The sequence below is a fragment of the Ziziphus jujuba genome, chromosome 4, assembly GCF_031755915.1.
Source record: "Ziziphus jujuba cultivar Dongzao chromosome 4, ASM3175591v1".
In the NCBI taxonomy this organism is placed as follows: domain Eukaryota; kingdom Viridiplantae; phylum Streptophyta; class Magnoliopsida; order Rosales; family Rhamnaceae; genus Ziziphus; species Ziziphus jujuba.
Genome location: NC_083382.1, coordinates 15,136,243 through 15,206,145, shown reverse-complemented (window position 1 = coordinate 15,206,145; position 69,903 = coordinate 15,136,243). Strand labels below are relative to the sequence as shown.

The window sequence follows — 69,903 nt, the reverse complement described above, 5'->3', positions numbered from 1 at the left end:
ATGCCCAGTTGTTGTTCCATACAACCAGAAGGAATAATACTTATTTCTGCAATAACAGCTATAGCTTCAGCAAACCACAACAAACCCATGACCGGAACGACTTGAAGTTCGTTCATGGCAAAAAGCTCTTGAAGGATCTCTCCACTTGGGGTATTGGTGGCCCTTGTAAGCATTTCATTCAAGTTTTCGATCAGACCCAGCTTGCTTCTGCCATCAGGTTAGTGTGTGTGTATATATATATATATATATATATTAGTTACAAAGCTATTGAGCGACGCATCTCGTAAAATGTTACAGGATATTATGTCGTCCAAAACTTAGCAAACTTGGTTAGTTTTGGACAAATTTTTATCCGAAACAATGCATATATCCTTTAAAAAAAAGTATCTTCAAAAGCATATACGTGTAAATGAAAATATACGTGCAGATATTCATGCATATGTTTTTGAAAATAGGCATTGTTCAAATAATATTTATCCAGAATTCCGCATGAATGAATGACCATATGCACACAACAAAAATTTTCAAACCATTTTGAGGCTTCCTATTGTTATGTCAAATTTTAAAAGTAAGACAATTTGATATTTTCGCTGAATTGGATTTTGTTGATGTTAAATATGCAGATACTGTCATGAGAATTCCATACGGTTTATTATCATTGGTAAAGGCTCAAATTGTCTATTTGATGACTTGGGTTTTGATGGGTGTGTTATTCTAAACCGGATTGACTTCTTAGAAAGGAAGGAGCATGGTGTTTTCAGAGTCGGAAGCGGTTTTCGGTTTAACAAGTTAGGTAAGCAATGTTCCAATGAAGGATTTGCAGGGCTTGAGTTTGCGGGAGGAATTCCTGGAACTGTAGGTGGAGCAATTTTTATGAATGCCGGAGCAAATGGGCAGGTCATTATTGTACTAATTGTTTTGAAAAAAAAAAAGGGTGCTTTAAAATTAATGGCTCACCGAATCCTTTTGGTGCTTTCAGGAGACTGCCGATGCTGTTGAGAGTGTTGAAATCGTTACTAAAGATGGAAAGTTTCAAAGACTTGAGAGAGCTGATCTGAGTTTTGGGTACCGGTTAACTCCATTTCAAACCATGCAAGAATTGGCAGCCATTGTGGCTGTTACATTTCAGCTTCAGCGCTCGGAATCATCAAAGATGAGGCAGCTTGAGTATTTGGAGAGGTAATTATTTTCATAGAGAGAGTTTATGCTTCCATTTTTTTGATTTGCTAACTCTATCTTGTTTTATATACAGGAGAAGAAAATCTCAACCAATCAGTGAGCGGACCGCAGGCTCAGTTTTCCAAAATCCACCATATTTGGGAGTTGCAGCGGCCAAGTTAATCGAGGAAGCGGGGTTGAAAGGTTTTAGAGTTGGAGGGGCAATGGTTTCCGAAATCCATGCGAACTTCTTCATAAATTCTGGAGGATCAACATCTCAAGATATGCTTACCCTCATTGCTGTGGTTAAGGAAAAGGTTGATCGGAAATTTGGTGTACAACTCAAGGAAGAAGTATTACATATTAGTCCTTATTGTAATGATGTAAAACCAAACAAAGATGTAACATTTGAAGGAAGAAAAATAGACACTCATTGCTTGTAAAGGAAACGCATATTTCAAAATTTTCTTGAAATGCTTGGAAAGAAAATCATTCAGATAAATTTCAAAGCTTTGGAACTTAATCTGAATCCTTCGTTAGATTGTTTCTGCATTAGCAAATTTATCAATGCAGGTGGTGTCTGGAATTTCCAGCACTTCTTGTTATTGCTTTGGTGATGACATGAGTGACAATTCCAATGGGACAAAAGAGAAGACAAAGAGAAACTGAATGTCGGGTCTCAACTTGGTTTTCCTGTCCGTCGTGAAAGACCTGCCTGAAAGAAGCAGAATCAGTGTTAGAACTCCCAGTCTTCTATGCTCGTACAAACACACAATCAAAGAGAGAGACCTACCTTGCAGCAAAAAGATCTACAACCAACAAATGAATCCAGGCAGAAGCCAATGTCATCTCACTGGAGAATATCTTTGCTATACCGGGCAGCTGCACACGGTAGACAGGCAAAGAAGAAACTGTTTGATAAGATTTATACATCACTTTTCTCTGAAAAGAATTTTCTCAACATGCATATGCTTCACCACACACCTCTGGCAGCAAGTATTTACTTGCAAAAATGTACCGCAGCGTTTCAGGTGTCCAAGAGAGACACAATAGATATGCATATAGAATTCCAAGCACGACATATGGGATACTACTATCCATAGATTTTTTGGTCTGCATTTGCATGTTTTAAAACATTAGTTGCATCACTGCAAGTCAAGCGAAGAATGAAAGTTCTAGAAGATAAATACATTCAAAGGGCCAAAGGATACATATACAGCAATGAATATGTTTTGAGATATGGACTCGAATCAATAAGAATTATGCAATCAATACATGATAAAACAAACAGCTCAAAAATCAAGAAGCAAAAATGCATGAATTGAATAGGAGAGACGTTGAAGTTTGAGAACACACTTATATGTTGAAGCATGAAACAGCTTCTAGTTATTTGCAAAATCAGTGAAATTGATTAAAAAGATGATGAACGGTTGGTATCATTCTTTATGAATCAAGGCCAATTCTACTATGAATTCAAACCAGAGAGAAGATAGAGCAATACCAGTTCGGATTTAGGAGCTAAAACCATGAGAGCATAAAATGGGAGAACTGCGACTGTTCCCAAGCCAAAAACGCTGCTAGCAAGTTGAGAATTTGTCAACCCTGAAAATGAATAAAATGTCTTTAAATAATAGGACCTACAACCAAAACCAGTGGTACTACTCCATTTTACTGCTTGAACTAAGCCTGGAGGTATCGTACCCATGTACAAATAGAAATATACTATAAAAAGTAATCTCTGATAATGAAGACATATACCACTTGAAGTATGCATTTCTTCTTCTTTTCTTTTTTGTATGTATAACTAACTTAAAGGAAATCAGGGCAAGGACTTTCCTTTTTTGTATGTATAACTAACTGAAAGGAAATCAGGGCAATGAGATAATTAACAACTATAAAAGGAATAATAAAAACTGATCCATTTTATTGTTTCTTCTAGAATTTATACAAAACAAGCATCTATAAAACTACAAACAGAGTATCCCCAACCAACTGCCTGGCAGTTTCTACAGTTATATCAACATGGCACGATCAAAACATTTAATTTTGAGGTTGGTGATTTATCTCCTATCAGTTTGACAAAATGAATAACAGCAACAATGAACTGCAGATAAACTTTAGCAAAAGAAAAGTAATGATTCTAAAAAATTGCAGAGATCTAATGATACTTTTCAGCCTAAAATGCTCTAATTGTATTTAATACATAAGACCTCAGAAGTTTAACACCCACAAAATAGTGTGGCAGAGAAGGATGGGGAAGTTGTTGGACAAAACCTCTGCAGATGAAAAGTCAAACTTCATTGTGATGGTTTCTAAAAGTCTGTGATGCAATTATATGGGAAAGAACTGAGGAGAAAGGGGGAGGGGAACTCCTCCTTTAAGCAATATACCAGAGCTTTATATAAATCACAAGGACTTGCAACTTGAGAAGAACTCAACCAAACTACTACATTGGGTACAAAGAAATTCTGCTTATTATTATGTAAAAATGACACATTTGTGCACGCTATCATCATATTATGAACAAGGATAAGAATTTTACATAAGAAAACAAATTATGAGGTAGGTCCTTATTGTTAGAGATCCCAACTTGTTACACCATGTACCTCTCCGAGGATTGTTAATACTGATGATGAATTATACGAGCAATGTTATATAAAGCTACAATTAATCACTCTAATGCAGCAAGATGAATTTCACCATTCAACTACGCAAATAATATTAATAGAAAACCAAAATAGTATAAGAGGAAAAAAGGATCACATGATGCACAAATTCTAGAACCCTTTTGATACAGAACAAATTTGTCAAGTTTTGGTCTAACAACAACACTTGATCCTCCCATGAAACTCCAATTTCGGTGTTTGTCTCTGCCAACCATCAAAACGTGTTTGCCAAAGAGTTCAGTGCTATTACTTTTGAGTGTAAAAGCAAATCTTCGATCCACTCCATCATGATGCCAAGGTTTTAGATTGTTCCCCAATTGGTCAATCTATAAGAAAGGAAATTATAATTATAACAACAGTTTCCCATCTTAGAAAAAGTACATTGAGTTGCTAATGTGTGAATGTGTGCAACTTAAGTCTAGTTGCATGATATATTGAATCTTAAAAAATAAAGTTTTATTGAGTCAATGATGTAACAAAAGGAGAAATAAAATTAGAAAGATAGATTGAAGTGCATAAGATCTTTTAAACACTTTCATGCTCACTCTAGATTTGAAGTTAAAACCATGGAAAACCAGATATGCACTATATCCTTAATTTTTTTTTTCCGTCTTTTTATTTTTAGTTTATATTTTATGAATGCAAGCAATATCCTCAGGAGTGATATTTAAGTTCATTCCAAAAGGAAGGAAGAGAAGGGATAAAAACACAACCACACTAAATAACTTAAAGCCATAAAGCCATAGTAGACAAACTAGCACAAACACACACAGTTTACCCAACAATTCCAACCATCTGACACTAACATCTGCACACTGCACTACATTTTACAAATTGTCATGAACTAATATTCCACCAGAAAATCAGAAAACTAGAAACGAGCAAGACTCCAATATGGAAACTTTCTTTCACATTTCGTAAACTTGGCAATTTCACTTGTTCTTATGGTCCTAGGGAGCGTAATAGAGCTGCTGATGAGCTTGCTCCTCACTCACTGTCATTGTCTTGAAACGAAACATGAGTGGAAGAGGGCCCTGCGTGGTTGTCTTCTATTATTCAGGATGACTTTTTGTAATGGTTCTTCTTGATGAAATGGTTTGCAGTTTCTTTCAAAAAAATAAATAAATAAGTGAAATTTTTATAGCCTGTTAGCTGCCAAATTCTGATTGTATTTCTAGTTTGTTCGACTCCAAGAAGTTGTAGAAGTTAGAAACTGAACAGCCAAGAAATTGAGACACATACATTATCCAAAAGGCCAAGAGGAATACTACTGGTGCACCCAAATTTATGGAGAGCAACCCCATCTCAGATTTAGCAGAAATATAAACTGAAAAAGAAATATAAACCACATAATAGAGCTTATATACGTCTTCATTGGACGCAATAAAATTCAATTCCAACTATACTGAAAACCCATTTCCCAATCGACCAAGAACTCATCAAAACCACCGCAAAACTGGCAAAACATCACAAAAGAAGATAATAAGGAATGCCCAGATGAATATAAAAAACCACAGATCCAAAGAACCCCCAATTGAACACTTAGCTTCTTATAATCTTCCATAAAAACAATGCCAGGCAAAGGAAAATCGGATTAGAAAAAAATAAATAAATAAATAAATGAAGCTTGAAAGGCCTGAAAATTCATACCTTGAGCGAGATTGGAGAATGGCAAAAACAAGAAGAGAAGGCCATGTCCAGTGCAAACCCAATACACCCACTATCAAAGACTACAATAATGGTTCCCGCTTATATCATAAAAACGAAAATGGGAAACCAAAATTAGAAACATTTTCCCACTTAGAGAGACTCACAGCAGAGACTGACACGCAAACGAGAGAGAAGCAAAAAGAGAAAATGGATGGTCATTGCGCACTAGCCGACAACAAAAAGGCAAGTAATAGTTTCAACTTTCAAATACAACTAGGCAAAGAGCTAGAGTGCACTAAATGGTTAGCCTAAAAACCCAATTATGGATCAACTGGATAATATTGGACACCCCACTTGAACTGGGTTTGTCTCTTCTTTTTTCTCTGAATTTTCTATCTCTATTTTGATGGGATCCAGCAAACTCACATGGGTTATGGTTTATTTATTGAATGGCTATCGTTTATCTTTCACTTCAACTATTGCTGCTTGGCCTACTTTGTGATGCTATAATGGAGTCCAGAATTAATACTTTTTTTTTCTTCTCTTTTTTTTTTTTGTTTTTTTTCGTTTCACTGTATATTTCTTTCCTCCAGTTGTCATTTCTCCGTCACAAATTTTGTTAACAAAAAAGATATAGGCACCATGAAAGGTGTCATTTTAAAGGTATAATTTTGCGGTTTTAAGGAAAAGCACTCTGCTTGATATTTGTCCGAAGTTATATGTTTTTCTTTTTGTTTTATAAGAATAATATAGAGTAATATATCATAACCAATGTTCAAAATTTTGATATTAATAAAAATATCCAAAATTTAAAATACATAAATTTTAATAGAAATATAAAAAAATATTAAAATATTGATAAAAATTTATAAAAATGATAGAAATTTATTTTAAAAAATAAAAATTTTTATTGAAATTTTATAATTGATTTATTTAATCTATCAATTATTAAATTGATTATAAAATTTGTTAAAATATTGAATAGATATTATATTCTTGTTAATCAATTAATTTATAATAAATAATAATGACCATAAATAAATTATTATTAATAAAAATATGCCAAAAAATACATATTTGATAAAATTATTTATTAACGAAAATATAAAAACAATTATTACAATTACATTGTATTTTATAAATGTTATTTTAATACTAATACCACATAAAATTTATAAATGGTTGAAAATCATCGCTCTCTTCTTTATTTTGATTTTAAAATTTGAAATGTGAGAAGTAGTTATTAAAAAATGTATCTCCTTTATAATTTTGCATATAATTGTTAATATGACAATCATATGGATCTTACATTATTGATTGACTATGTGCATAATTACTATTTTCTGATAGTTGAGTTTAAGATGATAGCCATGAGTTGTTACTTGATAATATTTCATACACATCCATTGAATAAGGGTTATCAAAATGATTTTTAACCCTTATTGATTCAAAATTCATAGAAATCGAATCCTCTTTTTGTTGTGACATCTCCATTATAGATTTCTCTTTACCTATATAGTTTTTTCCAACAGCACCAATTCCCTGACTTTCATCTCTACACTAGGAATGTCAATGGGACAAGGCCGGATCGGTTTTTAAAATCCTTTCCCCATCCCCACGGAGAATTATCCATCCTGTCCCAATAGTTTTCCTATTTTCTTTAGAAGCGAGGCGGGGACGGAGATTTTCCAATCTGGAATGGGGCGAAACTGTTTTCCCCTTTTTTTCTTTTTTAAATTGATATAATTTTTTTTGAGAAATTTATATAAAAAATTTTATTTTATGGATAAAATGTAAATAAAGTGACTAAAATGCAATAAAATATAATAAAATACGTCAAAGTCCAAATTTATAATTATAATAAAATACAACCTTAAAAAATACAATATCAAGATACATAAAATATAAAAAAAAAAAAGAAAAAAAAAAGTAAATATACATTGGTCGGGTTCGAGTCGGGTTCTTTATTCTCCGATCCCAGCCTGATACCGATTCAGGCCTTAAGGATAAAAACTGATCCCGCCCGCAAACCCCAATTTTTTGGCGAAAAATTGCCCTGTTAAGGGCAGTTCACCACGGTTTTCGTTGTTGTGTGCGGGATAAATTGACAACCCTACTCTACATCCATGATTTTCATCTTGTGTTGCATGTGTATAATATTGTTCACTATTAAATGGGCTTAATCCAAGATTTGCCATGTTAAAAAATACAATCCACAATTTTTGTATTGTTGTTTTATCAATATTCAATAAATAGAACTTATTAATGTTATTTAATTCAATTCATTTTATTTTATTTATATCACTAAATGTTTAAAAGTTAATTAAAAGGTAAAAAAACTATCAATGAAATTAATGTGATAAAAAAATTTACTAAATATCAATAATATTTATAAATTTTTAAAAAAAATTTAAAATATTTAATGGATATTTTCAATTTTCGATATTCGTTAGAAATTTTTATAGAAATTATAGATTTTTTAATCAAATTGTTAAGAATTTAATATGAATATTTTAACAGAGATTTCTATAAAAATAATAAATAAATATCAAAATTTTTGATAAATATTACAGAACTTTTATCCGTTTTCATTTGGAACTTAAGTTTCATTTCCACACCACAAAAAAACAGATATATGGACAAAAATTTCAAAATATTTTTGATTTTTTAATCCTTGATTTTCACTGCTTGGGCGACTTAAGTGAAATTATTGCAACATCCTTGAAACTAACAACGTCCGATATTCAAGTGACTATCAACAAACGGTACTTAGTAAAAGGAAACTTTTCTTGGTTTTAAGGTTTAGGGGAAATTTCACTCTAAATTTTATTAGAGTTGGTACTTTACACTTTAATTTTTTTTTTTTTTGACAATTTACATTTCTTCTTCCAGCGCTGAACTTTCTATTAATTATTTAATTTAAATGAAAATGTAAAATATAATTTTTATATAGTTTAAGGTACAAGTTGTAAAATATTTCAAATAAAAAAATAAAAAAATAAAAAATAATTAAAAAGAAGATTATTATTTTTTAATAAGTTAGTAAAAAAACTTTTTAAAAAATTGCAAATGTAATATTTCAAAAATAAAAATATTTTACATATAATAAATATTCTAAAAAATATGAAAACCAATAAAAGAATTTGAATATGTGTAAAAGAATTGCATAGATTATTATAAAAATGCAAATGTAATTTTTTCAAAAAATAAAAGTAATACTTTGTGCATATTTTAGAGATCAGAAAAAATAAAAACCTTAAAAGAAAGTGATCAAGTATTTCTAAAATATAAAAGAAAACTTTGAAAATTTATTTTTATAAAATATGTTCTTTAATATTTATATATATATATATATATATTTTCAAAGTTTATAAAAGAAATTTTTCAAAATATTCTTTTATATTTTAAAGATACTTGACCTTTCTTTTTTTATAGACTTTTATGCTTTTTTTTTACGTACCTTTTATTTGAAATTTTTGCAATTTGCATCCTAAACTATATAAAAATTTACACTTTGCACCCTCATTTCCATTTTAATGTTTGGTAGAAGGACCAATGGTGTAAGGACGTTGTGAGTTCCGGATGCAAATTACCAGAAAAAAATTCTTTATGATGCAAAATGCCAATTCCGATAAAATTTATGATGCAAGGGTGTCAATTTTTCAAGCTTTAATCAAGGTTAATCTCAAAATGCTCTAGCTGTCTTATAACGAGTCGAATTGAGTTAGTCTCAAACAAGTCAAAGAAATTCAATGAATTTTTTTTAGCGGACTCAATCATCTATAAATCATACAAGTTGAGTCTGAAAATTTTGATACTTGGATGGTTTGGCTAGTTTACACCACTCAATTCATTGTTGCATTTCAACCTAAAACTGTATTTTGTTAGTTATCAAACAGCAGAAAGAATCTAACTCCAACATCTTGCTTGTGAAACTCTCCTACCAATTGTGACCCACCCACCACCAAAAAAATAAGTATGAATGCGGTGGGGGCCAATGGAGAGGTGTTAGAACCTTGAACAGCCAAAAGATACAAAATTGTGTCATATACTGAAATTTCTTGTACCACCTCCTAAAAGCTACATTGAAATTTGTTGAAAATGTAGAATAAACTAGCAATAGTGGTGCAAATGCATTACAGAGTCCATTTTCATTTATGCTGAAAACAACAAAACATCAAAAGCTGCCTTGTGGGCCAAGAAAGGGTGAAAGCCAGGCTCTTTCACTCCATTATTGGACCAAAACTATCAAATTTCTCACTGTGAGCTAAAAGAATACAAATTCCAATCTTTAAGTACAAGGCAGGGTGTCTATCACGGACCTAACAACGACCTCAAAGGCATCACCTTTTCCTTACAAGTATCACTCCTACTTCACCAATGAGCTTTTCATTTTTTCAGACTGAAGAATAATTAATTTCATTTTTTGGTATGAAATCTGCATTATGACCACTTAATTTCCATTAGGTTTTATTAGTTGTCACTCACGAAAAGAACTAGAAATCCATGAATAGTTCTAACAGAGTAATGGAAGAAATAAGTAGAAACTCTTATCATATATAGCGTATCGACCTCGAGCAACTTCCCAGTCAATCTGAAGTTAAACAGGAAAAGCTCCAGCCATTTATGTCAATAAACAAAATGGTCAATAAGTTAAAGTAAAAATGTATGGAAAATAAGGTTTTCCAATGTTAGCTACTTGATAGTTTATGCACAAAATGGAAAACTTTGTAACAACAATTTCAAGTCCCCTTTTGTACACATGCACACGGCCACAAGCTGGCGTGCACACAAAGATAGCGAGGTCAGCTGTCTGTAGTTATTGTGCTATGTTCATCAAGCCAAGAAACAATGTCATCAAAAACTTGAACTATCATTTCGTCTGGCTCACCCTCTAGAAGAGAATGGTATGCATCCTTGTAAAGCTTAAGCTTCTTGTCCGAACTTTTAGCCTTCTCATACAAGGCCTTGCTCACAGATGGATCGGTAACAATGTCAGCCTCTCCATGCAGAACTAATAATGGCAGGGAGACCTGTAATGACATCCACGGATAAAAAAATATAAGAATAAAAAAGTAAATAGTATCTGGAATAACTAAATGCTTTGAATGCAACGTTCAAGACTCCTCAAATCAAAATAGGCTCAAAGCTCAAAGAAGCCTCTCAATGTGGAGCTATTCCCAACTAAAATCAGCAAATCAGGTGAACATTGAAAGCTATACATATCCCATAGAATTTGTTTCTGCTACATTAAGGTTTGGAGATTGCTATACTATACACTGCCAGTGTCAATTTGTCGGAAGCAGGTAATTAACTACATAACTAACAATAATTTTGCCACATAATTATTCATGCTTCATTTAGCACTCTGCTAGTCGAAACACCAAATTTATCAGAAACTTTGGCGAAGACAATTTCCAGGGAGTCCGAAATGCTGAAGATGAATAATCACAAGCACCTAGAGTTGTAAGATTCTCCAAGTACATCTTCACATTCAGATCTTAATTCTAGAATTGGCATTTGGTTTACATGATTCAGGTTTATAAAGTAACAAATATGACACTAACTGATTTTTTGGACTCACTAAAAAGGGAGCCAAGCCTAAACTACAAAGCAGAAAAACTGAACCAAAACAAAAATAGAGAATGCATATTATGGGTTTCTTATGTAAAAACTGGATTTAATAATGCAAGTTGGAATCAAAAGTCAAGACAGAGGTCCATGGGATTTGGATATCACATCCTTGACAAAGAGAAGTCAGAGAACAGACATACCTCTTCTAACCTACGTTCTATCTCTTGTGTAGTTCTTAGCATTTCTACAGCAGTTCGCAAGCGCGGTTTATCCTTGTAAGCAATAACATTATAGGCAGTCTGTATTCAAAGAAAATACAGAAACATTTTAGTTAAGTAAGGAGTTAAACATAAAGGATTATGTTGGACCAAAAGTTATTCAAAGGCGGGGGACCCAAAAAAAAAAAAAAAAAAAGACAATAACCATTACACTACATGCCTACAACGTCACAAGGCTATATATAATGATCTTTTAAGGTAAAGAGTTTACCATTTCTCTCTTCTTCAAGTCCCTAAACGATGCCTCGGCCAAATCCTTATTTGGAACTAATTTCATTGCCGGAAGAAACTTAGACACACCGATCAAGATTTGTGTCAGCAGCCATGGTGGAACCATGTCATCTGCAATCTAAAAACAAAATTTCTGTCAATTAAAGGTACAAATAACATAAGAGAAGTGATAACATAAGAGAAGTGAATTTTTATTTATTTATTTATTTTTTGGTTAACATTTAATCAGGTTCAGAAATTACTTTGCACATGGGTGCAACAAGAATTGCACCATTCCATGCATTAGGTTGCTTTAGGTGAATCTTCAGAGCTACAGCTCCACCCAGCGACTGTCCAAAGAGGAAGCTTGGAAGGGTAGAGTACTCCGGATTCTCTGCCATCCACATCAACATTTATAAACATTGAGAATAGAACCTCATACAAAATATTGTTTGTTTGCATACCATTTAGTACTTCTAATTTTACAGTGCACCACGTGGTCACAAATTCATAAGAAAGATAACTTCTACAACTTGCAGAGCAAAAGAGGTACATGAAGAAAACAAGTTATTTGAACAGAAAGAAACACAGGAACTCAATAAGTAATGATGCCATACAAGCTTAAAATTTAACAGACCTTTTACTTTGGAGTAATGCTCGATGACATCATCTACAAGCCCGTCAAAGCTAGGAATATAGCAATGGAGTCCTTCTGAAAGACCAAGTCCTGGATAATCCATTGCAAAAACTCCATATCCACGTGATGCCAACTTCCTTGCAATTCCTGCAGATGTTAGGAGATAATTGGTTTCGTTAGCATAGTATTTAAAAAGAATAAAATTGGTCACTACAAACTTTTTTATCTGATCAACATGCCTTCGAAAAAAAATGTGCACGTATCACCATAGCCATGACAGTAACACACTAATGCTTTAGGGCGAGATGTCTCCGGCAGCCAACTTTTGGAGAAAATTTCCAATCCCCTAGAGTTCACCTCATATGACTACAATACAAAACATGGTGTTGTCATCTTCATATGATAAATAGACTGTAACAACCTCACAAAATTTAACAGGATTCCATAAAGCTCAATAAGCATTTCTTATAAAAAAAATTATGCCTAGCATGATAAACAACAATAATCACATAAACCAATATCTCTTCCAGTTCCACCTAGGTATAATCGAACAACGAAAGTCAAAAGGCACAACTAACAGAAAAAAAGTAATGTTGGAAACTTTCTAGCTACTAAAGTTGATGTTGATATGTGAAAACTAACTGCAGCCAGAAAACACAGCATTAAAACTGTTTTCCAAAAGTAGCACGTGGTATCCTCTAAATATGCATTTTGCACCAACTTTCCTCCATCTCTAGTAAACAAATCCAAACAGACAGAAACAGCAATAAAAGCAGTAGTTACTCACCTCTTTCATTTTCAATCCATCAGTTGGCGTCTGCAAAACAATCAATCGAGAATCAATATTAGTCTGCAACAACTCCAAAGTAGTCAAAAGTAATTGAAGAGAGTGGGGACAGCCATTCAAAGTCAAACAATCACAACTCTTAAGTGACTTTCTTACGAAACATGATTAAGGATTATCAAAACTCAACATAAACACAAAGTCTTATCTCTCAAAATTTAACTCAATCCAATCGATACAACCCCAAAACCAATGGTCCAAATCATAGAAACCCAAAAAGTTTAGATTCCCAAATATAATAAAAATTAATCCAAATACCATCGAAAGCCAATACCTTAAACAAAATATGATCAATCCCAAGTTGAATATCCTTAAAAGCCTCTCGAGCTCGTCTTCTAGCTGGAGCTTTATCCATATTAGCATCCAAAAGCTTCTGCAATTCCTTGTCAACCCCTGGCAACCTCACAGGAGGAGCCATTACTTCCAAGCTCGATTTCTTATTCCTTCTATGTGAACCAAATCTGGCCCTGAATTCTACAGCATTAGAAACCGAAAAAACACTTTGTTCCTTAATGCTGAAAGGGAAGAGGAAAAATTAAAAATCAAAAAATAAAAAGCCGAGAAAAATAAGCTTAAAGATAACGAGAACAGTGACGGGTCTAAAAGAACAAATACCATGAAAAGGGTGGAAAGTACGAATCCTTGAGGGCTTCAACGCCATGTGGATATTTTATTTTATTTTTTTTCCGATTTTGTTAATGGAAAATAAAAAATAAAAAAAAGAGTTGAAAAAGAAGGACCGACGAAACAGCCTGGGTTCTGTTGAAGATGCGATCTGAGTGGAAGAAAGTCTCAATCTTTCGAATAATAATCAAAACAATATTAATAAAAGAATATCTTTACATTTACGTTTATTTGATTTTCCAAAACATGTAATGAATAAATTTCAAAGTCGAAAAAGAAAGAAACTTTGCGTGTGGGAATTTTGATTATAGCTATTTTGACTTTACAAATTACATATAAAATATATATATTTATATATATTCAGCGCAAATTCACTGGTATTTTTGGAAGTTCCACAAATACCAACAGAGAAAGGCCAGAGGATTTAAGGTTAGAGACGTGATAGAAGATAAAAGAACCTTCAAAAAGTGACAAAAAAAAGTTGGGCAAGTGGCTGTGAATTCGCACCTCTACCTTCTTTAAAACGTCATTTATGGCTCTCAAAATCAAATTCATATTATTTCCAATTGAAAATCAAAAATAATTCCTTCAATTTGGTGGGTTTTTTTTTTCTTTCTTTTTTTTTTTTTTTGTGCTTAAAATTCAAATATGAACTGATCAGAAAAATTCAACTTCAATCCTCTTCTTCTCAGAAACCCACATACATTCATATGTATGAATTGACATAGAGGACTTGGTCTACTGGCGGGGTCGGTGACACAAACCCGATTGGACGAAGAAATATAAGACCATTAAACCATTGATGTAATATAAACCCGTTGACCAAACAGAATGAGCCTGTTTACTTGTTATAAAACCAATCAGTTTGTGATCTGTCCTAGTTGTTGATTTTTCTTTCTAATGTTTGTTTTAGTTATACGTTATGCTAATCTAAATCGTAAAACAACAAAATTTCATTCACGGTACAAGATTAGCCACATCAAGCATGAAAAATCACCAACTACAAAGTAAAGTTGATTTGTTAGTAAGTCTTTCTAAAAGATTTGAGTCATGCTATTTTCTTGTTGATTTATAAAATATCATAATCTTGATCCAACCGAAAAAGAAATTTAGAAAAAAAATAATAATAAAACATGAAAAATCATTTACGGGTGTATTCCATTATGGATTTCAAAATAGTTTAAAAACCGAAGTATATTAGATGAAATGGAACAATCAATCAATGACTTTGGCTCCATGCTACCATTTATCCAAGAAACCACCACTAGCATGTCAATTTCCAGTGTAGCAACTTTGAAAAGCCCAAACTGCAAGCTCAATTTCAAAAGCAGAAAGATAGTTCTGCCAAAATACAATTGGCTTTTCATAAAATTTCAGGACAAACCAAAAACCCACCAAGCAGCCTCTTTGATCTCTAAGCACACCACAAAGCTCCTATTGCTATCATTCCGAAATTAGAGTTGAAGATTCTAACTCTATTAAGTTTAACTTGATATTCATTATGAGCTTTCAAGCTAACCTACAGTACCTTTGCTTAATTTAACCAAAAAACATTACATTTGCTTAGGTCTCTCCAAATTTACAACCAAAAAAACATTACCTTTGCTTAATTCTCTCCTAATTTACCCTCCACAATTGATGACAGTCACAATAAAACATATAAAAGACTCCATGTATATAGAATTAGGCCCTGGTGAGAGTCAAGTTTCATTAGTATTATCAAAATTTTTAGATCATATTTGATAGGAATATTTATTTATAAGATTTAAAATGAAAAAAAAGGAATAATTTCTATTGATATGTTTAATTATTATTATGTCAAATTAAATTCAATGTTAAATCTTTGTAAATTAGAATTTAGTAAAAATTAATCAAAAATCAAATTTTATAGTTCTTTATATATTTTTAATTTAAAATAATTAAATTTAATTTGTATATATTTTAAATATGATATCCTTAAAATGAAAAAAAAATTATAGCAGTTATAAATTATTTTTTAAAGAAATAATTATTCATATAAAATAGATTTTTATGAAATTTAAAATTTATTAAGCATAGTAATAATTAATTCTAAAAAATAGTTATTTTTTATTTTTAAATCTATTTGGCATTCGGTTATAACATCTATAATTGAATTATTTTAAATATAATAAAGTCCAATTAAATCAGGGTAAATAGAAAATCAGCTAAACAACGTCTAATCAATATGAAGATTTTCAAACCCATCATTCTTACTAACCACTAAGTTCTTGTCAAGGATGATCACAAAACCAAAAAAAGTTGTTGTCAAGGAATTATGGTCAAATTCTCATCTTCAATCACAATCCTATAATTGATATGGTCAATATAATATGTAAATCATTTAGGTAGAGTAATTTAGTCAGTTTTATATAAATAAATAAATAGATACCAAAAAGCTAGATTTATGCACTTATAAATAAATATATACTTACACCAATGAGAAAACTCCAGGAAAATTGTGTCTATTCTCTCTATGGTTGTCTCCTGGCTTCTGATACTGAAAAAACAATGGAGTTTTCTGTCAACTCAATCATGGATTACTCAAACAAGCAATATTGGAAGTAACTATTTTTTTTTTTTTTTATTCCCTTAAATCTTTTTGATTTTCCCTTCAAATAAATATATTGGTCTTTTTCTTTGCTGAACCTTTTTTTTTTTTTTTTTTGATATGTGTTGTTCTTTTCTTTTTTATGTTAGGAGAGGACGTTGTGTTATAGATTTTTTGTTAAGATTTTTGTATATTTTCTACTTACCAAACTCTCTAAAAATAATATTAATAAGCATAAAATAAAGTTGTTTTCTTTTTATATAATAAAATCTAGATCCTTTATACCATAAATTTTGGTAAATTATTAAATGAAAGTTTTTGAGAATGGGAATAGGATTCGTGGTTTCCGCTTTTTGAAAATTCCAACCAAAGACTCTTTACGATTCTCGCTGTCATTGTTACCATCATGAATTGTCAAAATTAAATATTATCTCTTTTTTTTTCTTTTTTTTTCCTTTAAAATAAAATATTTATTTTTCTTTAAAAAAAGTATAAATAATCAGAACTTTAATTATTTTAATTTTGATTTTTATTTTTCTAAATCTGAGTGAATCTTCTTTCATTGGTAGTTGAAACCTGAAGATTGATTTATGGGACAAGGTGACAGTCTGGCTAGAAGACAGTCTCAACGTGGAGCACGTGCTCACTTTATTGTCGGAAAGCAAGTGGAATTCCAGACCCACTGTCAGAACACGTGTCAGAATCACAGTGCTTGATCAGAAATTTTGACATCCAGATCTTGGACCAACAGCTTACAGCGTGGGACCTACACATATCATTCTTCACTGGGTCTCTGCAGAAAGCGCGTGCAAATCTAACATGTTGAATCTTCATTATTGTTTTTTATTTTTTATTTTTATTTTTTAATTTGATATAATATTTAATAAAAAAATAAAAAAATAAGTAAATATTTTTCTAATCGATGTGGTTGTGAGTTGGTGGAAAAGTCAAAGTGAGTTCTCCTTCTTTGTCTTGGCTTTTCACTTTTCATTTTCTCTGCCTTCTTTCATAAAAAGTCAAATCTCTGTTTTCCTTTTTTTTTTTTTTTTGGTCTAAATATTAACAAAAAAAAACTTTTTATCGATTTTTTTAATTTATTATTTTTTGTTATAATCCATACTTTTTTTTTAGTTATCGTATAAAAAGATATTTTCATTTTATTTAAAAAATATCATCAATTAAAAAATTTAAAATAAGTTAAATTAAATATATTATGAATAGCATTATATGTACTATCTAATCTATTAATATATATATATATATATATATATATATTTTTGGTAAATAATCTATTAATATATTTATTTATTATTATTTAATTAATTTATATTTAATAATATTTATTTTTAAAAAATATATTAATATGTTATCTAATTTATAATTAATATGTTGATAAATTTATTAATAAATGTAAGGATTATTAATATATTTTTAAACTAAAATTTACTGCCAACTTTTGAACTTTTAATTTATGAAATTCTAACTTATTATTCTATAAATAATAAAATAAAACATGAGAAATTTCTACAACCATGAAGGAAAAAAAAAGGATAAATGCTAATTGCCACTTGAAGTTTGTCAATTTTGACACTCTTTCAATTTATAATTTTTATATAAAACTATAGTTGAAACTTACGTAAAAATCTAATCATTTCTCTCAGAGCACTCAATATTAGGTGATTATTATTATTTTTTTTTTTAAAAAAAACGTGTAGGAGTTTAGAAACTAAACTATTCGGTGAAGTAATGAACAACTTAATTATAATAAATCAAGGAGATTTTTTTAATATCAGTTAGGGAATTAGGGGATTTAATCTTGGGCCCAATAAAGCAATGGCTTCACCTCAAGGAGGACCAAAAAAAAGAAAAAAAGAAAAAAAAAAGTTAATAATTCATATGATGAAATTCGAGGTAGAGTTTCATTTACAAGTGTTGGCTACATTTGAGCTAACAATTATAGCTTTTAGACAACAAAAGTGAGAAGTTTTGTATAATGACTTGAATGATCAGGTGTTGCTTAATGATAATTACTAATATTTAAAAAAAATACAAAAAAAGAATTTACTTTATAACATTGGGTTCTTCATTTGGCTATTGAAAGTTCAAATATAATTATTAGACTATAATAAAATGTAAAGAAATTTTTTTAAACCTTCCAATATTAATGATAAGTTGCATCACCTTTAACAATGGTGTTTACATTTTTATGCTATTGCTTTTTCATTTCTTTTTTCTTCAATAATAAGATTAAATACCAACCTACTAACATATCAGTATCAATTAATATATCAATTAATACCACATTAATTATTTTATGTAATAATAAAGATTAACAACTGAAATAAGAAAATCAATTGAAGATTATCTCTTTGGATCTTTTTATTTTTATTTTTTTGGGGGGACCCAAACGCCAATATCATCGAATATGTTTATCCCCAAAAAAATAAGATTATTTCCTTCCATACATTTTTTTAATTTAATTTTATTAATTTTTCAAATCTTTAAGAAAAGAGTATAAATATCAAAAATTGCCCATTGGTATGCACATGAATATTTAAACAATATATAATATTAGAGTCAACAAATTAATTTACCAAAATTACATTAATTATTGGGCTCATTTATTTATGTTTTTTTATTTGTTGGCTATTCATATATCAATACAAATGTTTTAGTAAATAAAATTTATTTATTTAAAAAAAATAATAAATAAAATTGGAAATTGTTGCATACTATTGTTAAGGAGTTTTTTTTTTTTTTTTCAATGGACTTTTGTTAAAGAGTTGTGTATCAGGGTATGGCATTTTTTAAAGTTAAATGTCCAAAATAAATAAATTTCTATGAAACTGAATGCAGAATCCAGTCAAAAGTAATTTAATTCATGCAATTAAAATTGTAATAATATTAGGATCGTTATTTCTTTTACTAAAATTTAAGAATGTGAGTTTTTGCATTATTTTATTTGTTGATGTATAAAGATTTTTGTATGATATCCACATTTTAGAGAAAAGAAAAAAAAAGAAAAGTAACAAATTCCATTGGTTTTACCCTGCTTACACATTTTTTTTAAGGGAAAAAAAAAGAAAAGAAAAGAAAAAGCCACTTTTACCTTGGGTGAAAGTAACAACCTTACCAACCTCACAAAAAAGAAAAGAAAAGGAAATTACCAACATCCCCCTCCCCTCCCCCTCCCCCACACCAAAAAATAAATAAAAAAATAAATAAAAAATAAAAGAGAAAGAAAAATCTTGCTACGCGTAATTAAATACAAAAAAAAAAGGAATTTATTATTATTATTTTTAAAAAGAATTTCATAATTTTTTTTTTGATAAACAGAATTTCATAAAATTAAACGCCAAAAATAGGATGGCTATACGGCGACGTTTTAACCAGACATGCAGATGGCTGACACGAACTTAATCGCTATAAATGAATCCCAGCCCTTCTTCTCGCCCTCTCCCTTCCCGGCACCGACCGCCTTTCCTTTCTTGCTTCGGAGGATTCTCCTCAGGTTTCTCTCTCTCTGTCTCTGTCTCTGTCTCTCTCTCTCTCTATATATATATATATATATATGTATGTATGTATATATATTTTCGATTTCTATGTATGAAAGAAATTGCAGTAGCTGGTGTGCTTTTTATAGATCTGGTTCTTGTATAATTTTGCCGCCATTTGTTTTTCCTACTTTTTGGATTTTTTTAATTATTATTATTATTATTATTTTTTATAAAACCTAACTTTGTATCTGCAACAGATCTAGCTGAAATCAGCTGTTTTTTTCCCAATTAAGTTACGTTTTCTAATATGTTTTTTGGTAAAATTTTTGTTTAACATACTCCACAATCTGTATTTAGTATGGTTAATCTCTCGCTGCACTTTTAAATTGAAGCCGAGCTTGGTCGAAGCCTTTTTTAAGGATTTTGAAGGGTTTAGGGTTGGGGTTCGTGTATGTTTTAGGTGTGGGAAGTTTAGCTCTTCCGGAGGTTGGGTCTAGATCTGCTGTGAAACTGTGTGTATCGTGTGGTCCCTTCTGTTTGGTTGCCGAGAAAATAAGGAAAATTCCGTGGAAATGAATTAATTAGGAAAATATAGTTTTCTGTGTTTATTTCTCTCTCTCTTTTGTTAGGAGGAGAAATTTATGAGCTCTGCTTTGACTAGGCCAGGTGGTTGTGGTAGGTTAGAATTGAGATGGTAGCTTTTGTTTTTATTGTAATTTTGATTTGGAAGTTTAGGCTTTTTGCTTGGGTCGTGAAATTTTTGGATGATTGTTTAATTTCCCCCCCTCGTTTTGTTGATTTTGCTATGTATAGGCGTTCTTCTGTGGAATCAAATTTGTAGTTCAAGATGAATCATTGTAATCTTCAGCAGAACGTCTTTGTGGCCTGTGAAGAGATGACGAGGGGCCCTGCTTTGGTCTCTGATCCAAAGGACCCTGTTGTTTGCCCCAAGCCTCGGCGAGTTGGGATTCTATCTAACAATATGTTGAAGCCCCTGAGATTGCATATGAGGTATTTTATTATAATTTTTCGTAGTTTTGATGAGTTTCCTTTCCGATTTTAGTCATGCTTCTTGAATTCTAGAGCTCTAGGTTGATGGTTATCTCTGCTTTTTTTGAATCAGCAGTCAACAATCTGAGTTATGTGATTCAAAAGCTGGATCAGAGCTTCTGGACATCATTCTCATGAAGGTAATCACTGTTTCTTTCTTTGCGTGTTGACCAATGTAATGTGTCTTTGGTTATAAGATATGATACGTTAATTTTTTACGCATATAGACCAGTTGGTCTGAATAGTTACATGGTATGCAAGAGCTGTGTATTATTTCTAATTTTCTCATGGGTGAACATTTCAGATTAATATTCTCTCTAAAGGATTCTTTAGTTCTCTCAACTTAGCACAAGTGTTAGCATTTACCTTAATTTTTAAGAGATGAAGAAATGAAGTTGTGTTTTTAAGTCTTGATAACGACGGCCTTGTGTAGATATCGTTACCAGTCCTCCTAGATCTGCGTATTTTCTGATTTGCTTGTCATTTTGGTTGGTTTCTTTCAGGAGGGTTTTGGGGCAGAACAATCTGCTGGTTATGTAGCTTCTTCACCGCCATATTTTTGTGGGTCTCCTCCAAGCAGGGCTGCTAACCCGTTAGTGCAGGATGCCCGATTTGGAGATGAGAAGCCCCTTCCGGCATTGCCATTTGCATCCCCATCGGGTTTGTCTTCTCCATCATCAGCGGCACGTAAAGGAGGTTGTGTCAGAATGAAGTATGGACTTAAACCGGCTGCAGTTAGAGTAGAAGGATTTGATTGTCTCAACAGGGACCGCCAGAATTCTAGCATCCCTGCCATGGCTTGAAACTCCGGTAAAGGAATTGTATATAGAAGGAAGTTGAATGCCACCACAATTCACAAACATAGCAGACTTAACCAGAGGAGGGAATTTTGAATATTTTTGGAGAGAATTGAGATCTGTTGCTACTGTATATAGGATATGTTTTGTCCGTAATCTTCTCATTGCTAATATTGTCTGTAAGTATTTTAATTGAACATAAAACATAGACAGACCTTTTGTTCTCGAGGAAAGGTTTGGGTATGCTTAAAAGAGCGTGGCTCCTTTTTTGTAATATAAGATAGGTCAGTATCGAGGAGTCCTTTTTTTCCTTTTCTTTGGTCAGTTTAAATCACGGGGAAAAAAATTCTGTATAAAATCCTATTGTGATTTACTGATCTAGTTTGGTCATTTACCAATGTAAATTGTATCCTCGTAATTGCTAATTGCTTGGACTTGTTATTATTTGGATATTCATGGTTTCTTTCTTCCATGGAATATGCGATTTGTGGGTTTCCAGGGTTGATACTTTGCTACTATGGTTGGTGAAGCGTTTCTTTCTCATGTTTGGTGACTGACATGTGAGAGTTGCTGAGTAGAACCAAGTTTTGGTTATCTGCTGAATAAGGGTAGGGCACATTGTCTTTTCAACTCTACTGCTATGATCTTCGGTTGCAATTAATTCGATCAGATGCTTGATCGGAGAGCAATTATAAAAGTTGTCGTTAATGCTGGTAGTTATGGACAATAGCAATTTTAGGACCAAAAAAATTAAAAAATTAAAAATAAAAAAATAATTAAATAAAGGGGTCTTGTTATTTGTACTGGGATAATGATGGCAAGGTTATTGTTTATTGGTTGTCTTTGCTAGTATGGGAGGAAAATCATGTGGCGAGAAATCAGGTGGTCCTGTATCAGCTTTCCATAAAGTCCTTTTATTTAAATTTTTGACGAGTGTTAAACTAAAAAATTTAGTTGATTAGGATTTTAAATAGCCAAATTACGACAGGTATCAAATTAAAAATTTAGTTGATAAGGATTTTAAATAGCTAAATTAGCCAAAACAGAATACAATAATAATTGTACTGAGAAAAAGATATTAGATTAGAGAAAAATAATCTTTAGGTGTCAGATATTGGGAAAAAAATAAAAAATTAAATAGAGAAATTTTTACTTCTAAAATAGGAAATAAAATTTCCAAACATTTAATTGGGGGAAAAATTTTAATGAAAAGAAATTTTAAACGGAAAAATGAAAAAAACAAAAAAAAAAAAGGTCTTAGTCAGCTAATTTTTGCCATTTTTTAAAATTTGACTAGAGGAATTTGATAGAGAAAGGTGGTTCAGAACACCTAATTTTCTCCATTTATATGTAATAATTTTTTATTTTAAAAAAATAAAAGTGGATTTATTTACACTACAAAAATTACTACTTATATTATATTCTATATATATGACTATTTTTACCAATGCCAGTTGGTTCAGGTGGTTCGGCATCTGTTTTTCTTAAATAAGATCTCGGATTCGAATCTTGTGAATGGAAAAAATTGACGCTAAGAGAGCTTTATACCCTTGTGGTCCGATTTAAATTAGTCGGGATCTAGTGACCATTGAAAAGATAGAATCCTATGATTTAGTAAAATTCTATAATTTAGTGATCTCGAAAAAGATAAGGTCTATCGAATACCGAAGATCTAAGATCTGAAAAAAAAAAAAAAGACTTTTTATTTTCTACACAGATAAAATATATTTATATCATTTTTAAAGAAATAAAATAAAGTTAAATATATCATATCTTTAAATGCCAAAACACTCCAAATTTACAAACACCAAATACCCAATCAATCTTTTTCTAAGAAACAATCAAAAAATAAAGAGGCAATCTTCAACGAGTATTCAAAATTTATTTTTATTTATTTTTAATTTAAAAAAAGGTCTTCTCGAAGTAGGACCTCCATCTCTTTGGTCTATTGTCTCGATAACTGAACAATTTCACTTTCACTCTCAATTTATTAATTGATTTCCTCTTTAAAAAACACATTGTGAATTTAATCATTTATATTTTCTTATTAATTGAAATCAGTTGAAATCAATAACGATTATGAAATACCCAATATTTTACATAGGCTTCGTGATAATAATATAAGAATAAAAAATAGAGTATCAAAATTTCATGTGGAAATATAAATTTTAAACAATTATTTATTTAAATTATCAAATGATATATAAATTTCGTTATTGATTATTATTTAGAATAACAAAAAAATTAACTTTTTTCTGTATAAAAATGATGATTATGCAACAAAAAATAGAATTCACCGTAAAAACGCAACAATAATAGAAATACAGGTGATAAATTTTGGTTAAAAGAGGGAATGTCATCCTAATTTTTCAGTTTATGTTGACAAGATTTATTTATTAAAATTTGGATTTGGTGGTTCTGATTGACAAATTAACATAGTTCTAAATAAACTGATCAATAAACTGAATAAATCTAAACTTTTAATAAACAAAGTATTAATAACTTATTGCCCATTTTTCTTCTTTTTTTGCTTTTTGCTTTTTTTTTCTTTAATTGAAAGCTAACTTGTAAATAATCAGTACAGTAGGGAGCCAGCTTAGGGCTAGCAAAATAGAAAAATTAGTTGGGTCAAATAAAACGACATCGTATAGAGAACCTTTTTGAATCTCTGTCTGTCTTAATCAGCAGCCGACTGTCGGTCAGTTTTTCATCGTTCAGTTGCCGTGTGGTCTTGCAGGCGAGCAGAATCCCAAATCCAAAGTTTGACAGATAAAGTAAAGCTGTTAATCAAACACATTATTCACTGCCTGTTTGAAAACCCAGGTCAATAACCTTCGGTGAGTCACTTTCTTTGAACCCTAGTATGAGTAGCTCTAATTTTGTGGTTTAGTTCATATGCGTGAAAGATGTTTGTTTTTTGTTCTAAAAGACTGCAATCCCTTGTTCCAATATGTAAAATTGTTGGAGATTCTGAGATTGGTTTGTGTGTAATTCAAAGTTCACAACTGTCCCAGAAATCTTTCTCATCGAGCACACCATCGTCGTTAGCTGCTGAGAAATATGAACCACAAGAACAAAAACAAGAACAAGACCATTCTTTTAAGGTTTCATACCTTATAAAATCATGTGGGTTGACTCCAAAAGTTGCTGCGTCTGTGTCTCAAAGGATAAACTTTGAAACCCCAGAAAGACCTGACTTGGTGCTTGGTCTGCTCAGAGACCATGGTTTCACCGACACCTACATCTCCAAACTCGTTAAGGCATGTCCATCTTTGCTATTAGCCAATGTTGAGAAGACCCTTTTGCCAAAACTTGATTTTTACCGTTCTATAGGTCTTTCTGGTGCAGACCTTGCTCGAGTTGTCGTTTGGAATTCTTGTCTGTTGACAAGAAGCTTAGAGAAATTCATAATTCCTTGTTATGATATCCTCAAAAGTGTACTTATCCATGATGAAAAAGTTGCAAAATTCTTTGTTCGTTCGTCGAGGATAGTGCTGGACAGGTTTGCTAGTAATATCTCAATGCTGAGAGCACTGGGAATGTCAGAGTCTTCTATTTCTGTACTGGTAACCTGTCATCCGAATGTTGCCTGCCTTAAAACTAGTAAGTTTGAGAAAGATGTTGAGAAGGTTATTAGTATGGGATTTAACCCTTCGAAGATGATATTTATAATTGCTTTACACATGATTTCTTCTGTGGGTGAATCGTCATGGGCACACAAGATGGAAATATATAAGAAGTGTGGTTGGATGGAAGATGATTTCATGTCAGCCTTTCGAAAGGATCCCTGTTTCATGGGATTATCGAAGAAGAATTTTATGGGTAAAATGGATGTTTTTGTGAACAAAATGGGGTTGCAGCCGGCAGATGTGGCCAGAGTTCCAATTATTCTAAGATATAATTTGGAGAAGAGGATCATTCCAAGATGTTCTGTTATCAAAGTCCTGCTCTCCAAGGGCTTGGTGAAAGAAACACCTGCCATGTCCACTGTGCTGATACAATCTGATAAAGCCTTTTTGAATAGGTTTGTGACAAAATATCAAGAAACTGTGCCTCTCCTGTTAGATATCTTTCATGGGAAATCATCTTCTCTATAACTGTGCCTTGAATTTGAAGAATTATTCCACTTTCATTCTTGATTCATGCTGACACCAGTTTCCTGAAGTTTTTGCTTCGCAGTAATATTGAACATTTTCCACCTTACATTTGAAGATAATCTCATCTACCTTGTTCGGGATGAACATGTTTGGATAATGTGAAATTAAAGATATAAGAAATGCTTCATCCTCTTTTAGCAGGGATCATCATTGTATTTTCTCAAAAAAAATTCCACTAAAAAAAGTAAAACTTTAAAAACTTATCATAATTGCTGCTGCTGGATCTTTTATTTTGAATGTCATACTTGGCTGCAAATGACTATGTTCATGGAGATTTATCAGGAATACTTATTTGCTATTATTGAGTTCTAATTTCAACATGTTTATTAATTTAAATAATGAAACAAACTGAAAATAAATCAGTTTTATACCAAAAATGCAAAATTTGATTAATCTCGTTGGATTATACAACATCAAATGCAGCATGTATTGCAATACAATTATTAAATATTCTATTAAAACACAAAACACACACTATGATTGTTTCATTGTTAACTATATTTGAACAAAAGGAGGCTGTTGACTTGCTCCCTCTTTTGATGATTCAATGACAAATTATTGTTTCTTCTTGCAATGATTTTGAGTCTCCATCTCAATGTTTTATTATTATTATTATTATTATTATTTTTAACTCAGTAGCGTGGTTTTAAGGCATATTATCAAACACATTATTAATTAGCTGATAACTCTAATTATCATTAACAAATATTTGAAGTAGCAAATTATGTGCTAATCAAAATAAAAATTCAAAGACTGAAAATCACCCCATTACCAAATGAGACCTATAAATATATAAAGGGTTACGTAGACTTAGTCCCCATGAACCATTACACATTTTGCACTTACATTTCAAACTTCATAAGGTGTCACATTACCCTTTGAAATATTTTTATTTTTATTACTTTTTATCAGATTTTAGTCCAGTTCTTTAATTTTGTCTATTAAATTTGGCAAAATGGAGTACAGATCAGTTAAAAATGAAATAAAACAGAACAATTCTCCAATAGAGTTATATTAGCTTGTATAATTAATTTAATGTAATTCATCTGTCCAAAATTTATAATTGGACTAAAGTAACAAAAAACAATAGGTAAAATGTAAAACATGTAATAGTTGAGGGGCTAAGTGTATCTTACACATAAAAAAATTATTTTTATTTTATTACTCAGTGGTAGCTTTGCAGAAAGAAAACTCCATGGTGATCATCAAACGACATCATATAATGGTCCCTTTCAGCTGCCATTGGGCTTGTTGGTGAGCGGAAGAGCAGAATCCCAAATCCAAAGTTTGACAGAAAAAGAAAGTAAAGCTGTTAATCAAACACATTATTCACTACCCTTCTTGAAAACCCGGTTCAATAGCCTTCGGTGAATCACTTCTTAATCTCTACCGGATAGCTTTAGTTTGTGTTCCATTCATATGCGGGGATGATGTTTGGTTTTTGTTCTTAAAGACTGCATTCGTTTGTTCCAATATATAAAATTGTTAGAGGTTCAGAAATTGGTTTATGTATTCTTCAAGGTTCACAGCTTCCACCAGAACCTTTCTCATCTGCAAAACCACAAGAGCAAAAACCAGAACAAGAGCATTCTATCAAGGTTTCGCACCTCATAAAATCATGCGGATTGATGCCAGAAATTGCTTTATCTGTGTCTGAGAGGATAAACATTGAAACCCCAGAAAGACCTGACTTGGTGCTTGGTCTTCTCAAAGACCATGGTTTCACCAACACCCACATCTCTAGACTCGTTAAAGATGTGTCCATCTTTGCTTTTAGTCAATGCCGAGAAGACCCTTTTGCCCAAACTTGATTTTTACCGTTCTACAGGCCTTTGTGGCATAGTCCTTGCTCGAAGTGTCATATGGAATTCTTTTCTCTTCACAAGAAGCTTAGAGAAATGCATAATTCCTTGTTATGATATCCTCAAAAGTGTACTTTTCCTTCATGAAAAAGTTGCAAAGTTCTTTGGTTGTTCTTCATGGGTATTGCTGGACAATGTGCTGAAGAACTTTGCTATAAATGTCTCAATCTTGAGGGCGCTGGGAGTGACACATTCCTTTATTTCTGCATTGATAACTGGCCATCCGTATGCTGCCTGCCGCAAAACTAGCATGCTTGAGAAGATGTTGAGAAGGTCATTGGTATGGGATTTAACCCTTTGAAGATGAAATTTATAACTGCTTTAGATGTAATTTCTTGTGTGGGTGAATTGTCATGGGCACAGAAGATGGAAATTTATTACGGTATAAGAAGTGTGGTTGGATAGAAAATGATTTCTTGTCAGCGTTTAGAAAGGATCCAATTTTTATGGAATAATCGAAGGTGAATTTTAGGAGTAAAATGGATATTTTTGTAAACAAACTGGGTTTCAGCCTGGAGACATGGCCAGAGTTCCAAGTTTTGGAGAAGAGGATAATACCAAGATGTTCTGTTATCAAAGTCCTGCTCTCCTAGAGGACTTGTTGAAAGAAAAGCTTGCCATGTCCACTATGCTGATAGAATCAGATAATGCCTTTTTGAACAGGTTTGTGACAACATATCAAGAAACTTTGCCTCTCCTGTTAGATATTTTTGATGGGAAATTATCTTTTGTACAATTTAAAAAATTATAGCATCAAGCATTCTATTTCATCGCACTCCCACTTTCATTCTTGCTTCATGCTGACGCCAGTTTCCTGAAGTATTTCTTGGCAATACTGAACATTTTCCACCTTACATTAAAAGATAATCTAATCTAACATGTATTAGAAATATTTTTGTCCCCCTTCACTCCTTTAAATATTGGCAAAAGAAACAGTTATTCTTGGTCCTTGATGAAGAGCGTGCATGAAATTTTAATTGCTTCTCATATTCATAGCATGCATTAAATGAGAAGATGCAAAGAAAAGTTGCTCCAAATTATCTGTGTGGAGATTATTTGGTGTGGCACAGTCCTTCTTCTTATAGGAAAATGTGTAGAAAGTGATTAGTATGTTCCACCCTGTTCATTGTGATATTTACGAAATCATTTGCAATTGATAAATTATTTCTCTGGCAAGAAAATCTGCAATGGGGAAGAGATTGGACTTTTACAAAAAGCATTGCTGGCTAGAAGATTATATCTTATCTGCTTACAGGAGGAGTCTGTTGATTATAGGTCAGCAGAGGAGAGGGTTTTAAGCAAATTGGATTCATTAGTGATGTTGTCCTTTTAAAGGTTTTGATATTGGAAAAGTTTCTTTCATTCTAAGGGATGCTTCTTGGAGAGAATTGTAGTGTTAATGTTATTATTATTATTAGTAGTATTATTTGGCTATTATAGTGCATTATTTTAATTTTGTTGTTTTATGGACAATTTCTTTCATTGAACTTTTTGCTAAAGTGGTTTAAATTTGTTTGTGTACGGATTCTAAATGCTAACTGGTATTATATCTTTCCAATAGTTGTAACTTGGCAGTGATGTTGGATTCAAACTAAGCTTGGAAATAGTGTTTTCTAAAGTAGCCCTTTGAATTCCCATGGCTAGCTTTTCTCCATCTGTTTGATTGAAAAAAAAAAAAAAAAAATTGTCATAATCATGCTTTTTGAATGGAAATTGGATACATCATACTTGTGTGTGGACCTCGGAATTTAATATCCTCAAAAAGTATTTACAGTTCAATTAAATTGGCCTTAATTACATTTTTTTTTATTTTTTTAAAGATAAATGGCCTTACTGAAGAAATAATTTTTTTTGGATAAGATGAATAAATAAATTGAGAGCATGTTTTAATCAAAACTTAGATTGACGGTTTGTTAGTAGAACTAAATTAGTATAGTCTAAATAAATTGATAAGTGAAGTCAATTAAAAAATATATTATATAAGTTAAATTTTCTAAAAAATATATTATATTAGTGTTTCTGCTCACTCAAATATTAATCTTGTCAAGTTGTTCTGTTACTCAGCAGTCAGCTCACCCAAAAAAAGCCAAAAAAAAAAAAAAAAAAAAAAGCCTAGTAGTATTACTATTTTAAGGAGGAGGGAAAAAAAAAAAAAAAAGAAAAAAAAAAGGAAGAAGCCCTAGCAGTATTGCTAATGAAAACGGCGACGTATAATGTTCCTCTTAATTTTCAAGTCTGAACCGGTGGCCAACTGATCTCCCCTCGTTCAGTTTTTTCTCATTCAGCTCTCATGGGCTTTGCTGGTGAGCCGAAGAGCAGAAACCCAAATTCGAAGTTTGCCGGAGAAAGTGAAACTCTTGATCAAACGCGTTATTGAATTCCACCCAGTTCAATGTCCTTCGGTGAGTCACTTCTCGATACGTGCAAGTATCTTTGATTTTTGTGTTCTTTATATATGCCCGAAAGATGTTTGGTTTTTGTTCTAAAAGACTGCATTCCCTTGTTCCAATATGTAAAATTGTTGGAGATTCTGGGATTTTTTTGTGTATTCTTCAAAGTTCAAAACTTTCCCAGAAATCTTTCTTGTCGAACACACCATTGTCGTTAGCTGCTGATAAATATAAACCACATGAACAAGAGAACTCTTTTAAGGTTTCATACCTCATAAAATCATGTGGGTTGACTCCAGAAATTGCTCTGTCTGTGTCTCAAAGGATAAACTTTGAGACCTCAGAAAAACCTGACTTGGTGCTTGGTCTGCTCAAAGACCACGGTTTCACCAACACCCACATCTCCAGACTTGTTAAGGTGCGTCCGACTTTGCTTGTAGTCAATGCTGAGAAGACCCTTTTGCCTAAACTTGATTTTTACCGTTCTATAGGCCTTTCTGGTGTAGACCTGGCCCGAGTTGTCATATGGAATCCTTGTCTTTTGACAAGAAGCTTAGAGAAATGCATAATTCCTTGTTATGATATCCTTAAAAGTGTACTTATCCTTGATGAAAAAGTTGCTAAGTTCTTTGGTCGCTCATCGTGGATATTGCTGGACAATGTGCAGAAGAACTTTGCTGTCAATGTCTCCGTCTTGAGAGCACTGGGAGTACCACAGTCCTTTATTTCTGTATTGATAACCTGCCATCCGTATGTTGCCTGCCGTAAAACTAGCATGTTTGAGAAAGATGTTGAGAAGGTCGTTAATATGGGATTTAACCCTTTAAAGATGATATTTATAACTGCTTTACATGTGATTTCTTGTGTGGGTGAATCGTCATGGGCACAGAAGAAGGAAATATATAAGCAGTGTGGCTGGACAGAAAATGATTTCTTGACAGCGTTTAGAAAGGATCCCATGTTTATGGCATTATCGAAGAAGAATTTTAGGAGTAAAATGGATGTTTTTGTAAACAAAATGGGTTTGCAGCCTGCAGACGTGGCTAGAGTTCCAAGTATTCTAAAATATAGTTTGGAGAAGAGGATCATTCCAAGATGTTCTGTTATCAAAGTCCTACTCGCCAAGGGCTTGATGAAAGAAAAACCTGCCTTGTCTTATGTGCTGATAGAACCTGATGAAGCCTTTATGAACAGGTTTGTGAAAAAACATCAAGAAAATGTGCCTCTTCTGTTGGATATCTTCCATGGGAAATCGTCTTTTCTGTAACTGTGCTTTGGATTTGAATAATTATAGCATCAGCCATTTCTTATTGAATTGAGTCCCAAGTCCCAACTTCATTATTTCTATATGCTGAACCAATTCCTGAAGTTTTGCTTAGCAATACTGAGTGTTTTCCTCCTTTACATTTGAAGTGTATAATCTTGTCTATCAAACTTGAATTTAAAATGTGAAAAAAAAACACTCTCTATATTTTTTCCACCCTTCTATGTGCCGCAGAACTTGATGGGCTAATCTGTTGGGAGTCTTGAATTATTGGTACAAAATGTTTGAAAAATCAAAAAGAGAACTCCTTGATATAAAGGATGCAATCTAATCTTAAAATGCTTCTCATAGCATTTATTCAATTTGAAGATGTAAAGAAAGTCGGAGATGATTGTGGTGTTTATGTTGTTTATTTTTTTGTCACAATAGCGTTTATGTTAATTATGTTATTTTAAGGATCAATCATTGCATTCTCTCGTAAAAAAATTCCACTGATAAATTTAAAAAAAAAAAAAAACAGAAAAAGAAACTTTAAAATGATCATAATCTTGATTTTTTAATGGGAATTGCATATGTGTTCCCAGAATTATACTCTAGAAAAAATATTTACATTTTAATTAAATCGGCCTTAATTGAATAAATCATTTGTTTTTTGGAAAAATAATTCAATAAATAAATTAGGAGGATGTTTTAAACAAAAGTTAGATTGATCGTTCATTAATATTAATAAATTGGTATAGTCTAAATAAATTGAAAACTGAACACAATTAACAAAAAATATATGTTATATAAGTTAAATTTTTAAAATTTGATAAATAAATTTAATGTTTCTGCTCACTCAATAATGTTATCGTGAAGCTGTTTTATTACTCAGCAGTTGCTTTCCAGAAAAATACCAATTGGCATTGCAATCGAAAACGACATCGTATAATATCCCTCACTAATTCTCTAGTCTTAACGGGTGGCCAACTGAACTCTCCTCGGTTCAGCTCTCATGGAACTTGCTGTTGAGGCTGAAGATCAGAGAACCAAATTCGAAGTTTGACGGAGAAAGTGAAACCCTTATTCGAAAACGTTATTTAAATGCTACCAGTTCAATGCCCTTCGGTGAGTTACTTCTAGATCCTTACGAGTGTCTTTGATTTTTGTGTTCCTTTCATGTGCCCCAAAGGTATTCGGTTTTTGTTCTAAAAGACTGCAATCCCTTGATCCAATTTGTAAAATTGTTGGAGATTCTGAGATTTGTTTGTGTATTCTTCAATGTTCAAAACTTTCCCAGAAATCTTTCTCGTCAAACGCATCATTGTGGTTTGCTGCTAAGAAATATAAACACAAGAACAAAAACAAGAACAGGAGCATTCTTTTAAGGTTTTGCGCCACACTATTTTTTTGTTTTGTTTAGTTTCTTGTTTTTCTATTTTATTTCAATATAGGGAAAATGTGGACCTTGATGCGCTAATCCCTTGCAGCAGTCTCTTTGATTATAGATTAGCAGAGAATACTCATTTGCTATTATTGTGTTGTAATTTCAACTTCTGTTTGCCATGTTTATTCTGATATTGAGAAAAGCGGTAGTTATAAACTCATTGCTAATAGTTACTTGGAAAAGTTCCACATTCATATTTATTGTTTGCTTCCATTTGACAGAACTTTGGATAATCTGTTATCATCCTGCTTTAGTTTATCTGATGAAACATGCCAACAGTTTTTTTGCTTATTCATCTGAATAAGCATACTTGAATCAACTTTGAAAAAAGGAAAAAAACAAATATGATTTTAGGCCATATTATCAAATACGTCATTAATTAGGTGACCTATAGAATTGTATGAGGATCCACCATTCATTAATGCCTTCCTACTCTTTTCACTGATCTCCTTTACATTCTTCCTTATATCACTATCATGCTCCATCACTCTTCTGATCCCTGCTTCTATCTGTGGAGCGCTCACAACCGCTTGAGCATCCTGGCTCTGAAAATCCATAAAGAAGTCCAACCTAATCTCCTCTGCCAATCCCAAGTCTCTCACAATCTCAAATGCATTTATCTGTTGCTCTGCATAGAGCGGCCACGCGGCAATAGGCACACCAAACCACACACTCTCAAGTATGGAATTCCAGCCACAGTGTGATACAAACCCTCTTACTGCTGGGTGGGACAGGATGGCCACCTGTGGAGCCCATTCTACGATCTTCCCCATCCCAGCATTCCGATTAAGAAACCCTTTAATCAGGGCCTCCATAGAATCCGTGTAGCCGCCTGATTTACTTTGACGTAAAGACCAAACAAACCGAATCCCAGAGTTTTCAAGTGCATTTGCAATCTCTTTCGCTTGATCCTCACTGAATCTTCCCAGATGCCCGAAGCATAGGAACACTACCGATGATGGAGGTTGATCATCAAGCCACTTGATAACATCACAGTCATCTGTAGTGTCTTTGGACCCCACATTGCTATCAGATTGCTCCACTGCCAAGTTTAGTAAGGGTCCCACAGTATACACGGTTGGAAATGTAGCACCAACCAAAGAACCGATGGCATGGGGTTCCAACTCCATGAAGGTATTTATAACAAAACCTTTAGCTTTTTCTTTCATTCTTCTGAATTGATTGAGATAGTATGAGAAAACATCCTTGTCCAGCATAAACTCAGGCAAGACTTTACTAGGAATTGAGTTGGCGAAAGTTGGCAAGACCAACTCAGCATTCGGGTCGTCCTTGGCGTCTATTTGAATGTGGAACATGAGGCTAGAATATCCAGCACTCGTTGTGAAGAACATATATGCAGGAAGTCCTAACTCATCAGCCACATCCATGAAGGGCGCACAGAGCATGTCAAGGACCAAGCCCGCAAGCTGAGGCGAGTCATGGCCTGGTTCGGAATATTGGTTTATATGATTGGTGAGGAAGTGTTTGAGGTGGGTTATTTGGTTTTGGATGAATGTACTGTTGATGATGTGGGCGTCAGAAGTTTCGGGAATGGTGTAATCATGTGGAAGAAGGACTAAAGTGATCCGGTGATCTATAATGGTGGAGTTAGAAGCAAGAGACTCGAGATGGGCTCGGGTTTTGGAGCTTGCAAATGGGGGGTTCATGAGGACGATGGTGATGGAAAGACGATCATGGTGTCTGACAAGGAGTTTTGCAAGATCTATAGCTGGTGTAATGTGGCTGGTAACTGGAAAAGGTACGAACGCCAATTCTGCTTTCTTCATGTTGTACAGACTGATCGATGGGACGAGAATTATTTTCAGAAGATGGATATTTTATATGCATATATATATATATATATATACGAAGAAGCAGAAGATCATAAAGTAGAAGAAGACACTGAATAAAAAGCTATAGCTGTGACTGGCGTAGGCTTATCTAGTTATACTTTATTGATTGACTTTAGCTATGCTTTTTCCTTTGATGATTGACATTTGCTAAGCTTTTCTCTTTACTTCATCAGCGTAAGAGCCCTCCATTGTTGACTGCCTAAACTTGAGGGTTATTGCTCATTGGCTTTTTTTATGGATGGGTATCAATTGACTTCTTGTCCAGAATAAATAGTGGTTGCACGTGATGGATCCAATATTTGGAGTCAGATTATAGGATTTTATTCAAAGTGTGGGATAGAAATCTTCAATTCCCCATCATCTTTACTGAAATTTTTAATAAACCATTTCATGAGTGATGTCATTGAATACATAATTGCTTATACCTATTGAATTGGGCCTGAATGATTTGGATTTTTGGTTGTTGAGTTTTGTTATAATTAATTTAAAAAAAAAAAATATTTTGATAATAGTGGAAGAGAGTTTTACGGGAGAATAACTCCTTATGAGAGTTTGAAAGTTGCACGAACTGTAACGTTCTTTTTCAATTTTAATTTTGGAAGAAAATACAGAGAAAAAAAAAATAGTGGTAAAGTGAAGGTACACAGAAAATTCGAAGAGAAAAGCTTCAGAGGTGCTGAATCTGAAAGCTTTTGCAGCCGTTATATCCTGGGAGACGTTCGCTACAAAACTCCTACACCGGTGGGCATAAAACGTCTTAAGGACACTGTGGTATCACATAGGCTTCGGTCAACCTTTCTAGAAAGTAGATCAATTTCAAAGACATACAGGTTCTAAAATGCTTTATTTATTTTGTATTTATTTTTATTTATTTTGTATTAAATTGTCCACATGTATTTACATATATTCATCCATGATATTTTTCCAACAATCTTAAGACGTTTTAATAATTTTTATATATGTAAATATAATGTGGAAATTTAAGTTGTTTATTATGTTATTGTTTACTGTTAAATATTTCCATGTATGTTTCACCGTTGAAACAAGAGAAGAAAAAAAAAATTATTAAACCCGTGGGTATAAAAATTTATGGGTAATTATTAATTTTTTGTTTTTGATCAAAAATCTTTCCAAAATTGAATTACTCATAAATTTTTAAACATTTTGGTGTATTTTTGGTAATTTTTTGGCCACTGGGAGAGTGGAAAAGAGAAGAAAAATTGTTGCTGGGTCGTATGACCCGTTTACCAGAGAAACCGGGTCAAAATGACCCGGTTGAAGGTTGAAGAAGAAAAGAAATAGGGTTTGGGCTATATCTGAAAGGCTGGGCCGGTTTTTCTAATGTTATTGGGTCAGGCCCAGTTCTAAAGCCCAGACCAGGTTAGAACAGGCTACTGTTCAACTCAGGACCCAGGCCCGATTGAGAAAAAGGCCCAAGATAACCGGTCCAATGGCAAATGGGCTTACCACGTGTCGCCAAAACAATGAGTCATGTGTCGCCCAACGGATGGAACACGTGTCGACCTGATACAGATGATACGTGTCTCATTCTCGGACGGCCACGTTTCATGCTCTGGACAGTCCACGTGTCGACCTGCTACAGGTGACACGTGTCTGTCTCTAGTAGCGACATGTATCGTAAATAGTGCCAATAGGATCGCCACGTGGCATATCCATGTCATCATGTGATGACGTGGCCTAGTGCCACGTTAGCATGGGTATGCCGTGGCGATGACACATCACCAGGATGATCACGTGGCTGGGCGCCACGTCAGCAGCATGATGACGTGGCAGGGGTGCCACGTCAGCCATGTGGCCAGGCCACGTCAGCATGGTGACACGTGGCATGAACAGTATTGGTGAATAGTGACTATGAATAGTGATTGTGAATATTATTTTTGGGGTGTATACAGTAATTTTTTGTGGTGTATTCAGAAACCCTAAAAATTATTTTTTGTGTGTTTTCCTTATGGAAATTGCATATAATTAGTTTGTTAATATAGAAAATAACAACTAATTGATTTCTGTTTTGTGATGTTACAGAAATGGCAAGTGGAGACAACATGACTGTGCCCACTCAGACTTCTGGAATTCAGATGCCTTCTTCTGCTAGTCATGCAGAGAAACCTGAGAAGTTTAATGGAGCAAACTTCAAAAGATGGCAGCAGAAGATGCTATTTTATTTGACCACCCTGGGACTTGCGCGGTACTTGACTGAAGATGCGCCACCCAGTAATGAAGAGAGTGATAAGGAGACTCTCATGGCGGTGGATGCATGGAATAATTCCGATTACTTATGTCGGAATTATGTCCTGAATGTCCTGTCTGATGCCCTGTATGGTGTATATTGTGGCACGAAATCAGCAAAGAAGCTGTGGGAAACACTGGACCGAAAGTACAAGACCGAGAATGCGGGTTCAGGAAAGTTTATTACAGGGCGATTCTTGGATTACATGATGGTGGATGCAAAGCCAATAATGAATCAAGTACATGAGTTGCAAGTGCTGATTCAGGAAATGCTTGCTGAAGGGATGATAATGAATGAAGCATTGCAAGTGGCCTGCATGATTGAGAAACTATCTCCGAGTTGGAGTGACTTCAGGAATTATCTGAAGCACAAGAGAAAGGAGATGGATATGGAGGCTCTTATTAGCAAGCTTCGCATAGAAGATGACAACAGGAAGTCTGATAAGAGAACTTCGAAGGCTGTGTTGAAGGCTAATGTTGTGGAGCATGATCAGGGCTCCAAGAATAAGAAGCAAATTGGAAAAGCTTCTAAGCTAGGGCTAAAAGGAGGAATCTCCAAGAAGGCCAAATTTCAAGGCAGGTGCTTCAACTGTGACAAGATGGGTCACAGAGCTACTGAATGTAGAGTGCCAAAAAGAAAGAGGAACCAGGCACAAGTGATGGAGGACATCACTAAAGAGGTTGACGATATTGACCTAAGTGCTGTGATATCTGAGGTGAACTTGGTGGGATCTAATCCTAGAGAGTGGTGGATAGATACTGGTGCGACCCGCCACGTGTGTTCGGATAGGAGTATGTTCATTTCCTTCTAACCAAAGAAGAATGGGGAGAAGCTATTTATGGGCAACTCCGCTATCTCAGAAATTCAAGGTGAGGGCAAAGTAATCCTGAAGATGACCTCAGGGAAAGAGCTGACTCTGAATAATATATTGTATGTTCCAGACATTCGTAAGAATCTGGTATCTGGATCGCTGCTGAGCAAACATGGTTTTCGCTTAGTGTTTGAGTCAGACAAGGTTATTTTGTCTAAATTTGGGATGTTTGTGGGAAAGGACTATGTAGTCAATGGTTTATTTAAGCTGAATGTAATGACTGTAAAGCCTAAAGAAATGAATAAAGCTAGTAGTTCTTCTGTTTACTTGCTTGAGTCTTCCATTTTATGGCATGATAGACTAGGACATGTTAATTTTAATTCTCTGCGGAGATTAATTAACTTAAATCATATTCCCACATTTGAAATTGATTCCAATCAATAAGTGTGAAACTTGTGTGGAAGCAAAATTAACGAGGTCATCATATCAAACAATTGATAGAAATAACGAACCTTTGGATTTAATACATAGTGATATATGTGATTTAAAATTCGCACCGACTAGAGGTGGTAATAAGTATTTTATCACCTTTATTGATGATAGCACGAAATACTGCTATGTATACTTGCTTAAAAGTAAGGATGAGGTTATAGAGAAATTTATTCTCTATAAAACGGAAGTTGAGAATCAACTCAACAGGAAAGTTAAAGTGATCAGAAGTGATTGTGGTGGAGAGTATGTAACTCCTTTCGGAGAGTATTGTGCTCAATATGGCATAATACATGAAGTTACTCCACCATATTCGCCACAATCAAATGATGTGGCTGAACGGAAAAATAGAACCTTGAAAGAAATGATGAATGCAATGTTGATAAGTTCTGGAGTACCTCAGAACTTGTGGGGGAAAGCCATTTTGTCGGCAAATGACCTTTTAAATAAGGTGCCCCGAAAAGATAAAGTAAAGACACCTTATGAGGTATGGAAGGGAAGACAACCCTCCTACAAATATTTACGAGTGTGGGGGTGTCTAGCTAAATTAGTAGTACCTACACCTAAGAAGGTGAAGATAGGTCCCAAAACTGTTGATTGCATCTTCATAGGATATGCACAGAATAGTAATGCATATCGGTTTCTCGTGTATAGGTCAGAAATTTCTGATATACACAAGAACACAATAATGGAATCGAGAAATGCATCATTTTTCGAACACATTTTTCCATATAAAGTGGAAGAAGGACCGAGTACATCTAAACGAACTTATGATACTATTTATGATGATAATCATGATAGTGATCAAGAACAAGAAACTGAAGTTGAGTTTAGATGTAGCAAGAGAGTAAGAACTGAAAATTCCTACGGTCTGGATTTTCTTACTTATATGCTAGAAAGTGAACCTCAAAGCTTCCAAGAGGCCATAAATTCTCCTGAAGGGAATTTATGGAAAGAAGCGGTTAAAAGTGAAATTGATTCCATTCTGCAGAATCACACTTGGGAGTTGGTAGATCTTCCTCCAGGTTGTAAACCTTTGGGTTACAAATGGATTTTTAAAAGAAAGATGAAAGCAGATGGAACAATAGATAAATACAAGGCAAGGCTTGTAATTAAGGGATACATGCAAAAGGAAGCCCTTGATTATTTTGACACTTATTCTCCAGTAATGAGGATAAATTCCATAAGGATGGTACTGGCAATCACAGTATTGCGAGATCTTGCAGTACATCAAATGGATGTGAAAACAACATTTCTGAATGGAGATCTAGAGGAAGAGATATACATGGAGCAACCTGAGGGTTTTACTGCTCCAGGACAAGAAAGGAAAGTTTGTAGATTGGTAAAGTCCTTATATGCACTTAAACAAGCTCCAAAGCAATGGCATCAAAAATTTGATAATGCCATGCTAAAAGATGGGTTCAAAATAAATGAATGTGACAAGTGTATCTATGTAAAAGATACAGAGAATGGATATGTTATTCTATGTTTTTTATGTAGATGACATACTCATAGTAGGTAGTGACGACAATATGGTCTGAACTACAAAAGCCATGTTAAATTCTAAATTTGACATGAAAGATATGGGGCTTGCAGATGTGATTTTAGGTATGAAAATCACGAGAACTTCGAATGGAATCATTCTTAGTCAAACTCATTATGTAGATAAAATACTGGCTAAGTTTAGTAATGATGATACTAGTATAGCCAGAACACCCATAGATATGAGTTTATGCTTATCCAGAAATAAAGGAGAAGGTGTATCTCAAGTAGAATATGCTAGGGTGATTGGAAGTCTGATGTACTTGATGAGTTGTACCAGACCAGACTTAGCCTACGCAATAAGTAGACTAAGTAGATATACGAGTAATCCAAATGAAGATCATTGGAAAGGGATCGTTAGAGTACTAAGATATCTACGATATACTTGTGAATACGGACTGCACTATACAAGATATCCTACTGTATTAGAAGGATACAGTGATGTAAATTGGATATCAGATATAAAGGATTCAAAATCCACTAGTGGCTATGTATTCACATTAGCAGGTGCAGCTGTGACATGGAAGTCTTCGAAACAAACTGTGATAGCTCGATCCACTATGGAATCCGAGTTTATTGCTCTGGATAAATGTGGTGAAGAGGCAGAATGGCTACGCCAATTTTTAGAGGACATTCCGAGGTGGCCTAAACCTGTGCCAACAATAAGTTTACATTGTGATAGTCAATCTGCGATTGGTAGGGCACAGAATATTATATATAATAGAAAGTCTAGACACATTCGTCGTAGACACAATTCCATTAGACAATTAATCTCAACTGGAGTTATCTCAATAGACTATGTAAAGTCAAAAGATAACATTGCGGATCCGCTAACCAAAGGATTAAATAGAGAACTAGTTGAGAAGTCATCGAGGGGAATGGGATTGAAGCCCGTGAATAAAGTCAATACGATGATTATAAAAGAAATAGGAATCACCTATGTGAGAGAGAAGAGTGGCCGCTTCAAAGGAGAATTGTTTAGGGCACAATTCTTTAGAAACTCTCGCAGAACCAGGGAGGTGTTCAGGGCCAAAAATGAACACAACAGTGAGAACTGAAGTGTACCAGGAAGGAATCATGTGTGAGCTATGTTGTCATTTACACAAAAGATGAAATGGTTCAAAGATATCTCTTCTACCATAAGTCAGTAAAGAAAATGTAGTGTCTCAAGGGAAGGTTCAAAGAGTCACATCTACCTATCCCATGCAGGTTCCGACTGTAGAGCTTTACCACTAGAGTCATGTTTGTATTTTTAAATCAAATCATTCATGTGGGGGATTGTTAGAGTTGGGCCTCGGCCCACAAGTGTGAATGATTTGGGTTTTTGGTTGTTGAATTTTGTTACAATTAATTTTAAATCAAATAATATTTTGATAATAGTGGGAGAGAGTTTTACGGGAGAATAACTCTTTATGAGAGTTTGAAGGTTGCACAAACTGTAACGTTCTTTTTCAATTTTAATTTTGAAAGAAAATACTGAGAAAAAAAAATAGTGGTAAAATGAAGGTACACAGAAAGTTCGAAGAGAAAAGCTTCAGAGGTGCTGAATCTGAAAGCTTTTGCAGCCGTTGTATCCTGGGAGATATTCGCTACAAAATTTCTGTATCGGTGGGTGTAAAACGTCTTAAGGACACTGTGGTATCACACAGATCTTGGTCAATCTTTTTAGAAAGTAGATCAATTTCAAAGACCTATAAGTTTTAAAATGCTTTATTTATTTTATATTTATTTTGTATTAAATTGTTAATATGTATTTACATATATTCATCCATGATATTTTTCCAACATATTTTATATGCATATATATATATATATATATATACACACGAAGAAGCAGAAGATCATAAAGTAGAAGAAGACAGTGAATAAAAAGCTATAGCTGTGACTGGCGTAGGCTTATCTAGTTATACTTTATTGATTGACTTTAGCTATGCTTTTTCCTTTGATGATTGACATTTGCTAAGCTTTTTTCTTTACTTCATCAGCGCAAGAGCCCTCCATTGTTGACTGCCTGAGCTTGAGGGTTATTGCTCATTGGTTTTTTTTTATGGATGGGTATCAATTGACTTCTTGTCCAGAATAAATAGTGGTTGCACGTGATGGATCTTTCATTGGTCTTCGTGAAGGATGATGGATCCAATATTTGGAGTCAGATTATAGGATTTTATTCAAAGTGTGGGATAGAAATCTTCAATCCCCCATCATCTTTACTGAAACTTCTAATAAACCATTTCATGGGTGATGTCATCGAATACATAATTGCTTATACCTATGACATTGTGCATGATTGTTAGTCATTAAATTTATATTGTAATTAGTAATGTTTTCATTGTGATATTTACAAAATCATTGGCAATTTTTCTTTTAGGTAAATAAAATCATTGGCAATTGATAAATTATTTCTCTGACAAGAAAATGTACATTGGGGTCTCTTCAGAGATTTTAGGCGGAGTCTGTTGTTTATAAGTTAGCCAGCAGAGGAAAATATGATGAGCAAATTGGATTTATTGGTAAACCTGTATTTTTATAGGTTATGATATAAGAAAATTTTCCTTTATTCTAATTTCTAAGAGATGCTTCTTGGAGAGAATTATAGTGTTTATGTTATTTATTTATTTTTTGGCCACAATAGTGTTTATATTAATTTTGTTATTTTAAGGACCATTGCATTCATTGAACTTCTGCTAAATTTTAAATTTGTTTCTGTAATGTTTGTAATGCTAACTGTAACTGGTATGAGATCTTTACAGTAATACATCTCTTGTGAAAACATCAAAATAATGCTCTTCTAAAGTGGTTCTTTGAATGCCCATTACAAGCTTCTCTCCATCTGTTTGATTTGTTTTATTTTATTTTTCAGATATATTTGAATTAAGTGCAATCAAAGATATTGGAAATGTTTCCCTTTTAGGCAAGGATCAATCATTGTATTCTCTCATAAAAATTCCACTGATAAATAAATAAAAAACTTCAAAGATTATCATAATCTTGCTTTTTGAATTTTGACAGAAAAAAAAAAAAGTTTATGATTTATTGTATCTGTAATAATTTTGTTGCTTATTGGTTTTAGATCTTTACAATAACACAGCTTTTGTATAACTTTTCTAAAGTAGAGCTTTGAAATCACCTGGCCAGCTTTTCTCCATCCGCTAGATTTATTTATATTATTATTATTATTTTTTTGAACATATTTGGATATTTTGAATTTTAAGTATTGGAATTGCTTCATCCCCTTTTATCAAGGATCATAATTGTATGTTCCCATGAAATGAATAAATAACTTAAGAAATCTATCATAATCGGTGTGGCTTGGTCTGTTATTTCGAATTTCAAACCAACACTTGGCTGCAAATGATTATGTTCATGGAATTGAAGATGAAAATTTAACATGATTACCCTTTTTTTTCCTCTCTTTGAAATTTATAAGGATTATATACCTTATTTGCTATTGTTGTGTTCTAATTTTAACTTCTGGATACATGTTTCTTGTGATGTTGAGAAAAGCTGTGATATAAACTCATGGCTTTAGTTACTCCACATTCAATTTCGTTGTACAAATCTGGGTTCTAGCTTATAGGTCTTGAGCTAATATAAATCCTGACTAGGCGTATTGGGGAAATTTTTTTATTTTTTTATTTTTATGTATATATATATATATATATATCTGTTATAGTCAGACAATAAGTATTCTGTAAGCTTCAAGCAAGCTTAATAATATTTTTGCTTTTTGAATCAAATTGGATCAATGTGGTTGGAGCCAATATTTAATACCCCAAAAAAAAAAAAAAACCATTTACATTTTAATTAAATCGGCTTAATTAAATTAAAAGGATGTTTTTATAATTTTTTAAAATATAAAGACATTTCTGAAAAAATTGGCAAAAGATTGTGCAAGTTAATTATAAGTTAATTTTTAAATTTTGATAAACAAATTTATGTCTGCTCAATCAAGAATTATTATTGCTAATTTATTTTATTAGCTTAGCCAAAAAACAAACTTATTACAAACTACGAGTACTAATAATTAGTATGGCATAGAACATGAAACGACATCGTTTCCTTTTTTAAACTTCATGTCTTGGCCAACCGATCTGTCCTCAATTCAGTTTCTTCGCATTCAGTTGCCGTGGGACTTTGGCACTTGCTGGCGAGCGGAAGAGCAAAAACCCAATTTCCAAGTCCCAATTTCCAAGTTTGATGTAGAAAGTAAAGCTCTTAATCAATACATTATTAGTGATCGCCACCCAGATCAGTATAACCTTAGGTAAGTGTCTTCTAAAACCGTACGAGTAGCTCTAAATTTTGTGTTCCTTTATATGCACGAAAGATGTTTGGTTTTTGTTCTAAAAGACTGCAATCCTTTGTTCCAATATGTAAAATTGTTGGACATTCAGATATTGGTTTTTTTATTCGTCGAAGTTCACAAATTTCCCTATCTTCCTCGTCAAAAGCACCATTATTGTTAGCTTCTGGGAAAGACAAACTACAAGAACCAAAAAAAAAAAAAAAAAAACAAGAGCATACTTTATGGTTTCATACCTCATAAACTCATGTGGGCTGACGCCAGAAGTTGCTCTCTGAATGTCTAGGAAGGTTAAATTCGAAACTCCAGAAAAACCTGACTTGGTGCTTGGTTTGCTCAGAGACCGTGGTTTCACCAACACCCACATCTCCAGACTTGTTAAGATGTGCCCATTTTTGCTTTTAGTCATTGTTGAGAAGACCCTTTTGCCAAAACTTGAATTTTACCGTTCTATAGGCCTTTCTGGCTTAGATCTTGTTCGAGTTGTTTCTTGGAATCCTAGTCTCTTGACAAGAAGCTTAGAGAAATGCATAATTCCTTGCTATGACATACTCGAAGTGGTACTTAAAAATGATGAAAAAGTTGCAAAATTCTTTGGTCGTTCGTCGTGGGTGTTACTGCGTGATATGCTGAACAGCTTTGCTGTAAATGTCTCAATCTTGAGATCACTGGGAGTGCCACATTATTTCTGTATTGGTAACCTGCCATCCAGTTGTTGCCTGCCGTAGAACTAGTGAGTTTGAGAAAGATGTTGAGAAGGTCATTAGTATGGGATTTAACCCTTTGAAAATAACATTTATAAGTGCATTACACGTGATTTATTCTGTTGGTGAATCGTCATGGGTACAGAAGAAGGAAATATATAAGAAGTGTGGTTGGACAGAAGAAACTCTTGGCGGCATTTAGAAAGGATCCCTGTTTTATGGAATTAACGAAGAAGAATTTTATGAGTAAAATGGATGTTTTTGTGAACAAAATGGGCTGGCAGCCCGCAGATGTGGCCAAAGATCCAATTGTTTTATGATATTGTATGGAGAAGAGGATCATTTCAAGATGTTCTGTTATCAAACTCCTACTCTCCAAGGGCTTGCTGAAAGAAAAACTTGCCTTGTCCACCTTGCTGATACAATCTGATAAAGCCTTTTTGCTCAGGTTTGTGAGAAAACACCAAGAAACCGTGCCTCAACTGTTTGATATCTTTAATTGGGAAAATGTCTCTTCTATGAATTATGCTTTGAATTTGAAGGATTATAGCATCAAGCGTTTCTAATTTAATCCACTTGTAGAATCAGTCTTGTTTCGTGCTGACAATACTAATTCTTTCTACCTTATGTATATAATCTCGTCTACCAAACTTGTGGTGGAAATAGATTCTGTAGTATTTTGTGCCACACTTTTTATTTTTATTTTACTTCTGTGTAGAGAAAATGTAGAACTTGCTGCACTAATCTCTTGGAGCTGTCTCTTTGATTATAGATTAGCAGAGAATGCTTTTTTTGCTATTATCGTGTTATAATTTCATCTTCTGTTTGCCTTGTTTATTCTGGTATTGAGAAAAGTGGTGGTGATAAACTCACTGCTTAGTTACTTGAAAAAGTTCCACATTCATATTTCATTGTTTGCTTCAATTTGACAGAATTTTGATAATGTGTTATCACCCTCCTTTGATTTATCTGATGAAACAAGCCAACAGTTTGTTTGTTAATTCATCTGAGTAAGCATACTTACTCAACTTTGAAAAATAGAAAAACCTAATATCGTTTTTAGGCCACATTATCAAATACATCATCAATAAGGCGTCCTAAAGAAATGTATGAAGATCCACCATTGATCAATGCTTTCCTACTCTTTTCACTGATCTCCTTTACATTCTTCCTTATATCACTATCATGCGCCATCACTCTTCTGATCCCTGCTTCTATATCTTGAGCACTCACAACCTCATTAGCATTCTGGCTCAGAAGATCCATAAGGAAGTCCAACCTAATCTCCTCTGCCAATCCCAACTCTCTAACAATTTCAAATGCATTTACCTGTTGCTCCCCATATAGCGGCCACGTGGCAATAGGCACACCAAACCACACACTCTCAAGTATAGAATTCCATCCACAATGTGATACAAACCCTCCTATTGCTGGGTGGGACAGGATGGCCACCTGTGGAGCCCATTCTACGATCTTCCCCATCCCAGCCGTCCGATCAAGAAACCCTTTAATCAGAGCTTCCATAGAATCTGTGTAGCCATCTGATTTACTTTGACGTAAAGACCAAATGAACCGAGTCCCAGATTTTTCAAGTGCATTTGCAATCTCTCTCGCTTGATCCTCACTGAATCTTCCCAGGTGCCCGAAGCATAGGAACACTACCGATGATGGAGGTTGATCATCAAGCCACTTGATAACATCACAGTCGTCTGTAGTCTCTTTGGAACCCACATCGCTATCAGATTGCTCCCCTGCCAAGTTTAGTAAGGGTCCCACAGTATACACGGTTGGAAATGCTGGACCAGCCAAAGAACCGACGGCATGGGGTTCCAACTCCCTGACGGTGTTTATAACAAAACCTTTAGCTTTTTCTTTCATTTTTCTGAATTGATTGAGATAGTATGAGAAAATATCTTTGTCCAGCATAAAATCTGGCAAGACTTTACTAGGAACTGAATTGGCAAAGCTCGGCAAGACCAATTCAGCATCCGGGTCGTCCTTGGCGTCTATTTGGATGTGGAACATAAGGCTAGCATATCCTGCACTCACCGTGAAGAACACATAAGAAGGAAGTCCTAACTCATGAGCCACATCCATCAAGGGCGCACAGATCATGTCAAGGACTAAGCCAGCAAGCTGAGGCGAGTCATGGCCTGGTTCGGAATATTGGTTTCTACGATTAGTGAGGAAGTTTTTGAGGTGGGTTATTTGGTTGATGATGAATGTACTGGAGAGGATATGGGGGTTAGAAGTTTCAGGAATGGTGTAATCGTGTGGAAGAAGGACGAAGGTGATCCGGGGATCTATGATGGTGGAGTGAGAAGCAAGAGACTCGAGATGGGCTTGGTTTTTGGAGCCTGCAAATGGTGGGTTCATGAGAACGATGGTGATGGAAAGACGATCATGGTGTTTGACAAGGAGTTTTGCAAACTCTAAAGCTGCTGGAAGGTGGCTGGGAACTGGAAGAGGGACGAACGCCAATTCTGCTTTCTTCATTTTGTATAAGACTGATCGATGGGATCAGAATTGTTTTTAGAAGATGGATATTATGTATATGAAGAAGCAAATAACATGTAGGAGACAATGGAGAAAAGGCTATTGCTGTGACTGGTGTAGGCTTATCTAAGTTTGGTAATTGTCATAATTTGCTGATTGACAGATACGAAGTGCAATTTTTCCTTTTTTCTTTTTATTTTTATTTATTATTTATATATATATTTTTTATATATTTTTTTAAATGAGCGCAAGAGCCTCCATTGTTGACTTGAGGGTTATTGCGAATTGTTTTTTGTTTTTTTTTTTTTGTTTTTTTTTTTTAAATGGATTGGTATTAGTTGACTATTTGTCCTAAACAAACAGTGGTCCCAAACAAACATGCGTCACGTACAGTGGTTCTCATATAAAAAATCACATTTGGCGGGCACTAGGGGTGGGCTTCGCGGAGTGGTTCGGTTTTTGGAGTTTTTTTAAACCTAACCGATCAATTCGGTTTGGGTTGGTTACATAACCGAACCGAACCGAATCCAATATACAAACCGAATCGAACCGAACCGATCATATTTGATCGGTTTGGATTGGGTTTGCGGGTTGGGCCGGTCTGGGCTTCATATTGGGCCTCGGCCAAAATTGTATATATATATATATATATATATTTCGAATTTGGTATTTTTTGGACCAAAATTGTATAAAAAAATTTTTAGGCCTTTTTAATCATCAATCTATATTTAAAAATAGATATTCTTTTCAAATTATTCTTTAAATTAAATAATTTTAACATACATCCATCCACCTAAACAAAAATACCAAATAAGTTAATTATTAAGCATCAAACATATTAAATAATACAACACAAAATCATACAACTATAATACAAATCTACAACTACCACCACCCAATTATAAACCATACATCAACAAATAAAGTATATAACAAGTCTACAACCATTATTAGCTACAAAATAAAATACAATCCATCTTTGAAATCTAAAATTTTAAAATAAACTTATAATTAAATAAACTAATAATCCATAAAAATAAAAATTATTTTAAATATTGTTTTCTTCCACATTCTCCATTGCATGAAAAGCCACCAGCAGCAACCACAAGCTCACTACCTCAATAAACCAAATTCCATTCATCCTTCAACAAACATTAAAATTATAAATAAACATTAAACATTAAGCATTAAATGTAAAGAATTAGCAATCAATAAACATTAAGTGTATTACTAAAATATTATCTAACTTAAAAGATAATTGATGATTTGGAATTAACAACAAACTTACCAAGTAATCATATATCAATTAGGTGGAGGTAAACTTTGTTTTGTAACCCAAGATGCTCCTAAACAAATTAAAATATGATATTAGATTAATTAGTAAGCTAAAAGAAGTTGTAAATATTACTAAAAAATTCTAAAAACTCTAAAATAGATAATAAAAATAAAATTACAAATAATAATAATAAAAAAAATTCTTACCCGATTCAATAGAATCATAATATGCGACATCTTCTATTGGTATTTCAACTCTATAATCATACGTCATAGGCTTTGATTGCAACCAATTTTGAGAACAAATCAAAGCCTCCACCATTTTTGGACCCAATGAACTTCGGAATGCATCAAGAATACGCCCTCCGGTACTAAAAACAGATTCGGATGCTACTGTAGAAACTGGAATGGCGTATACATCTCTTGCAATTTGAGATAAAATTCGATATTTTGTCCAATTATTTTTCCACCAAGCCAAAATATCAAATTTCTCACTCTCCACATCCTCACATGGATCAAACAAAAATTTATCAACCTCATTCTTTATTTCCAATACATTTTTTTCCATTTTTCTTTTTTTAAATTGTGATTCTTTCAAACGCCGACGATCATCTATGCTTCCATCATCCAATGAATCCATCATCATCCCACTTTGTTGTGCTTGCATTGATTGACCATCATTTGGATTTGATACTTTAGAACTCCCATTCATAGAATCAATTTCCTTATAGAAGTTGTAAAGGTTAACTAAAGTATCTTTTACATCCCTAGTCAAAGATTCAACCATACCACTTTCATAAGCATCCTCAAAAAGATATGATACATATTCCAGCTTATATCGTGGATCAAGCACAATGGCAATAAGCAACAACTTGTTGACATTTCCAAGTGAACCCCAATATTTGTCAAACTTTATCAACATTTTCTTTGCCATATCGGCCATCAAATGATTTTGACTATTACTCCATTCAACAAGTGCATTATACATCAAACTCAATTCATGAAAACATATATTAGAAGTAACAGTCAAAGATGCACTAAACTTTAAGGTAACTTCATAAAAAGTAGCAAGAAATTTCACAAAAACCCTTGCACTATCCCAATCTTTAATTAGAGGTGGTCCGGCTCTCTTCCTTCCTACTTCATCTTCCTCAAAATATCCAAGATAATGTCCATCAGCATCTATCATCCTATCAAAACCTTTTTGATACTTCAAAGCCGAGTTCAACATCAAATAGGTGGAATTCCACCTAGTAGACACATCCAAAACCACTTAGTAGACAACCAAAGAGTGAGGTTGTCCCTCAACAGTTGCATGATAAGAGTGCTGTCCTTGTAGGATTCTTCACCCAGTGTATCGAGTTCGGCAATAGCTTCCTCAAATGCCTTTGGATGACAAAGAAACAGTTACAGGAAATCTAGTTGAACATAATGCAATATTTCATGTAAATCAAAACAGATACTGTTATTACAGCATTTAATGAAGAGAGTTATGCAAAATATACAATAAACATAATAACAAGGTAGAATGTTTCCATTAAATAATCTGTTGTGTATTTACCATGCAGTTGTCATGTCTCTTTAACTGTCCATCTTTTTGTTTCTTTCTTCTTTAAATTTCTTTACTTTTTTAATTTTAAATTTGGTATGACATTAGAAATTAATTGCTCCAAACTATTTCCAAAGCTTTTAGGTGTTAATCTTACTGAACCAATTAGAATTTTAGTTAAGTCTAAACAAGCGTGTGTGTGAGAGAGAGAGAGAGAGAGTAGTAGAAATTTATGTGGTTTGGCAAACCTAACATCCTTGAAAGAGGGTGATTGACAATCCACTATCAAACTGTCATAACAAGGACTTTACTGCAACTGTCAATCATAGACTCACACACAAACCAAAACGTCTCCATCCATGGCAGAGAGAGATGGAAAATGCTCTACCAAACAAACACTACAACGATTTCCTGCAACGCTCAACCTCCCATACCCACAACCCAAAATCGAAAACCACAATCTATTCAAGTTCTCAAGTCTACTCCACTCTTAGACTCTATTAAACAACAGCTAATAGCCTTTCTATATGCTTAAGAAGAGCCTATACTACTAAGGAGTAAGAACACCATCAAGGAAGTCATAAATTTTCCCTTAAGCGTTATATTAGAAAAGAAGAAAATCAAATACTAAATAAATTTATATTAGCAAAGAAGAAAATCAAATACTAAATAAATAAAAAATTGAGACATATTTAACCACCCTGGTTCAAACTCTCCAACTTCCAAAATAACATTAAGGGTATGACCTTAGTAGTGTAATCTTCTTGCATAAACTTTATGTTAGGCTACTCCTAACTCTTCTTGAACGTGAAACAACTTGTATAGGTTTAGGCTAACTCAACCTTGAGAGTATATGATCCACCGCCCTTCGGCATGACAAGGGAACCAAATTCAGCCACTTTTTTGTGTTTTTAGATCCTCAATGAACCGCATCTGTTTAGCAATATTTCATTCTTCTGTGCCTGCTTCCCCTCCCCCCCCCCCCCCCCCCTCCCCTTCACATACGTGGCAGGGAAATTTGCCAGTGTGGACTTATGAAGATTATATCATCAAAGCTTTGAAGTTGTTGATGCTAAATGCCAAAGATGGCCAGTAAGGCCTGTACAAGAAAGACAAATGGAAAAGCCTTAGACCTCCACGCCTACCTCGTTAGCTGTGAAACTCTATTATCGAGTTGCCAAGTGTGTGCATATTAGGAAGCACATTGGGTTGGATTTACAGAATCAACTTTATCAGTCAAAAGAAGTTTTCACAATCAATAATAACTATAATAATAATAAGAAATATAATGATTTTTACCTACAGAGCTTGGGACTTGGGTGGGCGACGAGTGGTGGCGAATGGAGCTTCCGCTATCGAAGAAAACCGGAAAAGATTGGCTCGCCTCCTCCTTTATCCCCAGTTTAGAAACCTGCCCGTGTTGCCTGACTCCTAAAGCCTTCGAGGTTTTCAACACCGAGCCTTTCCTAGATCAGCGGCTGAATATGATCAAAAGCTTGATTTAACTCCAGGGCCTGGAAGTCGAAGTCAGGAATGGAAAGAAGTTGTTGAAACTCCGAAAAAGGAAATTGGGTCTGCCGACGGTTGTTCAAGTGGTGGCTCTTTCCATTATTTTCATTATTTTCATTAAATGGAAAGAAGTTGTTGCTTGGGAGTTCAATCGGGTGGTGGCTGGCCGGAGGATGCTGCCTGCGAGTGGCGACTGGCGACGCGAATGCTAGGACTTCAATTTCGTTTTGTGAGAATCGGAGATTGTGTTGACTGTTGAGTGCTGTCACTGCTGTGTATTGTGTTTTCATCTTGAAATCCAACGGTGGTAATTAGATGGTGAGAGATCAATGGCTTACAAAATTGCATAGAAATAATTTAATGAAAATAATTTTTGCAAAATGGCTCTTTGGGTATGAAACGGTTCGGTTCGGGTTGGGTGGGTTAAAATTCCTTCCAACCCGTAACCTGAACCGAACATCTAACATTTTTATATGTATAACCCGACCCAAACCGACTAAACAATAAAAACCAACCCAAACCGACCCAAATTCTTCGGTTTGGTCGGTTTTGTCGGGTCAGGTCGGTTTTTGCCCACTCCTAGCGGGCACCACTTTTCGTCAGTCACATGCATGGGATCCATGTGTCCTATTCATGGATCCCATCTACTTTTGTGAGTGAGGAACATGGTTCTAAATTAACATTTCAAGTGAAATTATAGGATTATTCTAAAAAAAAAAAAAGAAGTTAAATTATAGAATCATACTCAACGTTTGGATAAAAAATTTATATCATTAATAAGAAACTATTATATAAAATAATTATATAGGTGATATGGTATAATAAATTATTTACCACTAAACATATAATTGTTTTAATTTATCCACATTATTGTGCATGATTATTGAATTTACATTAATTAAAAGTTTAAAGGATACAGTTAGTATAAAATGACCTTTGTTTATAATACTTTATCCGTCTCCATCTCGGTGAAAAAGTTTCATGCAGTTATTTTTTACTTTGTTCATTTTGTTTTCTTGCTAATATTTTAAAATGAAAAGGTCAAATCACGTTACATAGATAGGGATAGAAAAAAAAACTAATAATAATAATAATAATACTAATCAAAGTTTGATGTGGAAATTATTGTCATTGATTTTTTAATAAATTGAGAAGAAAGCTATTAAAAATGATAATTACCAATTGAACTGTTATTGAAAAATAATAAACCAGTCTAAGACTACAAGTCAATTTTTATTTTTTATTTTTGGATAAAACTACAAGTCAATTGTTTAAGTCTTCACGTAAGTATCAAAGCAAAAAGTCTTCAAAAGAAATAAAAGAAAAAAAAGGGTTCTAACGTAAGTAAAAGGATAGTTTGATACAAATGTCGACTCAAGAAGTTGGGCTTTCCATTTGCATCGTATTTTCTATGCTATTCAATATATATATATATATATATATATATAGAAAGAAACTTATTGGTTATTTTTGTTTTGTCAAATTATTTTTGAGGTTTACTCAAATAAATAATTTTTGAGATTCAGAATACTAAATCATTTGACAATAAAAAAATAATGACATAAAAAGGATAACGTATAATATTAAAAGAAATTAAAGAAATTGCAAGTTTATTAATTTGTTGACAAATAAATCACGCATTGAAGTCTTTAAAGGAAATTGTCAAATGCATCCTTAATCGGACGACCTAATGAAAAGTATGCATGTTCACCGTTCATCACTACCTTCTTGCTCTTTTGACTCATCTCCTTTACCCTCTTCTCACATCACTATCATGCTCCATCACCTTTCTGATCCCTGTCTCAATCTCTTAGGCCCTTACAACCACTTGATCATTCTCACCCTCAAGATTCATCAAGTAGTCTAGCTTAATCTCCACCGCCAATCCCAACTCTCTTAACAATCTGGAACACATTTAATTGTTGCTCTCCATATAGTGGCAACGTGGCAACATGCACACCAAACCATAAGCCCTCAGGTATAAAATTCCACCCACAATGTGATACAAACCCTCCAGTTGCTGAGTGGGACAATATTGCCACCTGTGGAGCCTAACCTATAATCTTTCCCATGCCAGCCGTCCGATTGAGAAACTCATTGATCATAGCCTCCATTGAATCCGTGTAGCCGCCTGATGAACTGTGATGCAAAGACTACACTAACCCGATCCCATTTGAGCCTCATTGAAGCTTCCATCTTCTCGAAGCATAGGAACACTACAGATGATGTGGGCTGATCATCAAGCCACTTTGATTAGTTCCCATCGTTGTTGTCATCATCATCACTGACCACATTAAGTATGGGTCCCGCAGGAGAAGCGATGCTTAGTTTAGGATCAAACATAGAGCTGATTGCACGTGATTCCAACTCCAAGAAAGTGTTAATAATAATACCGTTTGCCAATTTTCTAATACTTCTCAGTTGATTGAGGAAGATGGAAAACACAGCCTCGTCCTTATCAACAAGCAATATCCTACTTCGAGCAGAGTTAGCAAAACTCGGCAACACTAACTTAGCTTTCGAGCTGAGGCGGAGGCGCGGAGCCAGGATATTCACTTCTGTGGCCCAAGTTTTTGTAAAGAAAAAATTCATCGTAAAAAAATTTAATGTACAACGTTCAGTAATAGTAAAAAGAAAAACACATTCTTCTATTTTGTGCTGCTAGAAAATATATATATTTTTCTTATAATATTTTAATCTTATCATATATCAATATATTAACGAAAAAAAAAAAAAAACATCAATCAAAATAATAGCCTTCCTTCTTTTGAATATCTAAAATCATGTAAAATTGAATCTATACTATATATATATATATATATATTTTTTTTTTTTTTTGGAGACATGTCAATATTTTCTATATAAAAGCGCAGAACATTATAACCAAAAAAAAAAAAAAAATGCAACAATTATTAATTTCTTTATGTGGTGGATATTGTTATGGATTTTCTAGTATAGATGAAATGGACATGAAAACAAAATAAATAAAGAAATAAAAGATTAAAAAATTGAAATATTGTCTTTTCATTTATTGTCTTTGTATAGTAAATTATATGGTATAAATAGGACGAAAAAAATATTATTTATCTAAGTTTAAATGAAGAGATAATTTTAACTTCATAATACAATATTTTCTAAAAAGTAGTTGAGTAAGGTCCATATAAAAAACCTAAAAGAATTCTAACTTGATTTGGATACTACAAAAAGAAATTAAAATTAATTTTATAAAGGTGGCCAACTAAGGTAAAAACCCAACAAATATATAAGTCATTCATCGAGTTAGGAGGTGGTAATTTGGTCGTTTGGAGGTGGAATAAAAGGCTTATAAGAGGTGGTAATTTGGTCGTACAACGATAATACAACTAAAAAATGATACAGAATTAGTGGGTTTAAGTTTATTATAAACAGGTTAGTATTAAATTAGGATTAATTCTATTTAACACGACTGTTAAACTTGTTATTTTTAAGTTGACCACTTAATTTAAAATTGATCCAAATTAATCTGCTTAACCAAATGTATTAATTAACATGTTAATCCAACTTAACACGATTATAATTTGTTTAAATCATAATTTTAAAATATTATTTTAATGTTAATAAAATTTTAATTATTACATTTTTATTACTAAATCATAAACTTGTTTAAGGTGGTATTATTAATTTTTTATTAATTCAAAAATAAAGAAATAAAATTATTAAAATAATATTTATTCACTTAAATGTAATACGTTTAATACATGTATGGATTTATGAATACCAAAAAAATAAAAATTAATATGCCAAAGCATATTGGAGATGTAAAAAATTAAAAACATGATTATTAATAAAGTTTTTTTTTAATATATTATTTTTAGAGAAGTTGATAAAATCACCTAGGAAAGCTCTACCAAATTTTCTATCAAAAATCTAATAAAACCTCCTTATAATTTGGATATAACCCAACATTAAAGAAGAGATTATCATAATATAAGAGTTATACACATTGGATTAATCCACTAGAGCAAGTCCAAAGAGCAAAAATAAATAAATGCAAAATATCAAAATTGTTCAATCTAATTTACACATCAAAACCAATGAAAGAAGAGTACATAATAAGTCAAAGCAAAAGAACAATATATCAATAGCGAAGATAACGTAGGAACAACGAACCAGTGATGTAAGTAACTAGTCAGCTAAGGCTTTATGGGTAAGTTTAAAAACAAAATTATAAGATAAATTCAGTGAGTGGACAAAAAGTATATTAAGAAAATAGTGATTATTCTTTTAAAATCATTTCTCTCAAGACCTCGCTTTTACTCTTTGAAAGTTTCTCTGTTTTAAAATATAACTTTCACAAAACCCATAATTATTCCCGAAATATAACAACTTTCATAATCACATAAGATAAAATAGATAGTATCAAAAGTTTTTGTTGATTAAATTAACATTTCCATATAATATAATTCAAATAAAATTCATATTTTTATATGTATATAAAAATATCTCTCCATTCTAAATAATATCCGTATATACTATAACTAATATCAAGCTTGTTTTAAGCCCACATTGTGTCCTAGGGTGTCACAGACAAGTAGAGGAGGGGGAAACTATCAATACAACCCTGGATGTCTCAAATGCATAGTAGACTATGACATTCCATCCAATATGAAGAATACGTATTCAAGTAGGGGATGGTTAATAAAGTGCGCATAACCAAAATTCATCAAATCTATAACTATAGTATAGTATAATACATAATAATCCACAAACTAGTATTCAATTCATAATTTAATACATATATATATGTGTATATTTTTCTACAAAACCATTCCTTTATTATGCCAGTAAATGATATCAAATAATCCTTTCATAGTATATTAAAAAAAATGATTTAAATAATCTTAGAAATAATCAAGCATATAATCAATTAAGCATATAATTCCCAAATTTATTTTCAAAAATAAAAGTTAGCTTAAACTCAATCTATTGTATGATTACCTCTAATATTGCTGTAAATTCTTAAAATAATACCAATATACTAAATTAGGTTCTAGAAAAATATACAACTCCACAAATGCATTCTAAATTTCCTAATCCATTCTCATAAGGCCAAAAATCCTAATATCAAGCATTTAACAATCTAATTCCATCAAAATATCCAAAACATATAAACCTCAAAATTGGGGTTTTCCATTATTTCTTAAAACAAAGTGTTCTTGAAATTTTATTTATTGTTGAGAAAAATGGACACACTTTTGAACTTGGAGAATGCCAAAAATGAGCTCAATAGGTAAAAAATATGTGAAAATGACAATTTTCCACCACTAAAGGAGCTTGAATTTTGTAGAATGGAAAATGAAATCCATAAACTTTTTGATCAGATTCATGAGCTTTTCGACTAATATGGCAGGTGTAGGGCATTAGCAGGCTGCCTGGTATTCAATCCCATATCATCTGGTTTAGATAAGGGGGTGATTCAAATGTAATAATAATTATTCTCATAATGCCGAGGTTCTTTTAAAGCGATTGGTTTCAGGATTCGAAAAAATTCCAAAGTTGAGCATGCTCACGCGAGATAATTCAAGGATAGGTGACCTCCTAGGAAGCTTTGAATTAAAAACCCCATACCGAGTGCGGTGCTAAATTGTGGACAATGTCAAAAGAGAGTGATTGGTTCGCCAGTGGAGGTGGGATGTAACAAATGGTATCAGAGCCTATATGCAACTGGAAGTATGCTAGTGAGGATGTTGGACCTCAAGGGGGTGGATTGTGACGACCTAGTGTTGGCAGGTGCAGGGTACTAATAGGCTACTTAGTAACCAATCCCACATCATCCAGGTGTAGATTAAGGAATGATTCAAATGTAATAATAGTTACTCTCATAATGCCGAGGCCTTTTTAGAGTGGTTGATTTTGGGGTTGGAAAAAACTCCGAAGATAAGTGTGTTCAGGCAAGAATAATCCAAGGATGGATGACCTCCTAAGAAGCTTTAAACAAAAAATCCCATTCGACCGAGTTCGGTAGCTAAATTTGGAACAATATTGGAAGAGAGTGATATATCCACCAATAGAGACAGAGTGTTACATACAAACTTATATCGACGAGATCTATATAATGGTATAAGAGTTAAAACAATATTCCATCTTTAAAAAGAGTCAAACTTGATCTACTTAAAAGTAAAAATTGGTCAACTTTGGTCAAACTGCTCAAAAATTTAAATTTAGAATGTTTTCTTGGAACGTGTTACTATAGAAGTAATATTAAGTTTATTATGTATATATACATACATATATATATATATATATATATATATATATATATATATATATATATATAAATATTTATATATATAAAACTATTATATGAGATTGCCATATTATCATATTATACGTTATATTAGTGTAAACTTGTAAGAATAATCATATATATATATATGTTTTAATTTAGGATTGATTAACGCTAAATTATTTTTTATTTTATTTGAAATAATTAATTTAAACAAGTTAATTTATTTAATTGGATCTATTTTATATAAATGGATCAATTTTGCATAAACATGGTCGTATTGATCCAAATTGAATCATTTAATAAACGGGGTTACAAGGTCATGTCAGGTTACTTTTTTTATTAAATGGATTGTGTTTCAGGCTTTCTGACATGATTAATAAATGGATCATGTTTAATTTGAGTAATTTTGACATGATTAATAAATGAGTTAATCTGAATATGACTTGCCAACACGAATTGCCATCCCACTTATAAACCATGAACTCATTGTGGAAAACACAAACCTAGGAATTGATATGAACCAAGGTCAACTTGTTCCTAAATCCGTATTATATTAGCCCGGATCACAATTAAGTTTAGGCTCTAATGGTCACCTTAACCACTAATCAACTTGTGATTAGAAACCATGGTATATGATGAAGACGCCACAATAGGTGATGGATGTCCTATTGATAAGTCAAACTAAAACATTTGATTTCTATTAAGTGTTATAGGTGTTCAAAGAGAATAAAGAGAATTCTTTCTCATAAATATTTTTCTGTATGAATAATGTACTGAATTTTATTGAGAAAATAAGCCTTTAAATAGGATAAGGTTTATAAAACAAAACCCTAAAACACTATAAAGAAATCAGCCATAGGTTTAGGAAATTAGGTGTGGCCGAATTCTCCTCATTTTCTAATCTAATTTGAATTAATTAATTCCTTTATTTTGAATTAGAAATTAATTAATTTACAATTGAAATAATAAATATAAAATTTTGTAAGTTAATTTGTCCAGAAAATAAATAAAAAAAAATAAAAATAAAATATAGTTTCCTAAAACAAGATATCAAACTCAAATTAGTAAACTAGTTGACTAATTGACAATTAAGGTGTCTTTATTCAATCTCCAGTTAGTTTAGGCTCCAAATCAGCTCCCATATGCCATGTAGGATGTCAAATAATATTAATAATGATTCTCATATGTTTCCTTGATTGGAACAAAGAGAAAGTGCTTAATCAACAAAATAGAACAAAGCCAGCGCCAAAAGTGAGCAATTTTGGCTAAAAAGGAGTTTATGTGCAAATGTGGTCTTTGATTGCTTTTTCTTCTCCCTTTACATGATTTCATGGCCTCTTGGTGATATCAATTGAGTTCATGAAGTGTTGGATCCGTTCCTTACTACCCGGGATTCAAAAATGTACCAAAACAGCTTGTTGGGTCCATTTCCGCCATCGTACCTTGGATACACAAGACGGGCTTTGGATCTTCGGATAATGTCATATCCTCTTGAGATTGAATCACTCCTTGGATGATTGGATGAATCTAAGAAGATTGTCTTTTGAATTTCCTAGCTTGTGCCCTATTGATTGGCCCCAACTTCATTTGTAAATAATCAACACCCAGCAGGTAGTTGGTTGTATGGGTATAGGCGGATTCTCATCATTCCCTTCCTTTTGAAAATGATTTGCCCCTAAATCAAAGTCATCACCTGCAGCAAATGAAGATAATTTAGCAACATTAAATCTAGCACTCACAATGTACTCACCTGGTAAGTCAAGTTTATAAGCATTCTCATTGACCTTCTCCAGAACTTGTAAAAGTCCATCCCCTCGAGGCATCAACTTTGACTTTCTTTGCTCAGGAAACCTTTCCTTTCTTAAATGCAACCAAGCCCAATCTCCAAGTTAAAAAACAACCTTTATTCAGCCTTAATTAGCATTCTTTGCATATTGTTCCGATCTCCTCTTGATGTTTGCTTTTGTCTTCTCATGAATTTATTTTACAAAATCAACTTTTTGTTTTCCATCAAGATTAGCACTTTCATTTAAAGACAAGGGTGTTAAATCTAATAGAGTCAAAGAGTTAAAACTATAAACAATTTCAAATGGAGTATATTTAGTAGCTAAATGCAAAGATCTATGATAAGCAAATTCAACATGTGGCAAACATTCCTCCCATGTTCTTAAATTTGTACTAATTAATGCCCTTAACAATGTAGATAAAGTTCTATTTACTACCTCAGTTTGTCCATCAGTTTGTGGTTGAGAAGTAGTTGAAAATAAAATCTTGCTCCTTAACTTGGCCCACAAATTTTTCTAAAAGTAACTTAAGAACTTAGCATCCTTATCTGAAACAATTGTCCTAGGCATTTCATGTAGTCTAACTACTTCCTTAAAGAATAGATTAGCCACATTAGATACATCATCAGTTTTATTATATGCCATAAAATGTGCCATCTTAGAAAACCTATCCATAACAACAAAAATTGAATCCTCATCTGTTCTAGATCTAGGTAAATCAAGAACAAAATCCATAGACAAATCTACCCAAGGAAAGGATGGGATCGACAAAGGCATATAAAGACCATGCACTTTCAACTTTGACTTGGATTTTCGGCATTTCAGGCATCTTTCACATATTCTCTCCACATATCTCTTCATGTTAGGTAAATAAAAATGTTCATACAATAAGGATGAAGTTTTTAAAACACCAAAATGACCCATTAAACAGCTACCATGACCATGACCTTCCCGAACTACTAACTGCCTAATGCTACAATTAAGTACACAAAGTTGATTTCCCCTAAATAAAATATCCCTCAAAGATGTAAAATTTATTAAAACCATGTTTAGTATAGTTCCTAAATATTTCACCAAAGTCACTATCATGCTCATAAAGTTCTTTTAATTGTTCAAACCCAAGCAATCTAGCATCTAAGGTAGAAAACAATACATACCTTCGGGTTAATGCATCGGCAACCACATTTTCCTTACCTTTCTTGTAGCGGATGACATAAAGAAAAGTCTTCGTAAACTCAATCCACTTATTATACTGCCAGTTATGCTTCCCTTGGCATTTAATGTGCTTCAATGATTCATGATCCGTGTGAATCACAAATTCTTTCAGCATCAAATAATGTTGCCATGTCTCCAAAGCTCTCACCAATGCATACATCTATTTGTTATAGGTCGGGTACTTCAATGCCGCTCCATTTAACTTCTCACTAAAGTATAGTATGGGTCTTTCTTCTTGCATTAAAAAAGATCCAATACCTACACCTGAAGCATCACATTCAATTTCAAAAGTTTTAGAAAAAGTAGGCAAAATTAGTAAAGGCGTATTAGTTAATTTTTCTTTCAACAAATTATAAGATTTCTCTTATACTTCCCCCCATTTGAATCCAATATTCTTCTTTACAATTTTGGTCAAGGTTGTTGTGATGGTGCTAAAGCCTTGATAAATCTTTGATAGAAACTAGCCAAACCATGAAAGCTCCTCATTTGGGTAATTGAAGTAGGTTTCGGCCACTCTTGAATTGCTTGAACTTTAGATTGATCAACTTTAATTCATGCAGCACTTACAACAAATCCTAAGAAAACAAGTTCATCTTTACAAAAATCACACTTTTTCATGTTAGCAAATAACCTTTTCTTCCTAAGAATATTTAAAACTTGCCTAAGATGTCCTATATACTCATATAAATTTCTACTATGGACAAGAATATCATCAAAGTAAACAAACTCGAATTTTCCAATGAATGGGTGCGTGACATGATTCATTAACATCATAAAAGTGCTAGGTGCATTAGTTAAACCAAAAAGCATTACTAACCACTCATATAAACCATATTTAATTTTAAATGCGGTTTCCATTCATCACCCGCTTTCATCCTAATTTGATGATACCCACTCTTATGATCAATTTTAGTAAACATACTTACACCATATAATTCATTAAGCATATCATCTAACCTAGAAATTGGATACCTATATTTAATGATTATATTATTAATAGCCCTACAATCAACACATATACACTATGAACCATCTTTCTTAGACACTAATAAAACAGGGATAACACATGGACTCATGCTCTTACGAATATAACCTTTGTCAAGTAACTTACTTACCTGCCTTTGTAGTAGCTCCTTTGTCTCGTAGGGATTACTCCTATATGCAGGCCTACTAGGAATTCCAGCTCTCGGTACAAAATCAATTTCATGTTTAATCCCTTGAATAGGTGGTAAACCATTAGAAATTTCCTCCGAAAAGACATCATTAAATTCCTGCAAAAGAAAAGAAATAGAACTTAGCAATTTAAGCTCTTCAAGGTTAGCTTGATCATTTAGATATATATCTTTATAAATCGTAACCAGCAATGGTTTACCACTCATAAATGACTTTTTAATCTCGCTCATGCTAAGATAAAAATTCTTCTTTTTCTTTTCTTTCCTTTCTTTTTCCTTCCCACTCTCGGCCACCATAATTTTTCTCTCACTCTCGGCTTTCTCATTATTTTCTACCCTCTTGGCTTTTTCATTATTTTTCCCCTCACCATTGAGTTTAGAAAACTTTCCTAGATGTAGATGTTCGGCCTTGGCCTCTTGGATAGGTGATGAAACTGTGGGTGCTACACTAGTCCTTTCTTTAAACTTTTCGACGTCCCTCCTTTTTTGCATTTGAAGTTGGTCTCTAAATACTTCCTTTGGAGTTAATGGCTCCACCTTAATCTTCTTTCCCTTAAATTTAAATACAATGGAATTCTCTCTACTATGGTGTATGATATCTTTATCAAATTGGCATGGTCTACCCAATAAAATATGGCCAGCATGTATGGGAACAACATCACATAAAACAACATCCACATATTTATCAATGCTGAATTTTACCTTAGCTTATTTGTTCACTTTCATTTCACCAGTATCATTAAGCCATTGTAATCTATATGGTTAAAGATGTTTAATGGTTGTTAACCCTAATTTCTCAATTACCACATTACTAATTACATTAGCATAACTTCCACTATCAAGTATCATACTACAAATTTTACCTTGAATTTCACATCGGGTATGGAAGATGTTCTCTCTTTGGACTTGGTCTTCATGTTTATATACAGTTAGAACCCTCCTTGTAACCAAGCTCAATTTGGCCCTTGAAGCCTTTAGGGTCTCGGCTTCTTCATGTTCTTCAACATCAATTTCTTCCTAATCAAGTTTGGCTTCTCCTACACTTTCTTCACCTTCGAATTCTAACTTCCCATTACTTTTCAGCACCATAATTCTTTTATTTGGATATTGCTTGGCAATGTGTCCTTGTCTCTGGCATTTAAGGCAAACAATATCTCTAGTTTTAGAAGATTTAGGATCAGATTTACCTTCAAACCTTGGTGCTCATGCAGATTCGGCCTTAACCTCTTCTTGGCCTATTGGTGCTCTCATCTCCTTGTTTCGGTTTTGTCCTTACTTCATAGGTGGGATTGCTTCTCCAAACACTTGAATTAGTCCGCCCGCTGTTAGAAACACCTCAAAACTGTGAGTTTGCACCCCTCCTTGAATTGGTTTTCAATCTTGATGGCCATATGAAGCATCTTCTCCAATTCTACATATTGTTGTAACTCTACTTGGTTGACTATCTCATCATTCAAACCACCCAAAAACTATGCCATAGTTGCCTCACGATCCTCATTCATGCTCAACCTCATCATGAGCATCTCCATCTCTTTATAGTAATCCTCCACGGTCCTACTTCTTTGTGATAATGATTGAAGCCTTTGATGCAGCAACCTACGGTAATGAGTCGGCACAAATATCTTCCTCATGGCTCCTTTCATTTGTCGCCAAGTAGTAATCAATTCATCATTAACTCTCCTTCAGGTACTTTGCTCATTTGTCCTCCATTAGAGTGCATAATGTCCAAATTATAAAGCAGCCAACTTCACATTCTTTGCCTTAGAGTAGTTATTGCAGTAAAAAATCATCTCCATACACTCCTCCAATTCTATGGAAGCCTCTGGATCACTATTGCCCAAAAATAGTGGTATGTTAACTTTAATGTTTCCAAGGTCATCATCTTCATTTACAACCTGCCTCCCATGGTTTTGCATTCCTTGGAGAGAAAAAATATCATCAAATTCCTCTTCAAGATTATCTCCAAAATTACCACCCTCGAATTCTTCCTAGGCCATCCACGACCTCCTTGACCTCGATCTCGGCCTTCATGAAATTCTTGTCTTAGATTCGGCCCACCTTGTGATGTTTCTAGCCTATCCATCCTTTAATCTAGGTGATCAAAGTGAGCATTCATCCACTGTAATTGTTCCAAGACTGCCATCCTATTGGTAGATTCACCTCCACTTCCTGTAGCTCGAGAATCCTCTTTGAATCCCATGGACTCCTCTTCATTAATTTTTAAAGAGCTATATCCTCTTCTCATTCTTGAATCTACCATGTTAGTATAAATAACACAAAAATTCTCCTTAAAATCACTCCCTCAAGTGTTTCACTCAAATAAGGTCTCGACACTCGTGTTTGCACACTAATTTCGGCTTTTAACCCTCTTTTAGGCTCACACTCTCTTGTCTTTTTCCACTTAAAGAATTATATCAAAGTTATAATAAAACACACTCAAAACACTAGCTAGATCACAAGTATGCCTTAATTAAACTTATCAACAAAACAACAACTAAAACAACCAAATACCGGGTGAATTAACAAAACCTAGTTTTGGCCTAACTAACCAAGAATAAGGTAAATCAACAAGTAATTTTTGAAATTAATAAGGAGCAGACCAAAATATTAAGAAATAAAAAATTTAAGGAAAAAATTTAGAAAAGATATTCAAACAACGGACAAGAACAATTTTGAACAAAATATGGAATAGTTGTTGGTTGTAGTTCTCGTAGTTTTAAGTTTTCTTGTTTCGAATTCTTTACCAATTTTAGTCCAAACAATTTTAGCACTCAAAATTCAAAATTATATCAGCCAATATTGAATGAAACAGCAGCAACTCCAACAATTCTCAAGCAACCAATATCAAACCTTTCAAACTTCAAAAATCAGCCTTTTGTGCAGTAATTTTTTTTTATTCGGCTTTTCTTTTTTTTTTTTTTTTTAAATTACTCACAGAATATAAACATAACTCCTGTAGCAAGAATCAACACCAAAAATTCCACCAAACTCGAGACCAACTTTCAACAAAAAAAAAAATTGCAAAAATTTGTAGATTTTATGCAATGGGTTCTCAAACTCTTTTTTTTTTTTTTTTTTTCCCTTTGAATATATGAATGCAACTAATTTAAGATTAAAACAGCAAAAAAAAAAAAATAAAAAAAATTCAATAATAATCTAAATTACTAAGAACTAATATGCAAAACAACCAACAAACTAGGAAACAAAAATTTAGGTAAAATAAAGAACAAATTCGGCTATGAAGACAAAAAAGCTTTTCTTTTTCTTGTAATATGCAGAACGTGGATAGATTGGAAACAACCTTAACTTAATGTTAAAATTTCAGAATAACACAAAATAAAATGGAGCAAATAAGATAAATCAAACCTAAACAAAATTCGATTATGATACCAAATGATACGAACCTAGGTCGATTTGTTCCTAAACCCGTATTATATTATCCCGGATCACAATTAAGTTCAAGTTCTAATGATCACTTTAACTCTTAATCAACTTGTGATTAGAAACCTTGGTATATGATGAAAATACCACAATAGATGATGGATGTCCTATTGATAAGTCAAACTAAAACACTTAATTTCTATTAAATGTTTTAGGTGTTCAAAGAGAATAAAGAGAATTTTTTCTCATAAATATTTTTCTATATGAATAATGTACTGAATTTTATTGAGAAAATAAGCCTTTAAATAGGCTAAGGTTTATAAAACAAAACCCTAAAACACTATAAAGAAACTGACCATAGGTTTAGGAAACTAGGTGTGGCCGAATTCTCCTCCTTTCCTAATCTAATTTGGATTAATTAATTCATTTATTTTGAATTGAGAATTAATTAGTTTACAATTGAAATAATAAAATATAAACTTTCCTAACTTAATTTTTTCAGCAAATAAACAAATAAAAATGGAAATAACAAATAGTTTCCTAAAACAAAAAGTCAAACTCAAATTAGGAAACTAGTTGACTAGTTGACAACTAAACTATCCTTATCCAATCTCCAGCTAGTTTAGGCTCCAAATCAACTTCCATATGCCATATAGGATTCCAAATAGGATTAATAATGATTCCTATACGTTACCCTTGGTTGGAACAAAGAGAAAGTGCTTAATCAACAAAATAGAACAAAGCCAGCGCTAAAAGTGAGCAATTTTGGCCGAAAAGAAATCTATGCTCAAATGTTGTCTTTGATTGCTTTTGCTTCTACCTTGACATGATTTCATGGTCTCTTGGTGATATCAATTGAGTTCATGAAGTGTTGGATCCATTTCTTGCTGCCCGGGATCCAAAAATACACTAAAAGAGCTTGCTGGGTCCATTTCTGCCTTCATAACTTGGACACACAAGACAGGTTTTGGATCTTCGGATAATGTCGTATCCTCTTAAGATTGAATCACTCCTTGGATGAAGCTAAGCAGATTGTCTTTGAATTTTCTAGCTTGTCCCCTAGTGATTGGCTTCAACTTCATTTGTAAAGGGTCAGCATCCCAGCGGGTAATCGATTGTGCGGGTAGGGATGGATTCTCATCAGGAACACCTAATTCATGAGCTATGTTTATCATGGATGAACACATCATGATGAATATTAATCCTGTGAGTTGTGATGGCAGTAAGTCATAATGATGATGATGATGTTCTTTAGAATATTGAATAAAATTGGTGATAAACATTTTTGACATGGGGTTTTTGATGCTCCAAGTATAAGCTCACGATGAGGTTGGGATTAGTTTGAGGAGATATTGTGTAATAATCATATAGAGGGAGGAAAAAATCAATATGATCTAGCATGGGGGAGGAAGGTATGATAGATTCAACATGGGCTCGAAACTTGGAGTCTGCAAATGGGTAGCTTGTGATGATGATTGTAATATAAAGAAGACAATTGCATATAACAAGGAGTTTATACTAGCTTGATTGCCAGTGCAAGGTGGCTTGGAAATGGAAAGGGAATGAACACCAAGTTTGCTTTCTTCATTTTAATGGACTGATTGACACTAAGATGACCAAATGATTAATACAAAAAGTTGAAGCTAGTTTTAGTTAACATATATATATATATATTGATACTTACTATATATGTATATATTATTTTCTTGTAGATTTTGACTGACCTATATTTTTAATAAAAATAATTACCAATAAGTATTAGGTATGGCAGCAACATCATATGATGATAGAATAAAACATGTGGATTCTACAAAATATTTTTTAAATATCTGTTTATGAGTGGTCCATAACCCATACAATGGTTGTATATAAGCTTTTGCAGAAATTGGGACTTTTTGTCAATATCATATGATGATAGAATAAAACATGTGGATTTTACAAAATATTTATTAAATTTCTGTCTATGAATAGTCCATTGTACCATATCACCCATACAATGGTTGTATATAAGCTTTTGCCAAAATGGAGACTTTTTATCAGCACTCATTTTTTATATTTACTTATTTATTTTGTTGCATTTATATTAATTTATCAAAGATTTAATTGGTGAAATTTTATTTTTTTATTCTATCTTATATTGGTCTATTTATTCTATCTCATGTACATAACAATACTATATATCTCATAACAAGTCAATTTTTTCAAGCACCAACAATGGTACATTGGGAGGCACGTAAGTGGATGCTTCATTATCTAAAGAGAACTTTATGATATGGTCTTTTGTTTTACAGCCAATTGTCATTTACAAGTGCAAGGTTTTGTTGACTCTAATTGGGTAAGCAATATTGATGGTTGCAGATCAGTGAGAGGTTATTGTGTTTATTTGGGCTCCAACTTGATTTTTTCACAGAGTTCTAAAGAGCAACGTGTAGTTTCTAGGTTTTCAATAGAAGCAGAATACAAAGCATTAGCCCATATTTCAGCTTAAATTTATCGGCTACAAAATTTGTCTCAAGAGCTCTTGTTTAACATTGCTTATCCAATTATATGGAGTGACAACATAATTACAGTAGCTCTAGCAGCGAACTCAATTTTGCATGCTAGAGTTTTGGGGTGGCAATTCATGTCGGTGTGTAATATTCATGTCAATCCATTATTAATTGTATCAAAATTGCTCAACCCGAACTTCATCCGTTTATTAATCGTGTAAGAAATCTTTAACTTGAACACGATCCGTTTAATAAATAGGTAACTTGACATGACCTACATAACCCATTTACTAAATGGGTCAACACGATTCTTTTGCACAAAATGGACCTATTTACAAAAAATAGATCAATTTATATGAAATTGATTCGTTTACATGAAATTTGTCAAATTAAGTAAATTACCTTGTTTAAATTAATTATTTCATATAAAATAAAATTAATTTGGTCATTAATTAATCCAAAATTGAAATATATATGTAAAACCATATAATTATGGTTACAAATTTACAATGATATAATATGCGATATGATAATACTTAAATATAGATATATAGATATATTTATATATATATATACATAGTAAACCTAATACTACTTTTCTAAAAATAATATAAAAAAACATTATTAATAATCATATTTTTAATTTTCTACATTTTCAATATTCTTAGGTATATTAATTTTTATTTTTTCGATGTCCATAAATTTTTACATGTATTAAAAATATTATATTTAATTAAATAAATATTATTTTATTAATTTTTAATTTTTAATTTTTTTAATTAATAAAAGAAAATTAATAATACAACTTTAAATAAGTGTGTAATTTAGTAACAGAAGAGTATTAATTATTTATTAATGGTAAAATTAATATATTAAAGCTATAATTTAAACAGATTATAATTGTATAGGGTTGGATTGATATGTTAATTGATACATTTAGTTAAACGGATCAATTTAAATCAATTTCGGGTTAAATGAGTTAATCTAAAATTTACACATTTAATTAAATGGATTAATTTGAATCAATTTTAAATTAAGCGAGTTAACCCAAAATTGACATGTTTAGTAATTGTATTAAATGGGTAGATCTGAATTTGACCTATACCTATTTATAATAGACCTAAGCTCGTTAATTTTGTATCGTTTTTGAGTTGTGTCATTGTGTCACAACCTAAATTGTCACCATTACTAAAATTTAATACATTTGAGCTTGATTTGAATTTTGTGCATGAGAATGTGGCTTCTAAGTCTTTAGAATTCAGATACATACCAACTGAAGAACAAGTTGCTGATATTTTTACAAAACCTTTTGGAACAATACGGTTATTATACTTAGGGTGTGAACAAAGCACCTTTCCATAAATTCATAAATCTACAAGAGCGATAACGTTCTTTTAAAACACTGTAGCATCAGTCGAAACTCATAGAAACTTCATCTTCAAGACACCAAGACAGCAACATTGGCTTAAAGTAGAGGACAATAGTAAAGAGTTTAGAAGGTTCACTTTGAGGGAGGATATTATAGAAACTAACATCGATTATGTCTCTATATCAGAGCCATGTTATACGCTTCTGTTATTTGGTTACATAACAATTAGTTTTATGTTAAGGAAGGTTGTTATAGATACTCAACCACATGTTGTTGGTAGAAAAGGTTTTAGTTGGTTAAGTTTATTTTCTGGTGTATATAAGCTTTGATATAAGCTTTGCTAACATAGATTCTTCTATGTATTGAAAATTGTAATAAAAATGAAGCCTTTCTAGTCTCTCTCTCTCTCTCTCTCTCTATCTCTTTATCTTCTTCAACATTAGAAAACCCTAGCTTGTTGTTTCTTCTCTTAATATATATATGTGAAGCAAAGATCATAAAGTAGAAGACTGTTAAAAAAGAAGAAGAAGAAGAAGCTATAGCTGTGACTGGTATAGCCTTATATGGTTTGGTATACTTTGCTAATTGACTTTTGCTAAGGCCTAAGCTTTTTACTTTACTTCACGAGCACTATAGCCTTCCATTTTTGATTGCCTAAGCTTGAGGTTCTTTTCATGGATAGGTATTAATTGAGTATAGAGAATTTTTGTCTAGAATAGTTTATATTGGTCACATGTGATGGTTCTCTTATTTGGTGGCCTCGTGAAATACTTATATTAGAAGTGTGAGATAA

At 33.0% G+C, this 69,903-nt stretch overlaps 9 protein-coding genes, 2 long non-coding RNA genes and 1 pseudogene across 17 annotated transcripts in view; 6 read left to right on the top strand and 6 right to left on the bottom strand.

Annotated features, from left to right (window-relative positions):
- Nucleotides 1–1,681, top strand: part of LOC107417240 (uncharacterized) — a 1,827-nt gene extending 146 nt beyond the window's left edge. The window contains exons 1-4 of the mRNA XM_016025845.4: nt 1–217; nt 624–897; nt 980–1,179; nt 1,253–1,681. The exon at nt 1–217 is cut by the window's left edge and continues 146 nt beyond it. Coding sequence (XP_015881331.3) covers nt 1–217; nt 624–897; nt 980–1,179; nt 1,253–1,601 — 1,040 coding nt within the window. The 3' untranslated portion in view covers nt 1,602–1,681. The remainder of the gene's footprint in view (nt 218–623; nt 898–979; nt 1,180–1,252) is intronic.
- LOC107417256 (protein ABA DEFICIENT 4, chloroplastic) lies at nt 1,495–6,035 on the bottom strand. Of its 2 annotated transcripts, XM_016025865.4 has the most exons (6): nt 5,475–6,025; nt 3,922–4,150; nt 2,660–2,760; nt 2,143–2,271; nt 1,952–2,040; nt 1,495–1,873 (listed from the first exon to the last, which is right to left on the bottom strand). In XM_016025865.4, exons 1-6 carry the CDS (start codon nt 5,517–5,519, stop codon nt 1,723–1,725), a joined length of 744 nt encoding a protein of 247 aa, XP_015881351.3. In that variant the 5' UTR covers nt 5,520–6,025; the 3' UTR covers nt 1,495–1,722. The 2 variants fall into 2 exon arrangements, with proteins under 2 accessions (XP_015881351.3, XP_015881352.3); XM_016025866.4 differs by lacking the exon at nt 2,143–2,271 and having other exon boundaries at nt 5,475–6,035.
- On the bottom strand, nt 4,519–5,468 carry LOC132803445 (uncharacterized). The gene is made up of 2 exons (XR_009638694.1): nt 5,067–5,468; nt 4,519–4,930 (listed from the first exon to the last, which is right to left on the bottom strand). It is a non-coding gene; the product is annotated as an uncharacterized LOC132803445 (long non-coding RNA).
- Nucleotides 6,036–10,002: 3,967 nt separating the features above from the next.
- Nucleotides 10,003–14,375, bottom strand: LOC107417255 (caffeoylshikimate esterase). Of its 4 annotated transcripts, none has more exons than XM_016025862.4 (9): nt 13,633–14,318; nt 13,292–13,491; nt 12,961–12,990; nt 12,413–12,539; nt 12,174–12,320; nt 11,800–11,930; nt 11,538–11,675; nt 11,249–11,347; nt 10,003–10,507 (listed from the first exon to the last, which is right to left on the bottom strand). In XM_016025862.4, the coding sequence occupies exons 1-9, from the start codon at nt 13,676–13,678 to the stop codon at nt 10,280–10,282; spliced, it is 1,146 nt and encodes a 381-aa protein (XP_015881348.3). In that variant the 5' UTR covers nt 13,679–14,318; the 3' UTR covers nt 10,003–10,279. The 4 variants fall into 4 exon arrangements, with proteins under 4 accessions (XP_015881348.3, XP_015881350.3, XP_015881349.3 ...); XM_016025864.4 differs by having other exon boundaries at nt 13,292–13,484; nt 13,633–14,303; XM_016025863.4 differs by having other exon boundaries at nt 13,292–13,532; nt 13,633–14,302.
- Nucleotides 14,376–19,562: 5,187 nt separating this feature from the next.
- On the top strand, nt 19,563–22,004 carry LOC107407161 (uncharacterized). 3 transcript variants are annotated; one of them, XM_016014391.4, is made up of 4 exons: nt 19,563–19,721; nt 20,521–20,718; nt 20,834–20,897; nt 21,261–22,004. In XM_016014391.4, exons 2-4 carry the CDS (start codon nt 20,555–20,557, stop codon nt 21,558–21,560), a joined length of 528 nt encoding a protein of 175 aa, XP_015869877.1. In that variant the 5' UTR covers nt 19,563–19,721; nt 20,521–20,554; the 3' UTR covers nt 21,561–22,004. The 3 variants fall into 3 exon arrangements, with proteins under 3 accessions (XP_015869877.1, XP_015869876.1, XP_048328085.1); XM_016014390.4 differs by having other exon boundaries at nt 20,831–20,897; XM_048472128.2 differs by lacking the exon at nt 19,563–19,721 and adding an exon at nt 19,809–20,382 and having other exon boundaries at nt 20,831–20,897.
- Nucleotides 22,005–24,131: 2,127 nt separating this feature from the next.
- Nucleotides 24,132–25,920, top strand: LOC107417248 (uncharacterized). The gene has a single exon (XM_016025853.4). The coding sequence runs from the start codon at nt 24,461–24,463 to the stop codon at nt 25,649–25,651; it is 1,191 nt and encodes a 396-aa protein (XP_015881339.3). The 5' UTR covers nt 24,132–24,460; the 3' UTR covers nt 25,652–25,920.
- Nucleotides 25,921–26,048: 128 nt separating this feature from the next.
- Nucleotides 26,049–31,282, top strand: LOC132803556 (uncharacterized). Its single transcript, XM_060816778.1, has 3 exons — nt 26,049–27,510; nt 27,719–27,853; nt 28,035–31,282. Exons 1-3 carry the CDS (start codon nt 27,340–27,342, stop codon nt 28,164–28,166), a joined length of 438 nt encoding a protein of 145 aa, XP_060672761.1. The 5' UTR covers nt 26,049–27,339; the 3' UTR covers nt 28,167–31,282.
- LOC107417253 (uncharacterized) lies at nt 29,788–31,443 on the top strand. Its single transcript, XM_025073232.3, has 2 exons — nt 29,788–29,975; nt 30,455–31,443. The coding sequence occupies exons 1-2, from the start codon at nt 29,966–29,968 to the stop codon at nt 31,228–31,230; spliced, it is 786 nt and encodes a 261-aa protein (XP_024929000.3). The 5' UTR covers nt 29,788–29,965; the 3' UTR covers nt 31,231–31,443.
- A 1,380-nt stretch (nt 31,444–32,823) lies between these two features.
- LOC107417252 (anthocyanidin 3-O-glucosyltransferase 6) lies at nt 32,824–34,940 on the bottom strand. Its single transcript, XM_016025858.4, has one exon. It carries the CDS (start codon nt 34,438–34,440, stop codon nt 33,004–33,006), a length of 1,437 nt encoding a protein of 478 aa, XP_015881344.3. The 5' UTR covers nt 34,441–34,940; the 3' UTR covers nt 32,824–33,003.
- An 8,598-nt stretch (nt 34,941–43,538) lies between these two features.
- On the top strand, nt 43,539–44,937 carry LOC107417241 (uncharacterized; annotated as a pseudogene).
- Nucleotides 44,938–45,483: 546 nt separating this feature from the next.
- Nucleotides 45,484–47,230, bottom strand: LOC107417254 (anthocyanidin 3-O-glucosyltransferase 6). The gene has a single exon (XM_016025861.4). The coding sequence runs from the start codon at nt 47,097–47,099 to the stop codon at nt 45,663–45,665; it is 1,437 nt and encodes a 478-aa protein (XP_015881347.2). The 5' UTR covers nt 47,100–47,230; the 3' UTR covers nt 45,484–45,662.
- An 823-nt stretch (nt 47,231–48,053) lies between these two features.
- LOC112491179 (uncharacterized) lies at nt 48,054–48,737 on the bottom strand. Its single transcript, XR_003055459.3, has 3 exons — nt 48,582–48,737; nt 48,388–48,445; nt 48,054–48,241 (listed from the first exon to the last, which is right to left on the bottom strand). It is a non-coding gene; the product is annotated as an uncharacterized LOC112491179 (long non-coding RNA).
- Between the last annotated feature and the right edge of the window lie 21,166 nt (nt 48,738–69,903).

Coding starts and splice junctions, on each gene's coding strand:
- LOC107417256 (XM_016025865.4), bottom strand. CDS start 5,519: ATGGCCTTCTCTTCTTGTTTTTGCCATTCTCCAATCTCGCTCAAG. Junction 4,151..5,474: donor ATTCTCCAATCTCGCTCAAG/GTATGAATTTTC, acceptor CCTTTCTTATAG/ATTGACCAATTGGGGAACAA. Junction 1,874..1,951: donor GTAGATCTTTTTGCTGCAAG/GTAGGTCTCTCT, acceptor TGCTTCTTTCAG/GCAGGTCTTTCACGACGGAC.
- LOC107417255 (XM_016025862.4), bottom strand. CDS start 13,678: ATGGCGTTGAAGCCCTCAAGGATTCGTACTTTCCACCCTTTTCATG. Junction 13,492..13,632: donor TACTTTCCACCCTTTTCATG/GTATTTGTTCTT, acceptor CTAATGCTGTAG/AATTCAGGGCCAGATTTGGT. Junction 11,348..11,537: donor ACTTGAAGAAGAGAGAAATG/GTAAACTCTTTA, acceptor CTTTGAATACAG/ACTGCCTATAATGTTATTGC.
- LOC107407161 (XM_016014390.4), top strand. CDS start 20,555: ATGAATCATTGTAATCTTCAGCAGAACGTCTTTGTGGCCTGTGAAGAG. Junction 20,719..20,830: donor CCCCTGAGATTGCATATGAG/GTATTTTATTAT, acceptor TTTTTGAATCAG/CAGTCAACAATCTGAGTTAT. Junction 20,898..21,260: donor TGGACATCATTCTCATGAAG/GTAATCACTGTT, acceptor GGTTTCTTTCAG/GAGGGTTTTGGGGCAGAACA.
- LOC107417248 (XM_016025853.4), top strand. CDS start 24,461: ATGTTTGTTTTTTGTTCTAAAAGACTGCAATCCCTTGTTCCAATATGT.
- LOC132803556 (XM_060816778.1), top strand. CDS start 27,340: ATGCCAGAAATTGCTTTATCTGTGTCTGAGAGGATAAACATTGAAACC. Junction 27,511..27,718: donor AATGCCGAGAAGACCCTTTT/GCCCAAACTTGA, acceptor AATGTGCTGAAG/AACTTTGCTATAAATGTCTC. Junction 27,854..28,034: donor AGATGTTGAGAAGGTCATTG/GTATGGGATTTA, acceptor GAATAATCGAAG/GTGAATTTTAGGAGTAAAAT.
- LOC107417252 (XM_016025858.4), bottom strand. CDS start 34,440: ATGAAGAAAGCAGAATTGGCGTTCGTACCTTTTCCAGTTACCAGCCAC.
- LOC107417254 (XM_016025861.4), bottom strand. CDS start 47,099: ATGAAGAAAGCAGAATTGGCGTTCGTCCCTCTTCCAGTTCCCAGCCAC.